At 41.7% G+C, this 72089-nt stretch overlaps 1 protein-coding gene across 3 annotated transcripts; it reads right to left on the reverse strand.

Moving 5' to 3' along the window:
- Positions 1 to 10913: 10913 nt before the first annotated feature.
- On the reverse strand, positions 10914 to 33919 carry LOC140068752 (carbohydrate sulfotransferase 9-like). 3 transcript variants are annotated; one of them, XM_072114147.1, is made up of 4 exons: positions 33804 to 33919; positions 19747 to 19884; positions 15595 to 15669; positions 10914 to 13265 (listed from the first exon to the last, which is right to left on the reverse strand). In XM_072114147.1, exons 2-4 carry the CDS (start codon positions 19844 to 19846, stop codon positions 12415 to 12417), a joined length of 1026 nt encoding a protein of 341 aa, XP_071970248.1. In that variant the 5' UTR covers positions 19847 to 19884; positions 33804 to 33919; the 3' UTR covers positions 10914 to 12414. The 3 variants fall into 3 exon arrangements, with proteins under 3 accessions (XP_071970248.1, XP_071970250.1, XP_071970249.1); XM_072114149.1 differs by lacking the exon at positions 33804 to 33919 and adding an exon at positions 17218 to 17264 and having other exon boundaries at positions 19747 to 19819; XM_072114148.1 differs by lacking the exon at positions 15595 to 15669.
- Between the last annotated feature and the right edge of the window lie 38170 nt (positions 33920 to 72089).

A 72089-nucleotide genomic window follows, 5' to 3' on the forward strand; every position in this document is an offset into this window, starting at 1 on the left:
CTCAACTCGGCTTATACACAAGTCAATAGGCAGCCCAGCACTTTAAAAAAAAATATATGGCCCCGATGTCCGCGCTGCTCCCCTGATGTCCGCGTTGCTCACCCAATGTCCGCGCTGCTCACCCGATGTCCGGGCGGGTCCTCTTCTGTCTTCTATCTTCCTCTGTCTTCTGTCTTCCGCAGGGCACCGCCATGTTCTTCTCCGGCCGTCGCATAGTATGACGTCAGCAGCGGCCTCGTCATACTATGCGCCTGGAAGACAGAAGACAGAGGAAGATAGAAGACAGAAGACAGAGGAAGATAGAAGACAGAAGACAGAGGAAGATAGAAGCCAGAAGAGGACCCACGCGGACATCGGGTGAGCAGCGCGGACATCGAGCCACCGGAGGGTGAGTATATAAGTTTATTTTTTTTTGTTAGTGCTCGGCAGGCTGTATACCTAAGGGGGCAGGCTGTATACTACTGGGGGCAGGCTCGGCAGACTGTATACTACAGGGGGCTGGCTGTGCTGGCTGTATACTTAAGGGGGCAGGCTGGGCTGACTGTATACTTAAGGGGGCAGGCTGGGCAGGCTGTATACTACTGGGGGCAGGCTGGGCTGGCTGTATACTTAAGGGGGCAGGTTGGGCTGGCTGTATACTACTGGGGGCAGGCTGGGCAGGTTGTATACTACTGGGGGCAGGCTGGGCAGGCTGTATACATAAGGGGGCAGGCTGGGCTGGCTGTATACTACTGGGGGCAGGCTGGGCTGGCTGTATACTACTGGGGGCAGGCTGGGCTGGCTGTATACTACTGGGGGCAGGCTGGGCTGGCTGTATACTACTGGGGGCAGGCTGGGCTGGCTGTATACTACTGGGGGCTGGCTGTATACTACTGGGGGTAGGCTGGACAGGCTGTATACTACTGGGGGCAGGCTGGCTATATACTGGGAGGCTGTGACCAATGCATTTCCCACCCTCGGCTTATACTCGAGTCAATAGGTTTTCCCAGTTTGGGTGATAAAATTAGGGGTCTCGGCTTATACTCGAGTATTAGGAATTACCGCATCCGAAAATGCCCAATGTTTCAAAATATAATAACGGGTTTTCACTTAACGTTTAACCCTGTGACGTAAAATAGCGCCTGAAGTTGAAAATGGCACTTTTTGGCCATTTTGAAAAATATAAAAAAATCAATAAAAGTGATCAAAAGGCCGTACAGTCCAAAAAATTGTAGCATTGAAAACGTCATCAAAAGTCTCAATAAATAACACCACCCACAGCTCCGTACACCGGAGTATGAAAAAGTTATTACGCCAGAAGATGGCAAATCCCCCCCCAATTTATTGTACAGGAGGTTTTAATTTTTGTAAATGTATGAAACATAAAACCTATACAAATGTGTTATCCCCGTGATTGCATCGACCCAAAGAATAAAGTAGACAGGTCATTTGGGGCACACTATGAAAGATGTAAAATCCAAGCAACGCAAATGCGTTTTTTCCCCATTTTCACTGCATTTGGAATTTTTTTCACCCTTCCCAGTGAATGGCATGGAATAATAAATACCGTCACTATGAAGTGCAATTTGTTATGCAGAAAACAAGCCATCACACAGCTCTTTATGTGTTCAAATAAAAAAGTTATAGATTTTTTAAGGAAAAATGGAAATGAAAAAACAAAACAGGGCCAGGTTGTTAAGGTTAAGGGGTTAAACCAACTGTTGTTGTTTGAGACAAAGTTGAGTTAATGGGAGATGACCAAAGAGGAAACCATTGCTGAAAACAATCATAAAAAAGCAAAACTGGAATTTGCAAAACTACATGTTGACAAACCACAAAGCTTCTGGGAGAACATCCTATGGACAGATGAAACTAAAATCTAACTTTTTAGGCAGCTATAGGTTCACAGACGAGAAAATGAAGCATATCTTGAAAACAACATTGTAACCACTGTTAAGCATGGAGAAGGTTCTGTTATGACCTGGGGCTACTTTGCTACATTTGGCACAGGGTGTCCTGAATCTGTGCAGGATACAAGGAAATCTCTAAACTATCAAGGGGTTCTAGAGAGAAAAGTACTGCCCGTATCAGAAAGCTTGGTCTCAGTCACAGGTCATGTGTCTTGCAACAGGATAACGACCAACAACACACATGTAACACCACCCAAGAATGGCCAAGAGGAAACATTGGCCAAGAGGAAACATTTTAAAGTAGTTTCTATGAGCCCTGGCCTAAATCCTATTGAGCATCTTTGGAAGGATTTGAAACGTGGAGTTTGGAAAAGGCCAAACCCCAGACAATTGGAGAGGTTTGCTCATGAGGAATGACCCAAAATACCTGCTGAGAGGTGCAGAAGTCTTATTGACAGTTACAGAAATCGTGTGATTGCAGCGATTGCCTCACAAGGTCGTGCAAGAAAATATTAAGTTAGGGGAACCATCATTTCTGTCCAGTCCTGTTTCATGAGGTTAATTTTTCTATTCTGTTGAAGCCTGGATGGAGAGCAATGTCTGCCTTTCATTTGTTCATATTACACTGGGTCTTATTTACTAAGGGTCCGAATCGCGCACTTTCGTCGGGTTTCCCGACGATTTCCAATTTGCCCTGAATTGCTCTGGGATTCTGGCTGCATGCGATTGGATTTTGGCGCATTGGTGCCGGCTTTCACACGACAAGATCAACACTTACATGCACCGAGGAGAAGAAGGTGAACTCCGGTGGACCTCAGCGCAGCAGCCACACCTGGTGGACATCGGGCGCACGGACCTTAGTGGATCCCGGGAGACCCGAATCCTCGTTGGAGAACGCGCCGCTGGATCGCGACTGGACCGGGTAAGTAAATGAGCCTTGTGTACTACAATACCGCACTACAATATTGTCCCTCTATTTATTCTTCTCTCTGCCCATACATAGCGTCCCACAAAAACTAGATTTTTATGATGATGTTTCTTAGATTGTATAAAAGAATTTTCTTCCTTCTTATAACGATTTCCTTTTGAAGGATATTTGACACCAGGGCTTGACGTGACAACCACCCATCCTTATAGATTTGTTAAATGTAATTGGAGAAACTGCCCTCTTGTGAACTCTACACACCTAAAATATCAGATGTCAAGAATTCAGGTTTTAATCAGTCAACTTTTGTGGTGGCATAGAGAGGCATGTAGATACACAGTACAGTTTTAAAGGTACAGTGAACAAAGGTATGTGCAGTGCTTGGCTTGTATCATGTACCTTCATGTACCTATGTTCTTGAGTCTGTAATGCTGCTCTTTGGGAACAAACAAAAATATTGAATAAGATAGTACAGACAAGTACAGTGATCAAGACCCACCCAACTGTTTCTACCTACTTGCCGATCCTACGCTTCATGGTATGTGACAACTGGTCGATGTTCATGCATTTTCAACAGTTGAAAAGAGCAGATTTGCCGAATGACAATGCTGTCAACATGGTGTCCATGTGGATTTGAGTCATTTGCAACAAAAAGTCTAAAAAAAAAACCCAAAAGTTGCACCTGCCAGGACAGGAAAAACTACACATGTATCACAAGAAAAAGACACAATCAAAAAAGTTTTGAACTGACCCCACATTCATGATAGTGAAATAGAATTTTGAAGACCAGCTACTAGCTTGTTTATTTGTGTGTGAAGAAATGTGCCGAAAAATGTCAGCAACCTAAAAGCACAAGAAAAGTGGATTGCCAAACTATGCACCAAATTGAGCAAGCAAATATAAAATAAGGCGGAAAAGGAGCAATATTGAGAATATTAAGAATCTGAGATAGGTCCTATATCTATGTGTTCATAGTATGATGATAATGCTATGCAGGGATTATGTATATATATATATATATATATATATATATATATATATACTGTACATATACAGAAAAAGAGAATGTTTGCTACTGCTGTGCATTTTGAAAATATCTCACCATATGTTTTTCTCTTATAGGGGTTTTCCCACGAAAAAAAAGTTAGGGCCTATCCACGGACAGCCCTCTATGCTTACTAAAGTCATTGAATATTGCTGCTGGACTTTCTTCATGAGAGGCTGAAGGCTGTGCCAGGAGAAGGGTGTTATAGAAGCAACAAATAAATGATACCATCATGAGAAAGAGATCTGCATTTGTGCAATACATATAACAAAGGAACCACGGTTATTTGTTTAAGAAACCTTTAGGGAAGAGAACAAATTGTTCTAGGGAATAGAAAAGACATCCCAGTGACTGACTGTAACAGCTTTATTGAATTTTCCTATTGCCTAGTGCAGAGATGGGAAACCTTTTAGACACCGAGTGCCCAAACTACAACCAAAACCCACTTATTTTTCGCAAAGTGCCAATGCGACAATTTAAGCAGTAACTTATTACTCCCTACTTTTTCACAGGTTTAATTGTATAGGCACCTGAGGACACCAATACAGTAGAAAGAAGGAGAAGAAGTTTGGATTATCATTGTAGCTTCCTTCGGGGGTCCTGGGACTGCAAGAGGCCTTAAGTCCTGTCTGGCAAACTCTACCCTGGGGTGATGGCAAGGGTGCCCATAAAGAGGGCTCCGAGTGCCACCTCTGGCACCCGTGCCATAGGTTTGCCACCACTGCTCTATATCTTAATTTCCAAATGTATTTCTCCAGGTGCCTTATATATTTAATGCATTTAAAATACAGGACAAAGCACAAACCATATAAATAAATGAGATACTTTTTATTGTGTTTGCTCACAGAGCTCAGGAGTAAACACATTCCTGTCCTAGTTCCAAAATACACAAAACCTTGAATTTCTCCAAATATTTTCAGTTGTTCTCATACTTTGTGAGTGTGTACAATACAAACCATTTTTACCATTTATTTGATTGTATAGTTTGCACTATGTCCTATATTAAATTACACATCTAATTCTATAAATGCACCAGACACTTAACCCCTTATCACCGACACTAGTTTTCAGCTCAATGACCAGACTCGATTTTTCAAATCTGACATGTCTCACGATAATTGGCTATAACTTCGGAACGCTTTAACATATCCCGGTGATTTTGAAAATGTTTTCTCATGATCCATTGTACTTCATATTAGTTATGAAATTTAAGTGATAAGTTTTGCGTTTCGTTCTGAAAAAAAGTGAAAATTTGGCAAAAGTTTGTAAAAATTCTTCATTTTCTAAGTTTGAAATGTTCTGCTTTCCAGACAAGATGTAAAACTACCCAAAAAGCTTGATAATTAACATTTACGGAATATCTGCTTTATGTTGAGATGATATTTTATGCGTCCTCTCATTTTTCTAGGATGTTATGAGGCGCAGAACTTTAGATGCCATTTTTCAAATTTTCATGAAAATTGCAAAAACTCACATTTTAAGGGACAACTCAGCTTCCAAGTGACTTTGAGAGGCCTAAATAATAGTAAAACCCCATGAATTACCCCACTTTAGAAACTTCAACCCTCAACGTATGTAAAACAACTTCTATTAACTCTATTAATCCTTTAAGTGTTTCACATGGGTTTAAACAATATGGACCTGCGATTTAGAAACTTTAAAAAAATTTTGGAAAATACATTCATTTAGGCCAAAACTAACAGTTTCATAATGAATTAAATGATGAAAAGCACTTCAATGTTTGATGCCCAATTTCTCCCGAGTGTACTGATACCCCATATGTGGTGGTGACTGCTGTACGGGCGCACGGCCGACCACAGAATGAATGGAGGCGCCATTCACAGCAGATTTGTATTGTCACATTGTACGACCTATAAATTTTTTTTTTTTTTTGGTAATGCGAACATATGAGGGCTTATTATTTACAGGATGATATACAATGTACAGATAATTCATTTTGGGAGTCTAAAGCTAATTCATGAGATTTTATTAACTATTTCAAGGCGGACACAAACAAAATCATCAATTTTTATTTGGGATTTTTAGCAATTTTTCCCCCCTGCTCCCTGTAAAGTAAAAATAATATTTTATCTTTATTCTCTGGTTCACTACGATTGCGATGATACCTCATTTATATAGTATTTTTTTATCTTTGCTCAATTTCGATGAGCAAAACCAATGTTGGAGAAAATCGCATTGTTTTTACTATTGACAACTTTTTAGGGCCATAACTTCTGTATTTTTCTGTTGTCAGATCTGGTTGAGGGCTTATTTTTTGCGAAAAAAGTTGTTCTTTCCAGTCGTATCATATTAGGGAACATAGCTCTTTTTGATCACTTTTTAGAACATTTTTAGTGATGGTGTTTGATGAAAAATTGCGTATTACGGGAAGTTTTTTGAGTTTTTTGAGTTTTTTAGAACATTTTTAGTGATGGTGTTTGATGAAAAATTGCGTATTACGGGAAGTTTTTTGAGTTTTTTTTTTACGTCGTTCACCGAGCGGGTTCAATATTGATTTAGATTGTGTTTTTGTGTTTTATATACTTTATTTGCATTTTATGTGTAACTGGGGAGATTATGGGACTTTTATTTTATTTATTTATTTATATTACAAAATGACTAAATCTTTTTTTTTTCCTTCGCTTGTTCAAGCCTTTACACTGCAATAGACTGGTATTGCAGTGTAAAGTGTAAGTAACTGAGCATGCTGAGCATGCTCAGTTACACACAGCTGGGTCCTGCCAGGACGCGGAACTCGGCACAGAGAGGAGCTGACAGCCTCGGGTCACTCATCAGAACCCGGGGCTGCAACAGGAGGGATCGGATCACCTGGTAAGCACACCGGGAGGGTCCGATCCACGGTTGCGGCGTGAAAGGAGTTAAACTCCCGAGATCTGAGTTTTTCTGATCCCGGGTGTTAGTGCCGGGTCTGGGCTGTGATATCACAGCCCGACACCGGCACTCGCACAGACCCGATGTCCCGAAATCTTCTTCTGACGCGCCGCCGTAGAAAGGCATCGCGTCAGAAGAAGTACCCCTAATGACCGATGTAAAAAGCCGAAACGGCAGTCATTAAGGTGTTAAAGAAATAAATCCATTTAATTGAGAAGTAAAGGATAGGGATTGCGTGTAATTCTTGTTCTTGTGTCACATCTTATTTCCTTGTTAAATGAGGTGTTGAATGACATTCCCTGAAATGTTTTATATGTACAGTGGGTTAAAAAAGTCTTCATACCCGTTCTTTTTCAATGTTACAACCACAAACTGAAATGTTTATTTTGCTATTTTATGTGATAGAGTAACACAAAGTATCAAGTATTTCTCAAGTGTAAAGAAAATAATATAACATTTTTGAAAATTAAAAAAACTGAAAAGGGTAGCATGCTTATATATTTAGTCCCCCCCCCCTTCCAGAGTAGATCTGTGTCAAACTGCCTTACTGCTATTTATTCTGTGGTTATTTACCAAAGCAACTACAATATTATCTGATGTAATTCTAAGCCTTTTATTATGTGCTTAAAGAATATCTACCATGTGATTTGATGCATTATGGAGCAAACATACTTTGTGAATGCTACACTGATGCAGGGTCATATCTTGTTTAATCCCTGTGCTGAGTGGTTTTGCTGAAAAAACTTTTATAAAATTCAGGATAATGAGGCTCTGTCGCTCCTTCACCTGGCTCCTTGTTTCTCCTTTTACACTGCTCAGGAGAACGATGTAATAACTGGCAGGCAGAAGTAATCGATCGCTGCCCCATCCCCCAGCTGCTGTGTATGAGTCATCCAGCTCAGGTTGATTAGTCCTGTCTGGACAGTGCGGACAGCTTGTGTAATGTGTTTATGAACTGCAAGAGGCATGCAATCCAGCTTTCCCAAGGTCCTAAATGTCATAATTGTTTTTTTTTCAGCAAAACTACTTAGCTCAGGGATCAAACAAGATATGCTTCTGCATCAGTGCATCAATAATTGGTTCATAATGCATGAAATGGTAGATTTCCTTAAAGATGTTTACTAAAGCAAAGAGAGATGACAAATGGTAGATTTACTGTATCATGCTTTGTATGCAAGTTACAAGGCATGCAAAAAGTCAAAATTTGTGGCATCTTAGTGCCAGTGTATGATAAATGTGAACCCTCTGTGTGAATAGAGTGTGAGTACGCATGTCTGACCACCATTTCATTCACTTCTATGGGACTGAAAGTGCAACATTTTATCACTGGAACTTACAGAATCATCAAGTCAAAAGCTGTTTTCAAATTAAAATATTTTTTACTTACAAACTTCCATTCTAATATTTATTTAACACAAAATAAATTATTTATTAACATAACCTTACATACAAATTCATAAATATTTTAATACAAATAGAAAAGTTGCTGCGCAAATCAGTCAAACATATACAATAATCAGACCCTGAGATATTGGGGCAGATTTATCAAGCTGTCTTAAAGTAAGAATGTTCTTAGTTTCCCATGGCAACCAATCACAGCTCTCCTGTGAGCATCGGTAAAATGAAAGCTGAGCTTTAATTGGTTGCAATGGACAACTAAAAACATTCTTACTTCTAGACAGCTTGATAAATCTGCCCCATTATGTACACTGCCATTTTACAACCCTTTGTATTCTCTTATTATTCTGTTTTAGATTTTTTTTGTTAGATATTTAAGATATGGTTTTGCCTATATCTATCCCAACTCGTATATTTAAAAATGCCCACTTTTTGGTCCCTAGATTTGTCTAGAAGAATAAACATCCCAGAGTGGCCCAGAAGACTATGTTCTATCATAGGTGACGAGAAGGCTTCTCCCTTCCCAATTTTCACAAATATTATAAAGCAGCACAAATAGCTCAAATTACATCTATCTCCTCTGGGGGCCTGCCATCCCATGTGGTGGGTTTCTTTGGACTCAGCTCTTTTACTGTATCTCCATACACATTGATGGGCCTAATTTGTGCGAGTTGCCCCCTGCCCGGGGTGGGGAGGGTTATCACAACTTTCTCCGTTCACAGTTCACTCCCTGAATATATGGCAGGGTAGAAGATTCCAATATAAATTTCGATCCTGTCCCTTTCCTTTGCTCAACAGTCTCCACAACCCAATATTTGTACATGGTCTTGAAAACTATACTTTCCACTAGTGGATTCAAAATGATTTGGTAAATCTTAGTAAGTTAATGACCCGAGCGGAATTCCAAGAATCATATGACCCCCCCACACTCTGAATGTCTACACACTAACCAAGTATTGCATTTCTTAAACACTACTTAAATTCTTCTTGTTTTCATGGATCTGTATGTGGGACGGCAGAGGGACGATGTTATATGTACATGCCTGGAGGTTAAATTGACAAATATGTAGAAATATGTAGAAACTGAGAGAGGAGCAATTGTAGATATGCCCTTAATAAAGCACCTTAAAGGACATCTACATCCAGAATGTAGGAATGTAAACCAAGGGCACTTACCTGCTTATGTGTGCCCCCTCTGACAGGACCCACTCTATTTGTAGCTTCTTGTTCCCTTGTTTTTTTAGAAATTATGTGTAAGAGCCTGAAGGGGTCCAGGTCCATTGCTGTCTATGGAGCCTGAAACCCTCATTTGCATCATTTATAAAACCTTTTTTCCCCATAAAAACAGAGTCCTAAGAAGCTAAAAGAAGATTGGAAAGTGACAGAGGGGGCAGACACCTTGTAAGATGTCCTGTAAAACAAGATTGTGTAGAATCTATCAAAGAGGACCTTTCAACACTTGAATTTGCTACCTAATGCAATTCGCCTGTTGTCATATGCACATATAGAAACATTAATTGATACTAATCTATGGTAATGATGAGATGAAATGAGTTGACTTTTCTGGGCACCCATTCCCATCATCCTGATGGCCAAGACATCAAAATCAGCTCTTCATGCTGGATGCAGACATCTTCTGAGCCAAGACAAGGCTATAGATGTGCTAGAACTATACTAAATGTCTAGGAGGTGGGGACCTCCTACACTACAAGGTCAACAATGTTATGGGGGCTTAGCATGGAGAAGATTTTTGACTTTGACCAAGCTGGATATACGATAAATAGAACATGAGGCAACACCGACCAGCTGTACAAATCCATCTTACAATGAAGGGTGGGGGATCTATCAATTTTGTGGCAGGGTGGTGCATGCAGCGTGCTAAAATTTTTAGTGGGATGTAAGTTTGCGGAACAAGGGATTAATGAATTACCGTATATACTCGAGTATAAGCCGACTTGAGTATAAGCCGAGACCCCTAATTTTACCACCAAAAACTAGGAAAAACTATTGACTCGAGTATTAGCCGAGGGTGGGAAATACATTGGTCACAGCCCAACCCCCAAGTATATAGCCAGCAATTCCCCAGTAGTATATAGCCAGCCAGCTCCCAGTAGTATATAGCCAGCCTGCCCCCATGTAGTATACAGCCAGCCAGCCCCATGTAGTATACAGCCAGCCCCCAGTAGTAAACAGCCACCCCTAATAGTTTACAGCCAGCCAGCCCCCATGTAGTATACAGCCTAGTAGTATACAGCCAGACCCTAGTAGTATACAGCCAGCCAGCCCCTAGTAGTATACAGCCAGCCAGCCCCCAGTAGTATACAACCAGCCAGCCCCTAGTAGTATACAGCCAGCCCCTAGTAGTATACAGCAAGCCCCCAGTAGTATACACCCAGCCAGCCCCTAGTAGTATACAGCCAGCCAGCCCCCATGTAGTATACAGCCAGCCTGCCCCCATGTAGTATACAGCCAGCCTGCCCCCAGTAGTATACAGCCAGGCTGCCCCCATGTAGTATGCAACCAGCCTGCCCCCTAGTAGTATACAGCCTGCCCCCCAGCACTTAAAAAAATAAACCTATATACTCACCCTCCGATGCTCGGCGCGGCTCCCCGATGTTCCCATTGTCGGCTTGGCTCGTTTTCTTTCTGCCGTGCGGCTCGTCTTCTTTCTTCGGTCTTCTTTAACTGCCGGCATGGACAAGGCCATGTTTTCTTCCAGCAGGCGCATACTATGATGCTGCCTCTGCTGACGTCATAGTATGCGCCGGCCGGCCGGAAGATAACAAGGCCGTGTCCATTCCGGCAGTTAAAGAAGATAGAAGAAAGAAGACGTCTCGAGCCGACATCGGGGACATCGGGGAGCCGCATGGAGCATCGGGACGCCGGAGGGTGAGTATATAAGTTTATTTTTTTATAGACTTGTGTATAAGCCAAAGTGACATTTTTCAGCACATTTTTTGTGCTGAAAAACTCGGCTTATACACGTGTCGGTAAGCTAGATTCCCAAGCGGCAACAAAATTATGCGGGTCAATGAATGCAAAAGCGGGTCAATGCTGGAAAAGTGGCGGATTCCCAAGCGGCAACAAAATTATGCAGGTCTAGTGAATGTCGGAAAACCACCAATTTTGTGGATCCGACACTTCATAAATAAGGTGCAAGAGGTGCAGCAAGGGGAAAAAAATTGAGTTTTCCCTGTGACAGTCAACAATTATTGCCCCCAAGGGCAAAAAAATAGGATTTCCACATGTCACCAGAGCAGTGAAATAACAGTATTAGCAGATTCTAACTCATGTATATCACATTGATAAGACAATAACATCGTTTTCTCTGAATTGCTTTGAGACAACAAATGTAATATTCATCCTATTCATGGACCCAGCATAGCAATGTTATTTGTGTGCGAGGCATTCTGGTCCCAACATTCCTTTCATCAATACAAAATAGAATAGATTTTTTAATGTGCATCTTTTCTTAAGTTTTAGTAAAAATAGGTCCACTCACTTTTGCTGTAAAAGTAACCAATATAAATGGACTTTAACCAGGGGCGTAACTAGGAGAGGCTGGGCCGCATAGCAGATTTTTTAAATGAGCTCCTCTTCCCCCTTAAAAAATATACATAGTATACACTCATATAAACACACATTAACATACTTATATATACAGTATATAGACATACAGCAAATACACACCATATACACACACATACAGCATATCGACACATACATACAGTACCATATACACCCATGCATCATAAACACAGACATACAACAAACACACATGTATACAATATTATATACAGACATTCAGCTTATACCCAATACCCCAGATCCCGGGGGCCCCCGTACACTGTGGGCCCCAAAGAGCCCGCTATGGCTGCTACCACTGTAGTTACACCCCTAACTTTAACCATGTAATTACTTGGCCCTTTTTTGTTTATGTGTTTCCATTTTAGGGCGGGGATTGGAACTTTTATTTTTTAAAATATTTTATAACTTGAAAAATTTTTTTTTTACTATTTTTCAGACCCCCAAGTGTACTTTATCCCTATGTTGTACTAATATGTCACAAGTCGTTAAGGGGTTAAATACAGCATATATTGTGACATAATATTATACTGAAATTAATGTTGATGGTTTTGATTACTGAATGTCACTTTTCGATGATCTCAGTTACTCCTTGCCAGTGTGTATGTCAAATTTTGTAGCAGTAGTAGTATTAGAACAGTAGTAGTGGTCATAGTATAATGATAGAGAGAGACGTCTATTTAGGAGGCCTCGGTTTTTGGGACTTTAGAGTAAGTACTATTATAATTACTATAGTCAAACATGGAGAAGTCAAGACTATAAACGTTCATAAGTTTCCTGAACAGAACAGGAGAAATCGTGTCCAGATAACGTATAGTCAAGTCTTTGCCTGTACGGGAATCGTTAGAATGATGTTTCATTGTGGGGAATTTCAAATTTTCGTGGGCCCCTATGATTTTTAAAACATAATCGGCATCTTCCGTTATAGTCGTAAACTTGCCAATAAAGTCATATTTGATGCTGCACGGATCACAAAGCTCATACATCGGCTTCCAGTGAGTGTCTCGATGACTTGCGTTTTCCTGAATGATAAATTGGGCAAATTGCTCAAAAGTAAGGTTTAGTTTGGGATCAATGCCAAGTGTTCTTTTGATCTGGTTGGCAATGGTTTTAGAGTAGTAGACGTCATCCACGTGAAGAAACTTGTCTCGATAGGCAGATACAACTCTCTCCAGGGGATCTCGGGTGAACATCACTTTCGTATAATTTGCTAGAAGCTGTTTCTGAACTTCCGGAGGATATGCACCTAACTGTTTGAGTTGTTTGGAGCCATGTACCTGGTAATGCTTGAGGTCACCTGGTGTATGGCCAAGAGAGTCGTTCAGTAATAGAATGATGCGTTTCCAGTTTGAGCATCCCACCTTGGGCACCTCGCAATATAGAAATTTATGGCTATGTTCCACATATAACTGAGCAGCTACTTTCCGATCCAGCACATAGGATGTGCGGGTAAGGTTGTGCTCATCGCAGACAGATCTTATAGTAGCCTTCCTGTGTGCTTGAGATGCCAGGGGTGAATATTGGGAGCCATCTGTATAACAGAATAGAAAAATAATAAGCACTTACAGTTTGTTAAAAATACATTTTCTAACCACAAATAGCATCATCTTTATACATGTTACAAACTTACAAGACTTTGATGACATGAGCTTATATTAGGGGAGAATGGAGTAGGGGCACTCACAATTTATAATACGAATGCAATTTCTGCCATCTGAACTATGAAACCTCACTTCCTCTCGTCCATGTGTCGCCATAGTAACAGACTACACACACACCTGACTACAAAGCTTGTTTTGTGCCAAATACCTATGGAACAAATTAATGTATGGATAGTGATGGTTTTGTAGACACAATGGGGCACATTTACTAAGGGTCCGAACGGCGCATTTCGTCGGGTTTCCCAACTTTTTTCTGTTTTGCCCTGGATTGCCCCGGGTTTTTGGCGCACGCGATCGGATTGTGGTGCATCGGCGCTGGCTTGCATGCAACACAAATCGGGGGTGTGGAGGTCGGACAACCCGACTGATTCGGACAAACTGCAGAATTTAAAAAACGAAATTGTGTCGCGAGATCAGCACTTACATACACCTTAGTGAATCACGGGAAAATCCGAATCGTCGTCGGACAACGCACAGCGGGGATCGCGACGGGACGGGTAAGTAAGAGCGCCCCAGTTTTTCTCAATTTGCCCACTGTAGTTATTCCAATTGATCATTCCATTTTCTTAACATGAGGAATTGTCCTTCTGGGATTTTTGCCAGTGAAATTATTTGCGGTATAAAGTGTGACATCTCACTCTTTTCGGGTAAACAAATGTTGGTGGGAATTGGCATGGATGAGAACTATTTAAAGGAAATCTACGATCAAAATCCATCATGATAAACCAGGGACACTTACTCATAGATCCTTGTGGTAGTCTTCTTATATCTGTTATTCATGGCCTCCTTCCTTCTTAAATCAAATTTTAAAATTATGATAATGAACCAGAAGTGTTTGGGTTGGTGTTGAAAATGCCCCTCTGTGATCGGGCTTCACAGGAAGTCTCAACCTCCCCCTCTTCTCCCTCAGCACTTCCCCTTCGAGTTGCCACATGAAATCTCATTTCAATAGAGTAAGCTTCAGCACAAAGTCGGAGGGAGGAAGTGCTCCTTGCACACTGTCTCGCAACTCCCCCCAGAGCCCTTGTGACTCATTAGCATAATCTAAAAGTTGATTTCTATGGTAGGAGGCCATGTATAACAATTATCAGAAGATTACCACAGTGCTTTGATATATGAGTAAGTGAATCAGGTTTATCATGATGGATTTTGATGGTAGATCTCCTTTAGGAAATATGTTAAAAAGAGTTGTCCAGGATCCAAAGATTTGAAGAGATGACGGCACACCAGCTTGCATAGTTCAGCAGTTTGACTTGATATTGTAGCACAATCCCATTCACTTGAATAGGATTAGGCTGGACACAGGCCAAGTGATGGATGTACACAACGCACTGGCCAGTGTTGTAGAAGCGACACTCAAAACACTGTCACAACAGCTTTAAGGTGAGGATTATTAGGTGTACAGGGTGTCGGGCCCCTGACAATCACACATTGACCAACTATTTTAAGCATACGTAAAGAATTTCCGAAAGCAAGACAAACCCGTAAATATGAAAATGAACTAATAAATTTTGCTCGTAGCGGAGATAGATTAAAGGGAACCTGTCATCAAGATCCTTTTTCTGGCTCCCCTGGGTCCACATAGAGAAAAGTGTAAACATTGCCAAAGAGTTTTTAGAGTAAAACTGGCTTTTTCCAAAAATAGGATAAGTTAGATCAAAGTTTACCTCTCCGTATGCAGATTTGTGTCCCTAGTCCTATGGGAAGGGTCAGTGAAGAGAAGTTTTCCCCCCACCCTCGTGAAACCGATCCATCATGCGTCATACATGTCTGTCCGCCCCTGGCTATTCTCACGGTCAACATCTGCAGACGGACATGCACCCACCAGGTCTCTGCATCCATCTGCGCATGCGCCTCACTATGCTTGGTGTTGCAAGAAGAGGTGCCAGGGGCAGGCAAACATGTATGACGTCCTGAGGGGGGAAAGCGACGGGGGTAGGAGATATGTCTTTTTTCAAAATTTCAAATCGACGCATGGCAGAGCAGTTTCCCGAGGCTGGTGGGGGGACCTATCCTCCCTGGCCACCCCCAACACCTAGTTATATACAATTAAACAATATATTTTATTAAAGATTGTTGAAAATAATTTTTTTCCTTTTAGATCAATTTGAAGCAATGACAAGGAAACGCATCACAAGGTGAATTTGTCTTCTAACAACCATTCTTATTGACAGTATTTAAGAAACGCACACATCTCACCTAGTTCATGTTCACTATCCCAGCGTAGCCAAGAAAAGATTGCCATAGATTTCAAATCATCACTAGGTAGGGAGCCTAAAATTACATTTTTAATTAAAACCACATGAAACACTTTTTTATTATACTTTTATTTTCTAACTGTACATTTTATATTATTCCTCTGTACATGATTCTAGCTGTTTGTAATAGTATTTAGAGAGTTAGTTTGTGCTCTATGAAATGTGAGGTCAGCGTGCAGGGAGGTGGAACTGATAACCCTTGACTATGACCTATTGTTATTGCTTGATCCTTACAGCTAAATCTCTCTAAACTCAATCAGCTGAAAAATCTATGGAATCTTCTTCTAGACTTGAATTTCAACATGCCTAATCCTAATTCTCATAAACATAAATAAACCTGAAGTTAAGTTTTGTGCCGAACTTTGCAGGGTTCGGGTCCCCTGGTCCCAACCCAGAACTTCATTAGAAGGTTCGACTCAATGCCCACAATCGGTCCCTGCATGGACTCTTTAATTATAGCTGGCAAAGTCACCAAGAGTTCACCCTCCCAAAAATGGAGATGTGCAGAGACATCAGCATGTTAGTGCCGAATTGAAAGGGGTGCAGAATTTTAGCAGGGCCGCTCATCACTAGTTACAACTTCTTCTAGCCTGCTGGTAATAATAATAAAGAAATTACTGCTATAAAATTCCATTCCAGTATATTTCATTGGTCACTCGTAGACCTTTGTTTAGGATCAGTGAAAGATGGGTGCAGTTTGAAGTAAATCAGCCCTAAAAAGTGGATCTTAACATCCATTTTTCCTGTCTTACTTTGGACACATTCATGTGATGGTAGACTTAGTGATATTTGGTGTATGGGTGTAGTTAACAGCCAACTTAGCTCAAACCAGATGGGATACTGTTTTCTAGCAGAATAATGCTGTAGCTATGCTGGATGAAGGTGCCTACACTTTTTAAGATGTGACCCACTGGGAAAATATTTAACCACACCACATCCCCTCATGCTTTAAAGATGACCTTTCACCACTTCTCACATGTGGATATTAACATACTATAGGGGCTGCTTCACTGATTCAGGGGTATTTTGAATTTCCTTTCTAGCTCCCACAGTTGTTAATATATCAGTCCCAGTATCTGATCATTGTAATCCTCTCCACTGTCAGAGAGGAGGAGCTGGAGCATAGGAAGGGATTTGTGTTATGATAATCTTCTCAGATGTGTTATAACACAAACCTTCTGCTCCAAGACCTCTTCTCTGACAGTGGAGAGGATTGTAATGCTCATACACTGGGACTAATATCTCAGCAACCGTGTGGGCTAGAAGGTGAATCTGTGAAGAAGTCCCTACATTATGGTATGTTAATTTGCACAAAGGTGAGGTGGTCAAAGGTCCTCTTTAAAAGATGAACAACATTTGAAATTAACGATAACCTGTGAGGGCCAAAAGGGCTGCCAAACTAAGAATAGTGGTATGAGGGGCAGGTTGTCACCTACTGAGTATTTCAAGTGAGTGTGCCCGCATGTTGCACAGATGCTTCAGGCAACAATATGCAGGAGAGATAGGGTTGTTCTAAAGTGATCTTGAAATTATTAAAACCAGTCAAACCATCAAAGTGCTTTACCTATATTTGATGTTAAGGAAAGTTTCCAGGGTCAAAGCCATTCTTTTCTATGATAAAACAGTGATATGGTGGGTATCTAGTATATAAAAGTTGTATAAAATTACCTATTTTTACTTACTATTCATATTTATCAGTTGACTGGTTTAGAAAACTTGTTTTCAGAAAAGAAAAATTGGACTACAAGTGTCCAATGTATAGTTACATACGAGATGTCTCCCTTTTCAGAACAAGTCTTTTGTTCCTCTGCCACAGTCTCAGACAGTCTCATCGTATGCTTAGGAAGTCATGTCCCCTTGCCCCCTTGTGTGCTAATGAGGTAGCATCTAAAATACTTGGGGGATGACCATAGTAGGAAGGGTACAATGAAGGGTATTGTACCCTTTATATGGACAGTCTGGTCAAGTTTTCACATAGATGGAAGGGTCACTTTAAAGTTCTCCGTTCTCCTCGTTCTCGCGTCACTATGGTGCTACATGTTCAGCTTTTCTTACACATTTTTCTCATAAACACAAGAGATACTACATATTTTTGATACTGTGACCAATGGCGTGCCTCGGGCCGTGGGACAACAGAAGAAATGACAGTGGTTCAAGAAGGCAGCTTATTGGCTGAAGTGGGTTCCGTGGGCCACCAGAACTTTCGGCCAGGCACAATGCCAGAGCAGCCCGGGAATAGGGGTCCCTCTACCTCCCTCTAAGGGTTTTTTCCAGAATTCTGGAAAATCTCATAAATAATGTATAAAATGACAACAGGGAGGGTTACTTATCCCGGAAGACCTAATGGGGGGAATTAATGAGGATAGTCCTAAAATTCTCCCTGCCAGCACTTCAGCACCTGTTTCTATCAATGCTCTGGCCTCTTAGTAGATTCAGGTGTCTGGAGGAGATTTGGTGATCGCCTGCCCCGATCCCCATCCCGACATGCCCAAAGTGGCATGTGGGGTGAAGGGTGAAAAATCCGCGCAACAGGCTGGGATGGAGAAAATTTCATGCCTTCTTCACCAGAAAGCTAGCTAAGAAAGTAATAATAAATCTTCCCCGATATGTCCATGCAGTAGATTCTAGCTACAAAGTGACTTCATTGGCTGTAATTCTCAACCATGACTGGGGTTTCTGGCTATGACAGCTCTCATTGCAGTTCATGAAAGTGCATGGAGTAACCTTGTGACTCGATGGTTGCAGCACCTATCATATAATGAATACAAACCAATTCATCAGATTTGGAGTTTTAACTTGTGTCACACCCAAAATCGCTGTGTACACAAACAAGAAGTTGATCCCGGATATTACAGATGGAATCTGGCTGCTAGTCATCGCCTAGTGAGCGTAGCTTCATGGGCATACTATTTTGCATTATTGATGTCAGATCACTGCAAATACCTTTCAAAAAGGAGGGGTGAAATTAAGCAATTGTGTACATCCGTAGCAAATGTACATAAACGGAAAAGAGAAAAAAAGCAGACGTGTTGGCAAACAAGTACCGTACATTTTTATTAATTCACAAGAGGGCTTCCTCAGGGCGGCCGATACGCATGGGGCATTCTTGGTCTCTCCCCTTCTACCTGGACTTTTTGCTAATATGATGAATTATTAATATTTATTTATACTTTTTTTTTTTTTTTTACTTGGTGGCTACATCATTGCACTTTGCACTTTATATGATATTACACTACATCGGGACATAGCTATTCCATGCTATTTGACAGTGGATACATTTATATATATAAATATTTTTGCTTTATTGTGCATTATAATTACAGAAATTATATGTAGCTCCATCATTCATTATATTGATATTCTTCATATTTCGTGCATATCTAGTATTACTAAATTGTGGGAAGACCATTTTGTTCTTATCCCCTTTATAAGGGGTTTTTAAATGTTTTTATTTACCTTTTTTGTGAATTAATAAAAAAGTACTTGTTTTGCCAACACGTGTGCTTTTTTTCTCTTTTTCGTTTATGTATTACTGCATATACTCCATAATAGATATGGGTAAGCATGTGGTGAGTCGTGAGGGGAGGGGCAGCTATAGCCTGTGTCAGTCTCCACACTCATGCAGCTCCCTCACCACTTCCCACTTCATGTCATGTCCATTGAGCAGCAGAGGGAGGGGGATGGTGTGGAGGAGAGGAAGAATGTATGGGGAGAAGCAGGCACACACAGACTGCAGCTGCCCTCTCCTCATGACTCAACACACGCTGCTGGCATGAAGCCAGGTAATGTAAAATAAACTTTTATAAATTACTGAAATGATTCAAAATGCTGACAAAGACATTTTTTAAATCAGCATATCATAGGCAAATCATAGGCTATAAGAACCTAAAATAACATTCCTGGTTACAGGTTCACTTTAAAGGCTTAATACAAACCTAAAATATTTTTAAGCAGTAGTCGCAGTAGTAGCTACACTTTGCTAGGTGCCAATAGTTATTAGAATTGTTCTTTTGCCAAAGTATCCGAAGTTCAACTTTCACTATGATATGTAGCCACTTATTGGTTTAGCTATTTTACCTCTAGAAACACTTACTGAGTGCAAAGTGATGTTTACTCCATTGATTATGTAAGAAAAAGGCAAAGAGGCCGGAGATGACGATAAGTAGAAATATTTTCTGGGTCACTCTTCTCATTTCACTCTGATGCCCAATATTCCACTATAGTGCAATCCCTGGATGTCAAAATGATAAGAAAAAAATGAATGAAGCAACTTGCAAAATGAAGTTTCCATGTAAAATTATAGCAACATCTGTGTTTTTATATCATCTTTTTTATATTGTATTAAATCTTTATAGATATTTGTCTCCGCTGTAAACCAATGTGCACCCAGCTTTGCTAATTTATATATGGAATTCTCTGAAAATCTAAAAATATATTATACATAGATAATACCTAGAGAGAGCATATACATATATATATATATATATATATATATATATATATATATATATATATATATCAATATATTAATGACTGCATAATCATGTGGTCAGGGTCTCACAAAAACTTTACAGAATTTACGGAATACTTAAACCAAAATTCTGGCAACTTAGCTTTTACGTCAGAAGTTAATAGGAACAAGATAAGCTTTTTGGATTTGAAGATATACAGGCAGCCTCCGGGTTACATACAAGATAGGTTATGTAGGTTTGTTCTTAAGTTGAATTTGTATGTAAGTCGAAACTGTACATTTTATAATTGTAGTTCCAGACAAAAATATTTTTGCCCCGGTGACAATTGGAGTTTCAAATTTTTTTGCTGTAATGAAAACAAGGATTATCAATAAATCTTTGTTACAGACACTTTACAGCTGATAATTGCAGTCTGGGTCTATATTAAAGCCTCCAGAGAGCTTCACCAGAGGTCACAGTGGGAGTGTTTTTTCTGGGTATGTCGATTGGGTGAAGGAAAGGGGGTGTGTACTTTTTTCTAACCCTGATAGGTAGATACTCCGAAATGAAAAAGCAATTCAAAAAATGGATTTTATTTAAAGTCGAGTATTTGTAGAGGATCTATAGAAAAAGCATAAAACATTTTTATGGATTTGGCTAAATGAAAAACAGAAGAACTAAGTGAATAATGAAATTATATAATTATAGTTTACATAAATCATGGTATAGCTGCATTTAAAGGAAATCTACCATCAAAATCCAGCAGGATAAACCAGGGACACTTACTCATAGGTCCAGGCACTGTGATTGTGGGACTCTTCTTATATTTGTTATCCATGGCATTATTTCTTCTAAAATCAACTTTAACATTATACTAATGAGCCATAAGTACTATGGAGGAGTTACCAGGCTGTTATACTGTGCAGGAGCACATCACCCCCCCATTCTACCTGCTGCAATAGAAGGGGTAAGTTCTCCTGCACAGTGTAACAGACTGTGAAGACAGGGCACATGGTAATGCACTCCAGAGCCCTTCTGGCTCATCTGCCAGATTTTTGTAAAAGTTGATTTTTGAAGGAAGGAGACAATGAATAACAAATATAGGAAGATTATAACAGTCACAGTGTCTGGATCTATGAGTAAGTGTCCCTGGTTTATCATGCTTCGTTTTGCTGGTAGATCTCCTTTTGAAGGAAGTGCTGTGAGAGCAGAGGAGACAGTGTAGCAGCCTGTAAAGCCAGATCACAGACAGCCTAACTTAGCCCCTCAAGCTCATTAGCATAGTTGTAAAAGTTGATTCTAAAAGAAAGGAGGCCATGGATAACAAATATAAGCAGACGACCACAGTGCTGGTGCCTGGATCTATGAGTAAGTGTCCCTGGTTTATCATGATGGATTTTGATGGTAGATTTCCTTTAAATGTAACTATACTGCATCAAAATATCATTGAAGAAAACCTTTCCACACACACACTTCAACTTATACATCAAATTATTGTCATTTATTTAGTAGGTGGAACTCCACAAATTTTTCTCTAGTCTACACTGTTTCATTAGCTTCAGCACCTGGTATGTTAGGTGGGTTTCCTATCGATAGGTGGACGATCAGCAGCCAAATAGCACCCACCTGATAACCTAATAACCAAGCATATTAGACACTAAAACTGAAATTAGATAAAAAATACCTATTAATGATAGACTATGGGGGAGATTTACTTACCCGTTCCTTGGAGTTCACCAAAACTGCATTGTCCACCAATAATTCACTCTGCCGCGATTCACTAAGATCGTGCGCCCGATATCCTGCATGTGTCTCTTCCCCACTCAGGTCCACTGGAGTTCATCTTCTTCTTTCCGGTGCATGTAAGTGCATTGCCTTGCAACACAATTTGAATCTTAAATCCCGCGCTCAGTCTGTATCAGTCGTGCTCAGTCCGACGGCTACAACCCCCCCCCCCCCATATCTGTCGCATGAAAGTCAACGCAGCTGCGGCACAATCCGATCACATGTGACACAATCCCAGCGCAAACCCTTGTTAAATACCTGTCAGATCCCGAAATCGGTGAACAGTCCGAAGAAAATGCGATCCTCGACCCCAAGTAAATAAGCCCCTATGTGTAAGTAACATTGTTGTAGTTTCCCACACTATGTAAAGCAGATAACTGAAATAATTAAAGCATTGCACATCTGTAGACATTTTTATACGTTTAATGAGACATTCATAATTGTAGATATAGTGCTATCCCATTAACAGTAGGGAGGATCCCAGAAATCCTAATTATACTTGATAATCTTATAGGTCAGAGGAAGATGCAAGGAAGATGAAAAGAAAATGAATCATGGAAATTCTTAGTTATATTGATACAAAGGGCTCAACAAACATAAGAGTATTACATTAGCTCCAAAGAAAACAATCTATACTGAATACAAACATCCTACCGAAATATTAATCAAAGCCAAAAGCTTGATTTAGGAATCCCACGTAGCTAGACAGAATCCTGATCGGATCTGATGAGATATTAAAAGCCATTACAGTATTTCTCCGGAATCCCGTGTATCATATATTCATTTTTGTATTGCAGTTTCATAAGTTGTGTAAATATATTTCACACATCGATTTCATATATCGATTTGTTATGGTTTCCTAGATCTCTGCTTGCTGTCATTCTATAGAAAACTTCTATGTTTACTTCCAGTGGACGGAAATCTGACCATGGTCACACAGGTGCACAGCTCGTTATATCACAGATATCTCCACTGGAAGTAAACATAGAAGTTTTCTATAGAATGACAGCAAGCAGAGATCTAGGAAACCATAACAAATCGATACAGAAAGAAGATTAGAAAGTTGTATAACTTTTTATAATACAAACAATAATCCAAATAACTAGTGGCAAAGTCTTAGTAAAAGCCGCCCACTAACTGACTATTGCAGGAGCCAGAAGACTAGACTATAGTGTATGAGGATCTGTGAAAACGAATCTCAAATAGATGCATATCAGTCAACGTTAAATCCGTTTTTTCATGGCCGAGAATCGGTTAGTTTGTGTGCATCTATATCTCATGAAACCACCAGAAAAACATGTATGTCAGACTTATTGAGAGCTGTAAATACCAAGTTATCACTTAAACTGCATTGTACCCATGTGTGACATCTGGACCTCTTCTACCAAATCTACAAGCAACATTTCCAACTGACTGTAAATTCAGGTCATAAAAGTACGGACTTTTGACCAGTGTATGTCATAAAAAAGATAGGAGAATGTTTTTATAGACTGGATGAGCTGTGCAGTTCTGTGAGGTCTGCGGTGTTCATTCTGGGTATCTAAGCTGTAGATACGCACCACATAGCAATCTATGTATTCAGTATAAGGCTGTGATGGTGTAATGTCCATGTAAGGTATATTTATATTGCTTAGTATTGTGCTTGTAATGTTCTCAAGCCAAGGACAATCATTGTGAACTGCACGCAGATAACATATTATTGGTCATTTTGGACACAAAGCAGGAACATAAAATGGTGAATCATTAAAAAAAAGGTGATTCATAGAGGATGTTTTTATCGAGAGACTTTAAGAAGTGACATACAGATCTCTACTTGTCCAATAATACACATTTATGACAGGATAACACGCTATGAGATATTCGCATAAGCAAAACAGGATTTTTTTTTTATTTCTACAAAGCTCTTCTACCAGACTTGATTTACTAGAAACATTAAATCCTTTTAGTGAAGATTTTGATCCTACTAAATTTCTCATGAAAAACTCCAGGAATCAGTTTCTCATTGAGAAACAACTTTGGGAGAGGATTTTTACTCAAGATGCAATTCTTTTTTTTAAACCGTAGTGAACAAGGCTCCAATGTTGGCACTTTGTAGGATTAGAAGAAAAGAAGAGAACTGCTTCAAGTGAAGATTTCAGAAGGTGAGTATAAACTATATGGGTATAAGCAGAGTGAATTCTCACCTTGTTGAGTTGTGTTGACAGGTACAACTTGGATTTGTCCACAGCCAATGTGGGATTCCACGGTATCGGTGTGCAGTCCATACTTATAAGGATGAATTGCCTCCGTGTCACAGAGTGACAACAAAGATGAATTGCTTTCGTTTTCTCTGGGGTTGGTGGTCCCCTTCTTGTTGTTTGGTTCAGGACATCTCCATTGGGATCTTTGTTTTAAAGGATTGGATAAGAACTTACAATTCCATAGTTACAAAAAAATGGTCCAAAATGCAGTTCAAGTCCGGAATCAACTCTTAGAAACTGAGGATGAGTCCATTGTATATTCAAAATGCGTTTTGAAAGATTTTTTTGTAAACCATTTAATGTTTTTTTTTTCAATTAAATGATTTTTAAAACAAGGATCCCAAAATTAAAGAAAGGGGACCACCGACCGCAGAGAAAACAGAGGCATTTATCCATGTTGGCATTTTGGGATTTATAAGTGACTTTTGTTTTTTGGATGATTTTTTTCCCTGGCTGCACCTTGTATGCCATATTTATGAACTGTTGGCACCACAAAAAAGCTGTTTTCCTGACTATTTTATTTTTTGTCACAGCTGTGGAGTCACAACACTTTTCCTGAACTTCTAGTTTCCTGACACTTTTTTTTGGCGCACAGTTAGAGCTGCTAACAGCTGGTCTACCAAGTTTCCATTTCCCCTTCATGAATGGGGAGTTCAGACCATTCTCGGTTGTGTGTCCATTCATGCATATCTTGCGCCACAATCTACTATCCAAGTGTAAATTACCGCCCAATTCGTGCACCAAAAACCCGGACACTGCAACACTAATAACAAATGCCCCCTCTGTCGCTAAACGTTTTGCCATCACTACTCTATTCTTATACAGATGTGACCTTTTCCAATAAACATTATGTACCTGCTGGGATCCCCACCAATACAAATTACCCTAAATATAGAAGAGAGGAGACTTGTGCTATACACTAGACCAGTGGTCCACAACCACTGGGCCGTGGCCCAAGACCGGGCTGTGGAACACCCTGTCCTGGGCCACGGCCAAAAGAACTTAAAAAGAAAAGCTGTATACTTGCCTCCAACTTCTTCGCCCTGCGTTCTCCCGGCAGACGGCCGTAGGCACTTCTATGCACGCTGCCACACACTATGACATGGCTAATTAAATCATAGTTCTTTATTTTTAAGGACACTGGGCAGAGGGCATTACTATTGGGTGCTGGACAGGAGACATTACTGTGGGGAATGCACAGGGGTCATTCGTATGGGGGCTTGGCAGGGGACATAAATGGGGGTTCCAGAAAAGAGGGTATTTTAGATGGGGAACTGCAGGATATTACACTTTAGATATGAGATTAGAGATTAGATATGGCCACGTAATTTTTTTGTTCCAGGGACCATGCCTCCAGTCCTTGAAAAAATTTTTTGGGTGTAGCCAGTCCCTGAATACAAAAATGTTGGGGACCACTTCACTAGACTTTTCTAAAATCGGTTGTAAATAGGTCTCACATAGGGGCTGCTGCCGTCTTCTTAAATGCTGCTTTGTTTTAACCTCATGTGTGTTTTATGGTGTTTTTAGAGGAGGCAGGTGAAACAGGTGCCCAGTTCTGTACACACAGCTTGGCACCTGCTCTTAATGCCCAAACGACACAGCAGGATGCCTGGAGCAAAACAGGAGGAAGAGATTTAGTATAAACTTTGGCAACAGTTAGACTGTGAATATATTCCCGGAAACAAAGACAGTTGTCTCTCCAATATTAAAGTGACAGTACATGGCATAAAATTGGACCTGTGAGTAACACATTGGGGCTCATTTACTAAGGGTCGTGCACTTTCTTGTAGGCTAAAACAGTTTGCACAGGTAATGAAGAAGTGTGTGCGCTGCGATTGTGTTGCTTGTGACCCTTTTGTGGCTTCCATGCGGCACAAATTAGGGGACGTGCCGTCAGATGGTCCGACTGATTCTGACCGAGCACCGTATTTGACTTGTAAATAGTTTTGCACACCCTATGTTAAAGATGCACCACAAAAAAGTTGGTGAACTCTGTCGGACCAGTGCACGGAAGCGACAGATTCATGATTTCTGGCGCACGATCTTAGTGAATCGCTGCACGCTGCATTACTTTAGTGAGCACTAGTGACTTTGTAAGTAAATGTGCCCCATTGTTCCACGAAATCCTGTGAAACACAATTGTAGTTTTTCCTTATTACTCAATTTACAAATAGTTTATACAAATGTAATCACTTCTGTCTCATCTTTAACAACGTACTATTGTTATAAATTATAATGAACACAATGTTATCCTTCCCTGTAATTAACCCTCCATCTAAATGTTCCTATAAAGGAATGTAGATAATTATACAAACAATTGGTGGGAGGGAACATATCTGGATGTTTACATAAAGGGAATGTACCGATAGTGATACACGTCAGCTTTTAGTCATTATCTATTGATGTAATGATGGTCAGTGTTATCTATATAGAGGTCATTGTACACGGAGGGGGAGGAGATAAGCTGTGATTTCATCTATTGTCAGTAGTAATGTAATGATGGGTCAGTGTTATCTTTATAGAGGTCATTGTACAGGGAGGGGTAGGAGATAAGCTGTGACATTATCTATTGTCAGTAGTGATGTAATGATGGGTCAGTGTTATCTATATAGAGGTCATTGTACAGGGAGGGGGAGGAGAAAAGCTGTGACATCATATATTGTCAGTAGTAATGTAATGATGGGTCAGTGTTATCTATATAGAGGTCATTGTACAGGGAGGGGGAGGAGATAAGCTGTGACATCATCTATTGTCAGTAGTAATGTAATGATGGGTCAGTGTTATCTTTATAGAGGTCATTGTACAGGGAGGGGGAGGAGATAAGCTGTGACATCATATATTGTCAGTAGTAATGTAATGATGGGTCAGTGTTATCTATATAGAGGTCATTGTACAGGGAGGGGAGGAGATAAGCTGTGACATCATCTATTGTCAGTAGTAATGTAATGATGGGTCAGTGTTATCTTTATAGAGGTCATTGTACAGGGAGGGGGAGGAGATAAGCTGTGACATCATATATTGTCAGTAGTGATGTAATGATAGGTCAGTGTTATCTTTATAGAGGTCATTGTACCGGGAGGGGGAGGAGATAAGCTGTGACATCATCTATTCTCAGTAGTGATGTAATGATGGGTCAGTGTTATCTATATAGAGGTCATTGTACAGGGAGGGGGAGGAGATAAGCTGTGACATCATCTATTGTCAGTAGTGATGTAATGATGGGTCAGTGTTATCTATATAGAGGTCATTGAACAGGGAGGGGGAGGGGATAAGCTGTGACATCATCTATTGTCAGTAGTGATGTTATAATGGGTCAGTCTTATCTATATATAGAGATCATTGTACAGGGAGAGGGAGGAGATAAGCGGTGACATCATCTATTGTCAGTAGTGATGTAATAATGGGTCAGTGTAATCCATATACATGTCATTGTACAGGGAGGAGGAGAAGTTGTGACTGTGAATATTGGAGTTCTACTCTCAGACACTTCTGATAAATATCCCCATAGACAAAGTGACATTCACAGGCAAAGACAGTCAAAGACAGAGAAAGTCACAGACAAGTACTGAGACACTCAGAGACACAGTCAGAGACAGAGGCAGACAGAGAAAATCGGAGATAGAGACAGTTGGAGACAGACAGTGTTTTTTAAACAGATTATTCGACCATAAAGAGGGGTTGCTTTGTATATGCCCAATAACTTATTCGTCTTTTCACGGACATCTTCAGCAAAATGTCATTGCTGGGCAGAAAAAGTGAACCGTTCAGCTACAATTCTGGGCAGAGATTTAAATGTAAGGAACTCATCATGGTGATCTTTTTCTTCTGCTTTGATCAATGATCAAGAAGAATGATTTAGGAGTGTCATACCCAATGAAGCAAGCATTTTCTAATAATCTAATCCCCTTTACATCAATTACATTAAAAAGTTTATTAAAAAATCTAGAGGTGGTCTAGGGGAGAGCCGTTAAAAAACTTGTAGGCTTGTACTTACCTTCTCCGGTGCCCCCTTTCGTCGGTGCCAGGCCCCAGTTTGTTTACAGATGCAGACACACTCCGCTCCACACTTTCTGCCCACCTGGCACACCCACCTGTCCTATGTCCTAACGCCTGATACCGAATTAGTTTCAGTGTGGCTTGTGAATGAGGGACGGGTGTGCATGCAAGGGGGCGGAAATTTTCAGAGCAGATCACGCCTCCCCGTGTAAACAAGAAGGGGCACAGATAAACAGCTGCACGGTACACGGTGGGCTCCAGAGGAGGTAAGTACAATTTTTTTTATAGCCTTCCTCCCCCCGCTCCACCAGGCCATCTCTACATTTTTTAATAAACTCAGACAATTCCTTTAAGTGCAGGTTTTCAGGTCCGAGCATTCCAACACAAACCATGGAAAGTGGATCGGTTGTCATGGGCCAGTTGGATGGCCACCAAGGTCTCCTGATCTGACTCCCTTTGGAGTTTAATCTTTGGTGTCATCTGAAGGAAGTTGTCTATGCTGTGAAGATACAAGATGTGCAGCATCTGAAACTGATACTGGAAACCTGTGCTAGCATTTCTTCTGCAGTGTTGCAATCAGTGTGTCAATAGTGGAAGAAGAGGGATGCATTGATAATCCAACACAATGGGCAACATATTTTATAAGTGGTCATAAACTTGTAAATAATTCATGAAAGAAAAAAGTTAAAACCAAGCACGCCATTGTTTTCGTTGTGAAATTCTCAATAAGTTTGATATGTTACATGACCTTCTTCCCATTGGAAAAAAATAAATAAAAAACGTCCGACTTCAAAATGGCTGTTATGGTCAACACCCATCTTGAAAAGTTTCCCCCCTCCCATATACTAATGTGCCACAAACAGAAAGTTGATATCACCAACCATTCTCATTTTATTAAGGTGTATCTATATAAATTGTCCCCCCTTTATATATATATCTAATATATAAAGCTAAGTGTATGTGTGTGTGTATGTGTGTGTGTATGTCCGCTAAAGGAATCTGCACTGTCACGTTCCCTGTGACTCAGGGAACGTTACAGGCTAGTTTTTGAGCCCCATGCTTTCCAAAATACCCTTATTAACCACCATATACAGCAGCCATTGTCTGCTGCTGCTGAGGCAGTTAGAAGCTGAGACGTGATTGGTTGCTGTTTTTACACAGGTCATTAGTATGAGCTTCAAACTTTGATTTGTTACTATAGGCAACGAGTAAAAGACAGCTCATGGGTTAGGTAAGATGGATAGAAAACAGAGATAAGAGAGATTTATCAGAAATGTATGAGCTAAAACTGTTCCAGTTGCCCATGGAAACCAATCAAAGATCACCTGTAATTTTATAAACAGCTGTGGGAAAATGAATCTTGAGCTCTGATTGGTTGCCATGGGCACCTAGAACAGTTCTGCTCTCAGACACTTTTGATAAATATCCCCATAGACAAAGTGACAGTCACAAACAAAGACAGCTAGAGACAGGCAAAAACAGAGAAAGACACAGACAAGTACAGAGACACTCACAGACAGTCACAGTCAGAAAATCAGAGATAGAGCTAGACAGAGAAAACTGGAGACAGAGATAGTCAGAGTTGGAGACAGACAGAGGCAGTCAGAGACAGGGACAGTCAGAGACAGTCAGAGACAGTCAGAGATAGAGAAAGTCATTGAAAACCAGAGTCAAAAACAGATAGAGATTGTCAGAGACAGTTAGAGATGCTAAAAAGAGGTGTAAGGCAATGGACTGGATGGACTGGAATTCCCTTTTCAGCTGTCTCTATGTAATTACCCAGCATACCCTAAGCAGCAGGTGACAAAGTTCCCCAAAGTGCAATCACAGCGAGAAAGACAAGAAATACAAACAAAGAAGAATGGTCAACAAATATGTGTCAAAAGCGGGAAGACGATGCAGTACATGATTGACAGGCAAAGAGATGAAACAAAATGATCAATGCATCCTCAGCCCTACCTTAGGGACAGAGGCTGGCACTAAATATCAAACAAACACATATTTACGCTTTATATAGCTTTCCATAGATCTTGTATAATTCCAAATGTTTACCATATTAATAATAAAGTCTAAATTGCACCTTCAGCTCCCTTTTTAATTTTATTGCTTAATAATTAAAGGACACTCAATAATTCTGTAGGCGTTTCATGTGTAGCAGACATTTACGTCAAATACAGAATTAGAATAGTAATACAGGATATTTCTTGAATTGTATGCATCATCATTACATCACTACTGACAATAAATGATGTCACAGCTTATCTCCTCCCCCTCCCTGTACAATGACCTCTATATAGATAACACTGACCCATCATTACATCACTACTGACAATAAATGATGTCACAGCTTATCTCCTCCCCCTCCCTGTACAATGACCTCTATATAGATAACACTGACCCATCATTAAATCACTACTGATAGTAGATGAGGTCACAGCTTATCTCCGCCACTCCCTGTACAATGACCTCTATATAGATAACACTGACCCATCATTACATCACTACTGACAATAGATGATGTTACAGCTTATCTCCTCCCCCTCCTTGTACAGTGTCCTCTATATAGATAACACTGACCCATCATTACATCACTACTGACAATAAATGATGTCACAGCTTATCTCCTCCCCCTCCCTGTACAATGACCTCTATATAGATAACACTGACCCATCATTAAATCACTACTGATAGTAGATGAGGTCACAGCTTATCTCCGCCACTCCCTGTACAATGACCTCTATATAGATAACACTGACCCATCATTACATCACTACTGACAATTGATGATGTCACAGCTTATCTCCTCCCCCTCCCTGTACAATGATCTCTATATAGATAACACTGACCCTTCATTACATCACTACTTACAATAGATGATGTCACAGCTTATCTCCTCCGCCTCCCTGTACAATGACCTCTATATAGATAACACTGACCCATCATTACATCACTACTGACAATAGATGATGTCACAGCTTATCTCCTCCCCCTCCCTGTACAATGACCTCTATATAGAAAACACTGACCCATCATTACATCACTACTGACAATAGATGATTTCGCAGCTTATCTCCTCCTCCTCCCTGTACAATGATCTCTATATAGATAACACTGACCCATCATTACATCACTACTGACAATAGATGATGTCAAAGCTTCTCTCCACCCTTCCCTGTTCAATGACCTCTATATAGATAACACTGACCATCATTACATCACTACTGACAATAGATGATGTCACAGCTTATCTCCGCCCCTCCCTGTACAATGACCTCTACATAGATAACACTGACCCTTCATTACATCACTACTGACAATATATGATGTCACAGCTTATCTCCTCCCCCTCCCTGTACAATGACCTCTATAAAGATAACAATGACCCATCATTACATCACTACTGACAATAGATAATGTCACAGCTTATCTCCACCCCTCCCTGTTCAATGACCTCTATATAGATAACACTGACCATCATTACATCACTACTGACAATAGATGATGTCACAGCTTATCTCCTCCTCCTCCCTGTACAATGACCTCTATATAGATAACACTGACCCATCACTACATCACTACTGACAATAGATGATGTCACAGCTTATCTCCTCCCCCTCCCTGGACAATGACCTCTATATAGATAACACTGACCCATCACTACATCACTACTGACAATAGATGATGTCACAGCTCATTTACACCTATATCTGCATAGGAGAATCCCAGAAATCTTTCCATAAAAAAACTATTTCAATTATCGTCCAAAAGATTCAGCGGCTGAATTCCATTACTACAAATATACTACACATGTATCACCCATGTGGTGCTTTGCTTTCCAATAAAATGTCATTCTTTCCCTTATATATACATGACTTTTTTTATGGATGAATGTATTAATAAGTCCGTCTTCTCCTAATTGAGGTCAAAGATTGATCAGAATGACATAACAATGTGCCGCACAAAAAAAAGAGTATTTAAATGACATTAGTAGATTTGGGCTGATATATTACTAGAGTAACTTTTTTATACTATGTCAACTTTGAATCAACTTCAACTTTCTTGTAGAACGTCATGTAATAGAAACTCACTGGCACAATATTTGAAAGGTTTCACTTGCTATATCTAGTGCCCCTCAGTATATAATAGAATACCTGACCACTTTATGGGACAAGTCTATTTTTACATGCGTATTAGGAAGATACTTTTTTTTATTAAATCCTGCAACTCTGAGAAGTTGCTGTCTAAGAAAGGCTCCAGACATTCCCATACAAGTTGACATTCATCTCCGAGTATCATCATAGTATCTTATACAGGCAGTCCTCGGGTTACGTACAGGATGGGTTCCAAAGGTTTGTTCTTAAGTTGAATTTTCGAAACTGTATATTTTTTAATTGTAACTCCAGACAAAAATTTTTAGTGCCCGAGTGACAGTTGGAGTTTCGAAATTTTTTACTGTAATGGGACCAAAAACTATCAATAAAACTTTATAACAGACACATTACAGATGATCATTGCAGCCTGGGACTAAGTTAATGACATCCAGAGAACTTTAACTAGGGGTTGTCTGTAAGTCGGATGTCCTTAATTACGGGACCACCTGTACATGTATCAATCTTTTGCCTTGCCTTTTTCTTTAATTTCTGAGACTTTTCATGGTGCTTGTGCTCATTTGTGACTTTATTTTGTGCCTAAAATAGTGTCCCTTCAAAGTTCCCCATAATCCAGTTTTCTAGAAAAGTTGCAAAATAATTGCAAATTTTTGCGCAAATCTAAGGCTGCCCCTGACCAGACATAGAGATTAGTTGGGGAACTGTTTGCGACTTTTGGAGACTTTTTGGAATTTTTTTTTTCAAAAAGTCGCAAATTCACTACAGACATACGCCACATGTATCAATAAAGAAAAGTCTCAAAAAACAGATGGAAAAAACAGACATTTGATTCATGTGCCCCATAGTATACAAGCTTGGAAAACGAAGAAGTAGGAGAATGCACACACGTAAACATCAATGCTACAAACTGGACCACACAACAACGACTAACAAACAAAAACCTTGTGAGAGATCCCAGGAATTAAAAAAAAGGTACAATTATTTAGTCTAGTAAATTCTTTAATTTATATAATTTTACTTTTCCGTACCAAATCACAATAAAAGTTAAAAAGTCTAAACAACTAAATACAGGCAGTCCCCGGGCAATGTACAAGATAGGTTCTTTAGGTTTGTTCTTAAGTTGAATTTTTAGGTAAGTTGGAACTGTATATTTTATAATTGTAACCCCAGCCAATTTTTTATTTTTTTTTTGTCTCTGTGACAATTGGATTTTAAAAATGTTGGATTGTCATAAGAACCAGGATTACCAATAAAGCTTCATTGCAGACACCTTGGATGTTATAGATGTTTATTGTAGCTTAGGGCTAAATTACAGTAAATTACCAATATACAGAGATTCGTTTGTAACTAGGGGTCATCTGTAAGTCGGGTGTTCTTAAGTAGGGGACCACCTGTAATGATCTCTCTCTCTATGCAACAGCTTATTTAGTTACTTATACAATATCAAAAACTTTTAGATGAAAGTTACCATGCAACAACTTTTAGCACTTGTCACAGCATGTTCTTGTCACAGACAGTTCCGAAAAAGTTACTATGCAGTGATGTCGCAAAGTAAACATTGTTGCTTACCTGGTGGAACAGAAGCTGTCCTTCTCGATGAGCTCTCGTCGACCTGTCCTGTACAGATGCTGTCACTCATATGCTATTCTCCACCTAGTGTTAGTATATGTAAAGGTAGAGTCACCCCTCCCACATAGATGAACTATCCTCACTACCTGTGGGTGTCATTGTGAGGAATCTGCAGACAGATCTGCTCATTTTACTGTGTAGTAAACTGTTATCTGCTTTAGTTTCTGCTCCCAGAGGACAAATGACCTATAAATCCTACAAATGTAATAGGTAATGGTCTGGTTTATTAGATATTATATCATGAAGAACACAGATCACCTGTCTGTACTTGTATACAGTGCAGCTAGTTATTTCACCACTGTTTTAGGGACGGTTATAGCTTCAGCCAACACTGGATATTCTCTGCATGACGGAAAACATTTGCAAATGTGCATGTGTAGAATTTTCCATGCAAGGGAATGACCTCTACATCATGTCTGGTGTCCGCATTGAAGAATACATGTAGAAAATGAGCAACTGAGCAAAAAAGTTCAATATTTCAAAATATATCGGTAAAAACACAAAAGTATCTTTATTTCAACCTGTTCTTTTTTTCTGGGACTTTTTACTTTTTTGAGACTTTTGCTGTCGTTTTTAATGTACACTTTTGTCTGCACCTTGTATATTTGTATTTTCCATATTTTTTGTACGACTTTTCACCAACGGATCTTAATTTTTCTCTATCTTTGCAACTTTTTAGGCATAAATCTTCACCTGGTCCAGTTGGATTTTTTCATGGACCCAGTTTTAAGATGTAAATTGTAATTATTCCACATGCCTTAAATTTTAAAATTTTGCACATAAACCTGTTGGGCATTGGAAATTTGGGCTGTTTTGTTTGTTATATGTTTATGAATTTTTGCATTCACATTTTATTTAAATTTATTGGTTACCTCTAAGGGTGCGGTCACATGCAACGTTTGAGATGCATTTTTAAACGCATTTCAGAAACGCAGGTGTCTTACATTTTACCATGCTGGTAAAATGTTTGCTTGGTTGGAAAGCGTTTTTGTCTTCATTGCTGGAAGTGTAAGCAGCTGGGAAAATCTTAACACAGATGCTTACACTTTCAACAATGAAGAGAAACGCTCTCAAACTCACCAAACACATGGTAAATTGTAAAACACATGCCTTTTTGCAATGCGTTTAAAAACGCATCACAAACGCCACGTGTGACCACACACTCATATGAAGTCATATCCCTTGGATGTGACTAGAGTGCTTAGACACTACTCTTAGTTTTGGATTTGAGGCTGTGATCTGCATTTTAAAGGACATCTACCATAAGATAACCTGATGGTAGATGTTTATACTCACCCCCTCCCCCCCAAAAGGGCAATAAACTTCTTTTTTCATGTTTTAGAATGACATAGTTTCCTAGAAAAATACCTTTATTAACTGAGCCTGACGCGCCAAATGCCTTGTGGCTCCGCTGATAATTAATTCATGCAAGCCCCCCAGGCCGATTGACACGCCGAAACAATGTGGTGTGAGTCGATGACGTCACCAGCTCTCCACCTACTATTCTCGTGCTATGCTCAATCATAGCATTGTCTAACTACATTCTGCTGTAATCGTGCATAGTGACGTCAACGACTCTCTCAGCATTTTATTGGCTTGTCAATCGGCCAGGGGGGGCGTGCATAAATTAATGACTGGTGGAGCCATGAGGAACACAGCAGGCTCATTTGCATAGTTAATAAAGCAATTTTTCTAGGAAACTGGTTTATTCTAAAACAAGAAAGAAAAAGTTTATTGCCATTAGGGATGAGACGGGGAGGTGAGTATAAACATCTACCATCAGGTTATCTTACAGTAGTGTCTACTCCTACCCTCTTGCATGGAGGGTAAAAAAAGCCAAAAGTTGCACCTGCCAGGACAGGAAAAACTAAAAATTGTAAAAGTTGCAAATTTAGGCAAAAATATACAAATGTGCAAAAAAAGCAGCAAATTTTTTTTTTAAATAAAACGAGAAACATACGATAAATTACCCCCTGTTATCTTTGTGGTGGAAAAGTAGGTGACAGGGTCGCTTTAAGTTTAAGATTACAGAAGCTATAACCAGCAGAACTTTGTCCTTAAGACAGATTGTGTTTTACAACACAATCCATCAAAACAATATCACATTGGATTTATTACCATGGAAAGTAAACAAGACAAGATAAGTTTTTAATTTTGATAATCCAAGGATGAGCTTTCACTTCTGTCCGTATTATGGCTGAGTGTGCTCAAGTGACTAAAATACATGGGCGTTGTGTAAGACATTGCAAAACATAAAGGGGGACATTAATCATAGTCAGTTAGACTGTTTTGAGCGTCTTTTAGCACTAAAATCTGGCGCATCTCGTTAATTAGGCGCATTTATGCGCACGGCAAAGTTCGGCACTTAGTGGTTTTGAGTCCCTGCGCTTATCTGACATAGTGGGGGTCATTTACTAAGGGCCCGATTCGCGTTTTCCCGACGTGTTACCCGAATATTTCCGATTTGCGCCGCTTGTACATGAATTGCCCCGGGTTTTTGGCGCACGCGATCGGATTGTGGCGCATCGGGGCCGGCATGCGCGCAACAGAAATCGGGGGGGCGTGGCCGAACGAAAACCCGACGTATTCGGAAAAACCGCCGCATTTAAAATCCGAAAATGTGTCGCTTGGGGAGCGCTCACCTTCACCTTCTATGGGATGGTGCATTCCGGGGCGTTAAGATTATTTTCGGCGCTGCAGCGCCACCTGGTGGACGGCGGAGGAACTACCATCTTAAATCCCAGCCGGACCCGAATCCTGTGCAGAGAACGCGCCGCTGGATCGCGAATGGGCCGGGTAAGTAAATGTGCCCCAGTGAGTGCGTCCTATACAGATGTTTGCACAGGATCTATCACAAAAGTGCGCCTAAAAAGGCACAAAATAGGCGCAGAAAATGCACCTGCTCTGAGCAGCTGCACTTCCAAAAAACTTCCCTTTTCATTACTAAAAACATACATTTTAGGTTCCCAAATGAAGAATAACCTCTATGCAACATTGAAAATACTTCGGAGCAGTTTTAAAATGTAAAATTTCTCCAGTAACGACTTCATCATTGTCTATGGGATCATCTCTGTGAGTGATTATTGTCTTATTGTACAGATCTGAGAATATTATCAGACTCCATTTACTGTACATTATAATAAAAAAGGAAAAGACTAATTTCAGCAAGAATTTTTTTTTTTTTTTACATATCTGTAACATTTAGTCCCTGCAGTTACATCACAATGATAGTTTTTTTGTGCAGAGATGAAGCCCTGAACGTCCTGTCACATTTTCTCAGTCTCCTTTCATTATTGCTCACAAATGAGATCTAACAATTGCGCCAAATTTGGCGCTAATTTAGGCGCAAATGAATCGGACATGAGACAAATCCAAAGTGCATTTACTAAGCCAGAACCAGATCCATCATAGATCAGGAGTAGAGATGAGCGAACACTAAAATGCTCGGGTACTCGTTATTCGAGACGAACTTTTCCCGATGCTCGAGTGCTCGTCTCGAATAACGAACCCCATTGAAGTCAATGGGAGACTCGAGCATTTTTCAAGGGGACCAAGGCTCTGCACAGGGAAGCTTGGCCAAACACCTGGGAACCTCAGAAAAGGATGGAAACACCACGGAAATGGACAGGAAACAGCAGGGGCAGCATGCATGGATGCCTCTGAGGCTGCATAATCGCAACATTATGCCAAAATTATGGGCAACAGCATGGCCATGACAGAGTGACAGAATGAAGCTAGATAGCATCTAAAACATCCAATAATTGACCCTGACACTATAGGGGACGGCATGCAGAGGCAGCGGCAGCAGGCTAGAGAGTGTCATGGCGACATACCCTAAATGGACTCAGGCTTCAAACCAATGGGTGGCAGAGAGGAACCAAAGGAGGTGAGCAAGAAGCGCTCAAATAATATCGGTACATGATAAAAGTTTGCCAGTATATTTTGTGGATTACACAGCAGGGTGGCGACAAAGTTAACATGGAAGCCATGAAAACAACCCAAAATTCTGCCTGACACAGCTCGTTTGATAAGGGGACCATGTATGGAGGCAGTGAACTAGTAGTAGATTAAAGGTGCTGCAGTTAAAACTATGTTAGTTGGATCTTGGCATGGAGCTGGCGCTCCGCTGCCAGGCGAGCTTTCGCCAATCCAAGCCCCTGTCTATAGGCTACTCCCCAAACAGCACTTCTAAGAACCTTTTGTATAAGATCAAGTGTAGTAGCGTTCTTATAAGTTTAGGATATGGCGGGTGAGGGGAATGTAAACAGCTGCGCAAGAAGCGCTGAAATAATATCGGTTAATCATAAAAGTTTGCCAGTATATTTTGTGGATAACACAGCAGGGTGGCGACAAAGTTAACAACTTTGATGTGGAATCCATGAAAACAACCCAAATTTCTGCCTGACACACCTCGTTTGATAAGGGGAGGATGTATGGAGGCAGCTATATGGACGACTTTTGGAGGTAGCAATGGAGACAACGTGTGGAGGCTGCTATGGAGACAATTTAATTTGGATAGTGCCTGTATGTGGCAGTCCCAAAAAGTTTTCAAACCAGAGGAGCAGGTAGGTGTCCCTCCAGAAAAATGGAATAGATTGAGTGCCTGTATGTGGCAGTCCCAAAAATGTTTCAAACCAGAGGAGCAGGTAGGTGGCCCTCCAGTAAAATGGAATAGATTGAGTGCCTGTATGTGGCAGTCCCAAAAAGTTTTCAAACCAGAGGAGCAGGTAGGTGTCCCTCCAGAAAAATGGAATAGATTGAGTGCCTGTATGTGGCAGTCCCAAAAATGTTTCAAACCAGAGGAGCAGGTAGGTGGCCCTCCAGTAAAATGGAATAGATTGAGTGCCTGTATGTGGCAGTCCCAAAAAGTTTTCAAACCAGAGGAGCAGGTAGGTGTCCCTCCAGAAAAATGGAATAGATTGAGTGCCTGTATGTGGCAGTCCCAAAAATGTTTCAAACCAGAGGAGCAGGTAGGTGGCCCTCCAGTAAAATGGAATAGATTGAGTGCCTGTATGTGGCAGTCCCAAAAAGTTTTCAAACCAGAGGAGCAGGTAGGTGTCCCTCCAGAAAAATGGAATAGATTGAGTGCCTGTATGTGGCAGTCCCAAAAATGTTTCAAACCAGAGGAGCAGGTAGGTGGCCCTCCAGTAAAATGGAATAGATTGAGTGCCTGTATGTGGCAGTCCCAAAAAGTTTTCAAACCAGAGGAGCAGGTAGGTGTCCCTCCAGAAAAATGGAATAGATTGAGTGCCTGTATGTGGCAGTCCCAAAAATTTTTCAAACCAGAGGAGCAGGTAGGTGGCCCTCCAGTAAAATGGAATAGATTGAGTGCCTGTATGTGGCAGTCCCAAAAATTTTTTAAAGCAGAGGATCGGGTAGGTGGCCCTCCAGAAAAATGGAATAGATTGAGTGCCTGTATGTGGCACTCACAAAAATTGTTTCAAACAGAGGACCGGGTAGGTGGCCCTCCAGAAAAATTAAATGCATAAAGTACTATAGCAAGAGCCAGTGGGCCCTGTCAAAAAATAGCCAGTTTCCTCTGCTTTACTGTACAAAGAGGAGGAGAAGGAGGAAAATGAGGAGGAGGAGGAGTGGATCAATTATTCAGGTTGAGCTTCCTTCACCTGGTGGAGATTGGAAATTCTGAGAAATCCAGCCTTTATTCATTTTAATAAGCGTCAGCCTGTCAGCGCTGTCAGTCGACAGGCGTGTACGCTTATCTGTGATGATGCCACCAGCTGCACTGAAAACCCGCTCGGACAAGACGCTAGCGGCAGGGCAGGCAAGAACCTCCAAGGCGTACAGCGCCAGTTCGTGCCACATGTCCAGCTTTGAAACCCAGTAGTTGTAGGGAGCTGTGTGATCATTTAGGACGATGGTATGGTCAGCTACGTACTCCCTCACCATCTTTCTGTAAAGATCAGCCCTACTCTGCCGAGACTGGGGACAGGTGACAGTGTCTTGCTGGGGTGACATAAAGCTGGCAAAAGCCTTGTAAAGCGTACCCTTGCCAGTGCTGGACAAGCTGCCTGCTCGCCTACTCTCCCTCGCTACTTGTCCCGCAGAACTACGCACTCTGCCGCTAGCGCTGTCAGAAGGGAAATACTGTTTCAGCTTGTGCACCAGGGCCTGCTGGTATTCATGCATTCTCACACTCCTTTCCTCTGCAGGGATGAGAGTGGAAAGATTTTGCTTGTACCGTGGGTCCAGGAGAGTGAACACCCAGTAATCGGTGCTGGAATAAATTCTTTGAACGCGAGGGTCACGGGATAGGCAGCCTAGCATGAAATCTGCCATATGCGCCAGAGTACCAACGCGTAAGAATTCACTCCCCTCACTGGCCTGACTGTCCATTTCCTCCTCCTCCAACTCCTCCAACTCCTCTTCTTCTGCCCATACACGCTGAACAGTGAAGGACTCAACAATGGTCCCCTCTTGTGTCTCGCCAACATTCTCCTCCTCTTCCTCCTCATCCTCCTCCACCTCCACCTCCTCCGATATGCGCTGAGAAACAGACCTGAGGGTGCTTTGGCTATCAACAAGGGAATCTTCTTCCCCCGTCTCTTGTGACGAGCGCAAAGCTTCCGACTTCATGCTGATCAGAGAGTTTTTCAACAGGCCAAGCAGCGGGATGGTGAGGCTGATGATGGCGGCATCGCCACTGACCATCTGTGTTGACTCCTCAAAGTTACTCAGCACCTGACAGATATCAGACATCCACGTCCACTCCTCATTGTAGACTTGAGGAAGCTGACTGACCTGACTACCACTTCTGGTGGAAGTTGACATCTGGCAGTCTACAATCGCTCTGCGCTGCTGGTAAACTCTGGATAACATGGTCAGTGTTGAATTCCACCTCGTGGGCACGTCGCACAACAGTCGGTGAGCGGGCAGTTGGAGGCGGCGCTGCGCTGCACTGAGAGTGGCAGCATCTGGGCTGGACTTCCTGAAATGCGCACAGATGCGGCGCACCTTCGTGAGCAAATCAGACAGATTGGGGTATGTCTTGAGGAAACGCTGAACTATCAGATTTAACACATGGGCCAGGCATGGCACATGTGCCAGTCTGCCGAGTTGCAGAGCCGCCACCAGGTTACGGCCGTTGTCACACACAACCATGCCTGGCTTCAGGTTCAGCGGTGCCAGCCACAGATCAGTCTGCGCCGTGATGCCCTGTAATAGCTCTTGGGCGGTGTGCCTTTTGTCGCCTAGGCTCAGCAGTTTGAGCACCGCCTGCTGTCGCTTAGCGACGGCACTGCTGCTGTGCCTAGAGCTACCGACTGATGGCGCCGTGCCCACGGATGGTAGTTCGGAGGAGGAGGTGGAGGAGGGGTGGGAGGAGGAGGAGGCATAGTAGGCCTGAAACACCTGGACCGAGGTAGGCCCCGCAATCCTCGGTGTTGGCAGTATATGACCAGCCCCAGGGTCAGACTCGGTCCCAGCCTCCACCAAGTTAACCCAATGTGCCGTCAGCGATATATAGTGGCCCTGCCCGGCACCACTCGTCCACGTGTCCGTGGTCAGGTGGACCTTGTCAGAAACGGCGTTGGTCAGGGCACGGGTGATGTTGTCTGACACGTGCTGGTGCAGGGCTGGGACGGCACATCGGGAAAAGTAGTGGCGGCTGGGGACCGAATACCGAGGGGCGGCCGCCGCCATGAGGTTGCGAAAGGCCTCGGTCTCTACTAGCCTATAGGGCAGCATCTCCAGGCTAAGCAATCTGGAGATGTGCACATTAAGGGCTTGGGCGTGCGGGTGGGTTGCACTATATTTGCGTTTCCGCTCCAGCGTCTGGGGTATGGAGAGCTGAACGCTGGTGGATGCTGTGGAGGATCGTGGAGGCGACGATGGGGTTTTTGTGGCAGGGTCCTGGGCAGGGGGCTGACTATCAGCTGACACAGGGGAAGGAGCAGTGGTGTGCACGGCCGGAGGTGAACGGGCTTGTTGCCACTGAGTGGGGTGTTTAGCATTCATATGCCTGCGCATACTGGTGGTAGTTAAGCTAGTAGTGCTGGAACCCCTGCTGAGCCTGGTTTGGCAAATGTTGCACACCACAGTCCGTCGGTCATCCGGTGTTTCCTTAAAGAACCTCCAGACTTCTGAAGATCTAGCCCTCGCCGCAAGAGCCCTCACCACGGGAGCTTCACTAGTTGACACATTTGGCGCTGATGCACCAGCTCTGGCCCTGCCTCTCCGTCTGGCCCCACCACTGCCTCTTCCAACCTGTTCTGGTCGAGGACTCTCCTCCGTCTCAGAAGCACTGTGTTCACCCGGCCTCTCAACCCAGCTTGGGTCTGTCACCTCATCATCCTCCGATCCCTCAGTCTGCTCCCCCCTCGGACTTCCTGCCCTGACAACAACTTCCCCACTGTCTGACAACCGTGTCTCCTCATCGTCGGACACCTCTTTACACACTTCCACTACGTCAAGAAGGTCATCATCACCCACAGACTGTGACTGGTGGAAAACCTGGGCATCGGAAAATTGCTCAGCAGCAACCGGACAAGTGGTTTGTGACTGTGGGAAGGGTCCAGAAAACAGTTCCTCAGAGTATGCCGGTTCAAATGCCAAATTTTCCTGGGAGGGGGCAGACTGGGGGGGAGGAGGCTGAGGTGCAGGAGCTGGAGGAGTGGCGATTTCGGTGACATGGGTGGACTGCGTGGAAGACTGACTGGTGGACAAATTGCTCGAAGCATTGTCAGCAATCCACGACATCACCTGTTCGCACTGTTCTGGCCTCAACAGTGCTCTACCACGAGTCCCAGTAACTTCAGACATGAACCTAGGGAGTGTAGCTCTGCGGCGTTCCCCTGCTCCCTCATAAGCAGGTGGTGTCTCACCCCGCCCAGGACCACGGCCTCTGACCCCTGCAGTAGTTGGACGCCCACGTCCCCGCCCTCGTCCTCTACCCCTAGCCCTCGGGTTAAACATTTTTAAAATGAGAGTTATAACTTTAATTTTTTTTTAACTTTTTTTTGTGTTTTTTGTTTTTTTTTGTGTTTTTTGTTTTTTTTTGTTTTTTTTGTTTTTTTTTTGTGTTTTTGAGTTTTTAAAACCAAACGATGCTATCCTATTGCTATGGTTATTTTCTAGCCAAGTATGAAAGCACACTACTATGCCAGATGAGATGACACTGAGTTATTAAACAAAATAAACGTAAAATAAAAAAGGAGAAATGGCAGACTGTGCCTAATTGAAATCCAACCCCTACTAAATTTTCCCACTTCGGTCTTTGCTATGGATATGTGCGTCACTAAGCGCAAAACACAGCGGTCGCAAGTCTCACTACAAATTGCTCAGAATTGGCTAGTAGATGCACTGCAGCAAGTACAGCCACCAGCAGATCAACCAGAAATCAAATATATAACGCTACTGTAGGCGTAAGCCGTTTGGATTCTCCTATGGCTATTTTCTAGCCAAGTATGAAAGCACACTACTATGCCAGATGAGATGACGCTGAGTTATTAAACAAAATAAACGTAAAATAAAAAAGGACAAATGGCAGACTGTGCCTAATTGAAATCCAACCCCTACTAAATTTTCCCACTTCAGTCTTTGCAATGGATATGTGCGTCACTAAGCGCAAAACACAGCGGTCGCAAGTCTCACTACAAATTGCTCACAATTGGCTAGTAGATGCACTGCAGCAAGTACAGCCACCAGCAGATCAACCAGAAATCAAATATATAACGCTACTGTAGGCGTAAGCCGTTTGGATTCTCCTATGGCTATTTTCTAGCCAAGTATGAAAGCACACTACTATGCCAGATGAGATGACGCTGAGTTATTAAACAAAATAAACGTAAAATAAAAAAGGACAAATGGCAGACTGTGCCTAATTGAAATCCAACCCCTACAAAATTTTCCCACTTCGGTCTTTGCAATGGATATGTGCGTCACTAAGCGCAAAACACAGCGGTCGCAAGTCTCACTACAAATTGCTCACAATTGGCTAGTAGATGCACTGCAGCAAGTACAGCCACCAGCAGATCAACCAGAAATCAAATATATAACGCTACTGTAGGCGTAAGCCGTTTGGATTCTCCTATGGCTATTTTCTAGCCAAGTATGAAAGCACACTACTATGCCAGATGAGATGACGCTGAGTTATTAAACAAAATAAACGTAAAATAAAAAAGGACAAATGGCAGACTGTGCCTAATTGAAATCCAACCCCTACTAAATTTTCCCACTTCGGTCTTTGCTATGGATATGTGCGTCACTAAGCGCAAAACACAGCGGTCGCAAGTCTCACTACAAATTGCTCAGAATTGGCTAGTACATGCACTGCAGCAAGTACAGCCACCAGCAGATCAACCAGAAATCAAATATATAACGCTACTGTAGGCGTAAGCCGTTTGGATTCTCCTATGGCTATTTTCTAGCCAAGTATGAAAGCACACTACTATGCCAGATGAGATGACGCTGAGTTATTAAACAAAATAAACGTAAAATAAAAAAGGACAAATGGCAGACTGTGCCTAATTGAAATCCAACCCCTACTAAATTTTCCCACTTCGGTCTTTGCAATGGATATGTGCGTCACTAAGCGCAAAACACAGCGGTCGCAAGTCTCACTACAAATTGCTCACAATTGGCTAGTAGATGCACTGCAGCAAGTACAGCGACCAGCAGATCAACCAGAAATCAAATATATAACGCTACTGTAGGCGTAAGCCGTTTGGATTCTCCTATGGCTATTTTCTAGCCAAGTATGAAAGCACGCTACTATGCCAGATGAGATGACGCTGAGTTATTAAACAAAATAAACGTAAAATAAAAAAGGACAAATGGCAGACTGTGCCTAATTGAAATCCAACCCCTACTAAATTTTCCCACTTCGGTCTTTGCTATGGATATGTGCGTCACTAAGCGCAAAACACAGCGGTCGCAAGTCTCACTACAAATTGCTCACAATTGGCTAGTAGATGCACTGCAGCAAGTACAGCCACCAGCAGATCAACCAGAAATCAAATATATAACGCTACTGTAGGCGTAAGCCGTTTGGATTCTCCTATGGCTATTTTCTAGCCAAGTATGAAAGCACACTACTATGCCAGATGAGATGACGCTGAGTTATTAAACAAAATAAACGTAAAATAAAAAAGGACAAATGGCAGACTGTGCCTAATTGAAATCCAACCCCTACTAAATTTTCCCACTTCGGTCTTTGCTATGGATATGTGCGTCACTAAGCGCAAAACACAGCGGTCGCAAGTCTCACTACAAATTGCTCAGAATTGGCTAGTACATGCACTGCAGCAAGTACAGCCACCAGCAGATCAACCAGAAATCAAATATATAACGCTACTGTAGGCGTAAGCCGTTTGGATTCTCCTATGGCTATTTTCTAGCCAAGTATGAAAGCACACTACTATGCCAGATGAGATGACGCTGAGTTATTAAACAAAATAAACGTAAAATAAAAAAGGACAAATGGCAGACTGTGCCTAATTGAAATCCAACCCCTACTAAATTTTCCCACTTTGGTGTTTGAGGTGGATATGTGTGCCACTAAGAGCTAAACACAACGGTAGCAAGTCCCCCTGCTAATTCCTCACAAAATGGTACTAGATGCAAATAAAAAAAAAAAAAGTAGAACGTTATTGTAGCCCTAAGAAGGGCTGTTGGGTTCTTGGAGAATCACTCCTGCCTAACAGTAAGCTAATAGAACACCCTAACGCTTTCCCTGACCAGCAGCAGCTCTCTCCCTAGCGGCATCCAGACACAGAATGATCCGAGCAGCGCGGGCAGCGGCTAGTCTATCCCAGGGTCACCTGATCTGGCCAGCCAACCACTGCTATCGACGTGTAAGGGTACCACGTCATGCTGGGTGGAGTGCAGAGTCTCCTGGCTTGTGATTGGCTCTGTTTCTGGCCGCCAAAAAGCAAAACGGCGGGAGCTGCCATTTTCTCGAGCGGGCGAAGTATTCGTCCGAGCAACGAGCAGTTTCGAGTACGCTAATGCTCGACCGAGCATCAAGCTCGGACGAGCATGTTCGCTCATCTCTAATCAGGAGCCAAAAAGAAGAGCAAACCAGGCGCAAAAATAGGCGAACCTGAGACCCCACTGTGATTAATGTCCCCCAGAGAACTTCACTACGGCAAAGTCGTATCATATATGATAGATTGTAGTGATACTAGTTCACTTTTAAATGATTATATGGAGCTACACTCAAGATCTCAGGCAGAATATTTCCAAAGAAACTGTTTAACCCTGTAAGGACACAGCCATTTTGTAGCTCAGAGCTCAGCCCCAATTTTTGTAAACTGAGATGCTTTGTATTATATGGTTATAACTGTTGAATACTAAAGGGGCTCTTCTCAGGTTTAAAAACATGGCTGCTTTCTTCCAAAAACAGCGCCATACCTGACTATGGCTAGTATGTGGTGTTGCAACCAGGCTCCATTTATTTCCGTACAGCTCAGCTGCATTACCGGCACAAACCATGGTCAGGGGTGGCGCTGTTTTTTTCAACTTCTGGAGAACCCCTTTTACTTACCAAAGGGATTTTGAGATTTTTTTCAGCACATGTTGTAATTCACATTAAAATTTGAGTGTTTTGTGTTTATTTATTAAATAAATTGGAAAAAATGAAAATTTTCAAAATGTCAAAATTATCTCATTTTCAGAAAGATAGGTTTAACACCCAAATTAGTTTATAACATTCCCCTTATGTCTGTGTTATGGTTTCATCATAATTTTTTTAACTGTTTGGTTATTTTATTTTGTCACACAGCTAACAAAATAGTTTTTTTTTTTTTTTTTGTATTTTCAAGGAGATTTCAGAATTTACTTTTTTAGGAGATCATTTTTGTTTTAATGAGCTTTAAAATATATACCTTTTCAATGAAAATTTAGTAACTTATTTTGTAGGGGGGTTGTGTTTTATGCAACATTTTTTCTTTATTCTACGGGTCGGTATAATTACAGTGATATCAAATTGCTATATGTTTGCTTATGTTTTACTTATTTTGTAGAATAAAACCTAATTTGGGGGAAAAAAATTGATAATTTTTGCATCACCATTTTCCAAGTGACATAACTCTTTGGTCTATGTAACTGGTTGAGAACTTGTTTTTTGCGGGACATGTTGTACTTTTCTACAGTACAAGTTATGTAACAATTATAATTTTTGGTGTTTTAAAACACTTTTTTAAAGCCATTCATCATGTGGGTCGAATAATTATTTTGTTCTATTATTCACCATAGTTAATGGTATTATACAGACTGCCTTCCATTCACGTACCATATATATTAGTAGGCTCCAGTCTCCAGATTTATCTGTCAGGGCTGCATGCTGCAGAGCAGTTCTACGTCCGGCCCTATAGTCTGCTCCAGCTATAGGTAGTAGGCAAGGACCAGTATGCCCTCTTCACACCCCTACATGCGACTTGCCGAGGAGGGGGTTTAAGGAGGTGGCGCAGTTCATGGGACTCGAGAAAACTGGTGCACAAGACCTGATAAATCCCCCCTTTCTGTTTTTCATACCTTACATACATTTTTTTCCCACCTGCCTTCTAAAAGCTACAATGTTTGATATTTGATGTCCCATAATAGGATTTGTTTGCCTGCTATTTACCTGATAAGTTCTAATGACACCAGTTTGGAGTACATGTAACTTTATTGCTTTAGAGATAACGAGTTCATAAATGTTTGACTACTTTTATACACCTTTTGACGTCATCAGATTTTGAGATCAGTCTTTTTTTATTTTTTAACCAATTAAGTGTTATTTGAGTTACTTTTACAGTCTGTGTTCTAGGGTTTTTTGTGCCATTTTGGGGTACACATAACTGTGAATGCATATACTTTTTTATCTAACTTAACTAAACCAGTAATACTGGCATTTTAACATTTTACAGTGTAAATCACACTGGTTAAGGGGAACCTTGCATCAGGAGCCCTTTTTTGTGGCTCTCCTATGTCCCCATAGAGAATAGTGTACACGTGCCAAAGAGATTTGATAGTAAAACTGGCTTTTTCTGAAAAAAAGATAAGTTAGATAAAAGTTAACCTTTCTGTATACAGAGCAGTGTCGCTAGTCCAATAAGAGTGGCCAGTGAGGAGCGGTTAATCCCATACCCTCTGGGAACCGCTCCATCATGCAACGATTTCAAATTTGAAAAAACTCCCTTGTCCCCCATATTTCCTCCCGCTATCGCTTTCACCCCTCAGGACATGACAGCCCCACTCCTCAGTGGCCACTCCCAGAGGCAGCTCTGCATACAGAAAGGTAAACTTTCATCTAACTTATCTTTTTTTCAGAAACAGACAGTTGTATTAAGGGCCGGATTAAGGGTGGTGGGAACCCCTGGGCGCAAAATCTGGTGGGGGCCCCACTGAATGTAGTCCAGACAGGGAACAGCAATCGCTATAAACTGCTCCCCAGCAATAACTATATACAGCCGCCCCAGTAATCACTATATACAGTGCCCAGTATTGACTATATACAGTGCCCAGTATTCACTTTATACAGTCCCACAGAAATCACTATACACAGCTCTCAGCAATAACTATATACAGCTCCAAGCAACCACTGTATACAGCTCTTCCAGCAATCACTATATACAGCTCCCCCAGCAATCACTATATGCAGCCCACCAGCAATCACTATATACAGCTCCCTCAGCAATCACTATTTACAACTCCCTTAGCAATCACTATATACAGCACCCAGCAATCACTATATACAGCTCCCTCAGCAACCACTATATACAGCTCCCCCAGCAACCACTATATACAGCTCCCCAGCAATCACTATATAAAGCTCCCCCAGGTATCACTATATACAGCTTCTCCAGCAATCGCTATATACAGCCCCCCAGCAATCACTATATACAGCTCCCCTCAGCATTCATTATATACAGCCCCAGTAATCACTATATACAGCTCCCAGCAACCACTATATACAGTCCCCAGCAACCACTATATACAGCCCCCTGAATTCACTATATACAGCCCCCCAGTAATCACTAGATACAGATCTTCCCAATCAGTGTATGCAGCCCCTCAGCATTAACTATATACAGTTTCCCAGCAATCACTATATAAAGCTCCACCAGAAATCCCTATATACAGCCCCCCCAGCAATCACTATATACAGCTCCCCAGCAATCACGGTAGCCACACTGCCCCCTGTAGCCACACTGCCCCCTCCATCTGTAGATACAGTCCCTCCTCCCCTGTAGATACACTGCCCCCACCCTCCTATATATCACTATATACAGCCTTCAAGTTATCACTGGATACAGTCCCCCAGCAATCACTATATACAGCCCCCAGTAATTACTATATACAGCCCCTCAGCAATCACTGTAGCCACACTGCCCCCTCCCCTTGTAGATACACTCCCTCCTTCCCTGTAGACACACTGCCCCCACCCTCCTATATATCACTATCACTATATACAGCCCTCAAGTTATCACTGCACACAGTCACCCAGCAATCACTATATACAGCCCCCAGTAATCACTATATACAGCTCCCCCAGCTCCCCCAGATTTCTGGACCAAAATCTCTGAGGAATGCTTCCAGCACCTTGTTGAATCTATGCCACGAAGAATTGAGGCAGTTCTGAAGGCAAAAGGGGGTCCAACACGTTACTAGCATGGTGTACCTAATAAAGTGGTGCTGGCAGCATTCCTCAGAGATTTTGGTCCATATTGACATGATGGCATCACACAGTTGCCACAGATTTGTCGGCTGCATATCCATGATGTGAATCTCCCGTTCCACCACATCCCAAAGATGCTCTATTGGATTGAGATCTGGTGACTGTGGAGGCCATTTGAGTACAGTGAACTCATTGTCATGTTCAAGAAACCAGTCTGAGATGATTCCAGCTTTATGACATGGTGCATTATCCTGCTGAAAGTAGCCATCAGATGTTGGGTACATTGTGATCATAAAGGGATGGACATGGTCAGCAACAATACTCAGGTAGGCTGTGGCGTTGCAACGATGCTCAATTGGTACCAAGGGGCCCAAAGAGTGACAAGAAAATATTCCCCACACCATGACACCACCACCACCAGCCTGATCCGTTGATACAAGGCAGGATGGATCCATGCTTTCATGTTGTTGACGCCAAATTCTGACCCTACCATCCGAATGTCACAGCAGAAATCGAGACTCATCAGACCAGGCAACGTTTTTCCAATTTCGATGAGCTTGTGCAAATTGTAGCCTCAGTTTCCTGTTCTTAGCTGAAAGGAGTGGCACCCGGTGTGGTCTTCTGCTGCTGTAGCCCATCTGCATCAAAGTTCGACATACTGTGCGTTCAGAGATGCTCTTCTGTCTACCTTGGTTGTACCGGGTGGCGATTTGAGTCACTGTTGCCTTTCTATCAGCTTGAACCAGTCTGCCCATTCTCCTCTGACCTCTGGCATCAACAAGGCATTTCCACCCACAGAACTGCCGCTCACTGGATGTTTTTTCTTTTTCGGACCATTCTCTGTAAACCCTAGAGATGGTTGTGCGTGAAAATCCCAGTAGATCAGCAGTTTCTGAAATACTCAGACCAGCCCTTCTGGCACCAACAACCATGCCACGTTCAAAGGCACTCAAATCACCTTTCTTCCCCATACTGATGCTCGGTTTGAACTGCAGGAGATTATCTTGACCATGTCTACATGCCTAAATGCACTGAGTTGCCGCCATGTGATTGGCTGATTAGAAATTAAGTGTTAACGAGCAGTTGGACAGGTGTACCTAATAAAGTGGCCGGTGAGTGTACAGTCCTAGGTAAAATAATAAAATTGTACTCATCTTCCATCGTTCCCCTGATGCGCACCTACCTCCTTCCCTTCCCTTGTGGTGTCAGGATAATAGTGCATATCGGAGGTGTACCAAGATGGCGGTGCCTTGCCAGCAGCAGGGCGCCGCCATCTTTTTTTACCTTCAATCATCTATGGCAGATCATGGAACTTATTGTTCCCTTGCTCTGCCATATACTGAAGTCGGGCACATGGTTGAATACGGCCCGGGGAGCCCAGACCTAAATACACTGTGGGCGAATCCCCCCGCCCTGGTTTAATGATAAAAACTCTTAGGCAATGTACACACTATTCTCTATGGGGACATGGGGGGAGCCAGAAAAAGGGCTCCTGATGGTTGGATGATATTAAAGGGAACCTGACAGAAGGATTTCACATATCAGGTTAATGACAGCTGTTGTCTCATTATACACAACATGTATTGGTCTAAGAAACCACATTAAGAAAAGGTTCCTATCAGTATTTAAGTCCAGAAGTTGAAAGGTAAGTATCTTTTCTTAATGGCTTTGTCCAGGAATAAAAAAATGTTATCTATAGATTGGGGCTGTAAAAAAATTAATTACTTATACTCAACTCCTCCGGCACTCCCTATCGCCTGCAATGGTGCCCATCACTGGCAGTCTATGTTTGTATACAGCTGGCAGTCCTGTCGCGACAACAGCCACACGACTGCTACATCAGAAGTTAAAGGGCACCTACCACCACAAATCTACCTATAAAGGTAGATTGGGTGGTAGGTGGATCAATAGGACGTGATGATAGCCCTTTTAAGGGCTAATCCTCACGTCCCTGCAACGATTTGAAAACTTTTATTGCCCCAATATTAAAATTTTCTTATGCGGCTACTGGGGTGTGGAGTAGCCGCATCTGAGGTTACATGGTGCGGCTACTCCACGCCCCGGTAGCCTCTTTTCTCCTCCTACCAAAAATCCTCGTCCGGCACATCTGCTGTCTGCGCATGCGCAGAACAGCAGGCCCGCGCCTGTGCAGCTCCGACTCCGTAGCAGTGACCGCGCAGGCGCGGGCCTGCTGTTCTGCGCATGCAGAATATGACTAAGAGTGTCGGATGACACTGGAAACGCGTTGGCCGGAGTAGGCTAACCCATACCATCTGCATTGTTGCTGTGCTGTGACTACGGCGGTAGTCATTGTAATTTTATTACTCAGTTTTTATTCGGACTACGAGTCCATAATAAAGCAATCAAGATTTTTTCACCACCTGGATGCAGCACGCTGGATTATTTTCTCTCCTTCTCAAGCAGCGCATCATTAACCTGATGTGTGAAATCCTGCTGTCATCCGGATGTAAAATAGACAGCATTATGTACTTTTATAACGTTATAAAGAAATTTAAAAAAACATGCCACAAAAGTTATGTTTCATTATCTAGGTACACTGCAAACACTGTAATTATTTTATTGATCCAAATAGAAGTTACAAACATATGTAGGCCAACGCGTTTGAGACGCATAAAGTTATGACAGAATCTTGGATAAGAGTAAATGATAACTTGTAGCCAATGTGTATTTATTACTATCTTGCTTTACTTTCCCTCCCTGATTGGTAGTTTTAAGGCTTATTTACACATAATTTTTTTTTTGCAGAACACTATTCAGGGTTTTTAAGGATATCAAACCAACCCCTTTTAGTCTATGGGGTTCTTAATAATAGGCTTTGCTGGCCATTTTTGGCATAAAAAAGTCGTCAAAAAGTCGTATCTGTTTTTGAAACTTTTGAAACAAAAAGTTGCACAGGGCAATCCTCGCCACTGGAACAAAAAAGCACTAACCAACAGATTCAGCTATATGTCGGCTGCTGCAAGGACAGATTGTTGTACTGTGACTATTTAAAAAGCTGCATAAAATGTTGCAAAGTCGCTTCATTCCCCTCCTGGCATATAGGAAACATGGTGACGAAATGAGCGCAACTTCATCTCATTTGGAAATTTTTTCCAACTTTACAGAGTTTAGCACTGAAATCAGTCACAGTAGAGGGGTGAACTGCAGCAGGGAGAGCTTGACTTCCGTGCTAAACTTCCCGCCTCTATGACTTTATACAACCATTTTACAACTCAATTTAAACTAGATTTTTCGAGGATGTAGCTTCTATGATGGGTCATAAATAAGACGTGAGCTGAAATCTGCCTCGAAACATTCTAGTAGTGGTTTACTATGCCAATTTCTGCTGACATGTACCATGTTATTCTGTTGGTCTGTACACTGATAATGCAATTATTGTACTTTTAACCCCTTCACGACTTGGCCTTTTTTAGTTTTTTCACTTCCATTTTTCACACCCCACCTTCAAAAATCTATAACTTTTTTATTTTTCCACATAAAGAGCTCTGTTATGGCTTATTTTCTGCGTAACAAATTGCACTTCGTAGTGACGGTATTTAATATTCCATGGCGCGTACTGGGAAGCGGGAAAAAAATTCCAAATGCAGTGAAAATGGTGAAAAAACACATTTGCGACGTTTTCTTGTGGGCTTGGATTTCACAGCTTTCACTCTGCGTCCCAAATGACATGTCTACTTTATTCTTTGGGTTGCTACGATCACAGGGATACCACATTTGTACAGGTTTTATAATGTTTTCATACATTTAAAAAAATTAAAACCTCCTGTACAAAATTTTTTTTTTGATTTTGCCATCTTCTGGCGCTAATAACTTTTTCATACTTTGGTGTACGAAGCTGTGGGTGGTGTCATTTTTTGCGACTTTTGATGGCGTTTTCATTGCTATCATTGTTAGGACTGTGCGACCTTTTGATCACTTTTTATTAATTTTTTTATATTTTCCAAAATGGCAAAAAAATGTCATTTTTGACTTTGGACGCTATTTTCCGTTACGGGGTTAAACGCAGTGAAAAACCGTTATAATATTTTGATAGATCGGACATTTTCGGACGCGGTGATACCTAATGTGTTTATGATTTTTACTGTTTATTAATATTAATATCAGTTCTAGGGAAAGGGGGGTGATTTGAATTTTTAGGTTTTTTTAATATAATTTTTTTTTTTTTAACTTTTTTTAACTTTTACTTTAACTATTTTTCAGACTCCCTAGGGTACTTTAACCCTAGGTTGTCTGATCGATCCTACCATATACTGCCATACTGCAATATGGCAGTATATGGGGATTTTACTCCTCATTCATTACAATGTGCTGATAGCACATTGTAATGAATAGGTTAAAACGAGACAGCTTCGGGCCTTCGTGAGGCCCGATGCTGTCATGGCAACGGATCACCGCTCCCCGTGACGTCATCGGGGAGCGGAGATCCGCGCCAAGATGGCGGCGCCCATGCGGCGCCATCTTTTTGAAGCCTCCGGCAGCATTGCCGGAGGCGATCGCGGTGAAAGCACCCGCGATCGGTGCTAGCACCGATCGCGGGTGTTACCGGTAAGCCTTTGCTGCAATATGCAGCAAAGACTTACCGGCTATGGAGAGGGCTCGGCCCGCGAGCCCTCTCCATGCACCGGGACCCGGCGCGCGCCGTACTAGTACGGCGCGCGTCGGGAAGGGGTTAAATACCAGAAAAATTTTATGACTAAAGTTTTTTTTCCATCAATGAGGCTCATTTACAAAGGGTCCGCAGAGCGCATTTTCGCCGGGTTTCCAGACAATTTCCGTTTTACGCCTAATTGCCCCGGGATTTTGGCGCACGCGATTGGATTTTGGCACAATGGTGCCGGCTTGCACTCAACAGAAATGGGGGTGTGTGGCCGTCGGACAACCCGAAGGATTCAGACAACGCTCAAGATTTAACAACTAGAATTGTGTCGCAAGACACGCACCTAATAGCACCGGGAAGAAGAAGGTGAACTCCGGTGGACCTCAGCGCGGAAGCAAAGGATGCAGGAACTCGGGCGCACGATCTTAGTGAAACCCGAATCCTCGTCGGACAACGCACCGGGTAAGTAAATCTGCCCCATTGTTTCAGATTTTGCAGAACATGTTATGGTTTTTTTGTGCAATATAGTACACCAAACTTTGGGTTCACTTTCTAAATCTGTTTCTGGAAGCAAAACTAACAAAAATGAGTAATTCTGGCTTTGTTTTTTTCATTTTGTACAGTGTTTACTATGCAGAGTAAAGAATGTGACCATTATATAGGTGGGTTTATAGTGAACTTTTTATTTTACACAACATAAAAATTTCTTTATGGGAATCTGTCATAAGGTTTATGTTGCCTTATCTGAGTGGCTAGTTCTCTTTGGCCTCCTATGGCTGGTTGACAGCTTATTATTAAGAGAATGAAAAAGGTCGTAACGCAATACCGTAATGCAGTACGTTGTCCGAGGAGGATTCGGGTCTGCTGCTAGGATTGTAGGGCACCATAACCTTCATTACCTGGCCCAGTTATCTTGGAAGACACATCTATGTACAGGGTAACCTCAAATACAAATCCAAAAACCAATTCAAATACAAAGGTAAATCCGAAAAAGTCACTATACATTAGGCGAGTCCGATCTTTATACAAATGGGGGACACATATTAAAATATGAACCTAAAATTCAATTCACAGGAGTTTGTTTGTTTGTTATTCTTGGCACCAATCATTTTATATATCTTTGTTAAGAGAACAGTTGTAATGAACTGCGAATGTATTCTATGTATGTCTATAAGGATACGGATTTTTGTACTTTATTGTAAAACTCAATCAAAAAAACAAACAAAACAAAACAAAAAAAAAATCAAATAACACTTATCCATGCATTTATATGAGTATATATGAAATAAGTAGTGGATATACTAATATGCTTAGTAAAGGTCCACCAGTTGACCCACGTGTTTCACCACACTAGCACAACAATCAGGGGGTACACACAAGGAATTATGGGACTTGTAGGAAACTGCCTTCAACTGTTAATCCTCCGAACCCCCTTACTTCCTCTCATCTTAGACTGGTACAAAGGTGAGAAATTGCACCATATATGTGACTAGTATTTATTGTTAACCCTTTACTATCAACATGAACCTGTTAACTTGTAAAATCCTGGATGTTCTGAAAATCTACTGATTCTTTAATGTCATACAAGGACCATTTTGTTTCCCTTTTAATAGGTGGAGTTTCCTTCTGGGGATTTATGTTTTTTCCAATAAATTTTATGATGTTCCTTGTACTTTGTGTCCTGTGTACTATTCAGTAAGTAAATTTCGGCTTCAGTGAAGTGAATGGCTTGACTGTTTATCAGTCTCTTATTTATTACAGTACTGCAGGTACAAGCTTAATGTCACTTTGCATTGTCTTTCCGTTAATGCAAATAAGAATCATTTGTAGTTCTTTTAATTACAGTCTTGTTCTTTGTACATTATGTGAGTGAGTGTGTCACCAGTATTCGGGATATAATCTGTATCACGATATATATTCTTTGTGGACATGCAGTTACGTGACATTTTTTAAAGGCAGTAGCAAAGTAGCCTAGTAATAGAGCTTGAGGTCAGGAAGCCCAGGTCCTCCTGCGGTTTTTGGACATAATAGGGGCAATTCTGGGCCATCCTGAATCCTAGATGAACCATAACATTGCAGAGCATAGGGAATGGAAAAAGATGGGAAGAGGGAGAACATGTACTTCCTGAAGGACATACAGGAATCTAGGGAGTACATCTATCTTTAAAACATTGATTCTACTGAACCAAGAGAGATGCTTTTTTATATGGTTTTCACAGTTTGTTCCAGCAAGGGCAAGGAGTGTAAAGTTTAGAAGTGTCTGTTGGTATAAAAATGCCCAAACAGCGAACTAATAGAGCTGTAATGCTCAAATTCATGAAGAAGCATAGAGAAGGAGATCCTAGGTCAGTGATGGCGAACCTATGGCACGGGTGCCAGAGGTGGCACTCTGAGCCCTTTCTGTGGGCACCCAGGCTGTTACCCCAGGACAGAGTTTAGCAGACATAACTGGAATCTTCCTGCTGCTCTCAATTCTCTTTTTAGATGACACATCCTTGACTTATAAGAACTGCAGAAAGAGTGAGAAGGTGTGAACAGGACCAGAATATCTTTTGATGGCCCCATGATTCTTCCAGTACAGAGAGACCCTGGAGAGAAGCTATAATGATGTATGAAGTTGCCCTACTGCTTTCAACTATATTGGTGTCCTCAGGGGGCCAATATGATTGAATGTTGTGGAAGAACAGGGAACAATAAGTTACTGTTTAAATTGTTAAGTTGGCACTTGATGGTAAATAAGTGGGTTTTGGTTTTAGTTTGGGCACCCAGCCTATAAAAGGTTCGCCATCACTGCTATAGGGTATTGTATTAGTAGAACAGCTCCATGGAATTTGGAATCTCTTATTGTGTTTATATTTATTCTGCCTACTAGTGTATTTCTACTGCGATATTTGTTACTCAGGCATTATTTGTGGGCAGATTGAGCCTGGGTGTGCTGGGTCATATTATGACCCATGGGAGTTGGGCACACAATGGTGTGAACCTTTTAAGTGTTTTTATTCTTTCATGTCTTGTCTTTGTTGTGATTTTCATATGAAATAAAATATACTTTTCGAGTCCAACATACGCATCCATTCTTTCCTCTGGTTTATTGCAAGATCTTTACTTATAACTGTATTAAGATTTATAATTCTTTAAAGCTCTTCCATAGAGGATGTATGTGTTATGTATACATTTACACTGCTTAGGCTCCCTATTCCAGCATCAGAATAGTCTTCTGATCTTTGGCCAATCAGTGGCCTCCTCTGACCACAGGAAGTAAATTGTGATGTAAGAGAAAGTAACATCCACTGGTCCGAGGAGGCCACTGATTGGATGAAGGGGATCCTGTCACCACTGCAACTTTTAGTTGAGCCATCAGAGGCAAAGACTGCTAAGCGCTACAGAATATGATTGCACTATATAAATAAAGATTATTATTATTATACCACCATGGGGTCAGAGCAAGACCCCTTCAATCCTCTTTTGCTCATAATGTCAACAAATCTAGATTGCCCAATGTCCTAACCTGTCTTTTGCTGTATTGCAATATTCCCCCAAGGGATAAAAAAGTTGTTTTGTATCATATCTTATTTCTAAATGTTCTTAACAGCAGCCAAGGAAAATGGCTTACTCCGTTGTCATCTATATATTGATACATTAAAACCCGAAATAAACTGGTTCTGTTTCAGGTTACATTCACAGACAGAGAATCCTGTTTTTAGCATTATGTGAATTAGGCAATAATTATGTCTCCACCCATATTGTAGCTTCACAGATGTGTATTTAACCTGTATGCACTATCATATATGATAAATATACGTTTCATGAAAACAATAAAACATTAATTACATCATCCATTAATGAACACTATAAATCTTATATAAACCTCTAAAAACGTCCCAACAAATAAATCTCATTGGCCCAGATTTATTAACGTCTCTGTGCCAGAAGGAGAAAGAGGTGAGGACCCTGAGCCAAGGCATAACCCCTGTCCCTGCCTGTTTGCCTGTGCTTCCTAACCAGCATGGGACAACTGTTTAATAGTCCCTACTCTGAGTAAGTGCTCACTACAGATGACATACAAACAGAAAGAGAGAGACAGTCAAAACCAAAATGGAAGCAAAGTACAAAATTGTGAGGCAAAGAGCAGTCATAAAAAAGGATCAGTATACTACAATAGCAGAATTGAGGAGGTAGAACAAGTATCAAGAGACCAGTGTAACCTGCAACTGGGTAAAGGAAGAAGCAAAAATATGTTCCTGGATGCTGTCCTGGCAGCTGATTGGTTCGGCTGTCCCTCACTCGGCACATACTTAACAAACACTCAACAAGATGAAACCACCCAGTTTTCCACAAAACACAAACCCCAAGGGGACTAAACTCTGCAGAGCAAGCTGTAAATCACAGCCCCATGCATAACAGCACTGATATAGTTCACAAGCTTAGAAACCTGCAGCCAGAACCCATTCAGAGAGTTCTGACAGGTGATTAGACTGAATCCCAGTAAATAGTACAGAACAATAGGAATCTGTTTAAGAGTATATTCAGGCTCCCGCACCAATTCTCAACTGTGTTTATCACCGCTGATTCGTATCTCCTAGGGCAGTGGTGGTGAAGCTATGGCTAGAGGAGGCACTGGGAGCCCCCTCTGTGGGCACCTGGGCCATCACCCCAGCATGAAGTTGACCAGACAAGACTAAAAAGAATCTTCCTGCAGAATCTTCCTACAATGATAGACAAATTTGCCCTCCTCCTTTCAACTGCGTTGGTGTCCTAAGGAGGCTGAACGGTTGTAAGTTGTCAAAGAACAAAGAGAAATAAATTACTGCTTAAATTGCTGTGCTGGCACGTTGCAATAAATAAGTGGCTTTTGGTTGAAGTTTGGGCACTTAGGCTCTAAAAGGTTAGCCATCACTGTCCTAGGTTATGAGACATACAAGAGAAGATTATCAGCCTATAGCGCTGCAATGTTGTGTGCTCATTTGAATCACATGAATGTTAGGGTAATTCCGAATGGCAAAGGCTAGATGCTCCATAACTATTACGTAAAGCAAGGGCGACAGAGGGCAACCCTGTCTCATGCCACTCCTAATTGGAAAGGCCTGGGACAGAGCGCAGTTGACCTGTACCCTAGCCATTGGGCAACAGTACAATTCAAGCATCATCCCCAAGAATTCAGTACTAAGTTGCTTCAATGCCACCTACATAAAACCCCAATGGACTCGGTCAAAGGCCTTCTCTGTGACGATGGATAACAGATAAGCCAGAATAGACTTCAACTGGGCCAGTTCCATTAATAATAAGGTCTTGTTTAGATTGTCACGCGCTTTGTAACAAAACCAACTTTGTCTGTGTGGGGGGAAGAGCAACCAGGCGTTCTGCCATGACCTTACAGTACAATTTAAAATCTGTGTTAAGTAGGGAAATTGGCTGGCAACTGGCAGGTAAAGAGGGATCTTTACCCGGTTTGAGGAGCACACTAATATGGGCCCCCAAAGTTTGCTGGAGGAGCGGAGTGTCAGCAGAGACAACACTTAAGACTATGGGGGGAAAGTCAACAAAATTTCCCTTAATTATTTACAAAAAGCAGGAGTAACTCGGTCAGGGCCTAGACTTTTACCAGATTAGCATTTTTAATGGCCAAGGACTCCTCATCCTCAATTTCCTACTCCAGTGCAGCAGCATCCATTCAGGGAGGTGAGGCCATTTTCAGTAATATTAGAGTCTATGTGGGCTGTTTCTGTCTGTGAGGGGTCAAATGCCTGAGGGTTTCCAATATGATACAAAGCTGAATAATAGTCTGAATAATCTGACATTTATAAGTTGTTAGAAATCGGGAAGGAGTCGAGATTGGGGGGGGCACATTTATCTGCGTGGTCCTACAAATAGCTCTAAAATCGTGTGCAGTGCTGTAAAGAGTTCTCCTTTTTTAGTATTAATATCAGCAATATCGGAGCATGGTCAGATATTAAAATATTCATGCATCAGAGTCTGCTCTTCAGTTGTCTGACCTACGTCGCGCATGTCACGTGGGATCTAGACCAACGCTGGAAGGCCTCACACTGATATTATTGCTCTGTCCCCTATTTTCTGTGTCATGCATCAGATCCACTAAGAATTGCAATTGATAGGTATGTACGTTGAGAGTAGCTTTGCAAGCATCTAACCAGCCCCTCGGGTTATTTTGTATCTCTTCCACTGAAGACACTTTAGCCTCTATAGACATTATCCTGTAATACTTTCATTCTCGCACTGTAACAATATTCAAGGCTAATGACATAGCTCTCCATGTCTTCCCTAATGGCCAGTGGACAGGCAAGGTCACCGGGTATGGGACACTGCTATTGCCACTAAGGCATGACTGCAATTGTCTGGTAGTCCACAGCTTCAGAGGCCTTGGGCCCTGAGGGTGAAGATGGTGAAAGTTTCACATAAGATGTCACTAGGCCAGTAACAAATATAGAGTGTGCTGCAGTGATGTGGCTGTGGTGGGTTAAGGAGTTAGTGGAGGGTACCTGAATGGCCTCACGTGCCAGCAAATCCTCTAAAGGGCCAGGGCTGGTAGCAGAATGCTGTAGCCCGAGCTGTTAGTAGTCAGGTGTCTGCAACCGTAGTGTCCAGCAAAGCAGCTGGTGCAGAGGAGCTGGTGTCTGTCCTTGTGGCTCCTTGCTGCATATCAACAGGTATGTACATCCCAGGGAAGTCTGTGTGTTGTGCCAGATTACTATCTAGCAGGGGTGTGTCCACCGCCTTGGCCATGTGTACCGGGCCCCGCAGAGGCTCATTAGGTTCAGAGTTCTGGACAACTTGGTCCGCCAGGACCCGAGGAGCAGCCCAAGATCAGGGTCTCGATGCTGGCTGCCCAATGGAGGAGGTGTTGGGCTTCGGTACAGGTGGTGCAGCTACTTGATGCGGGGGCACCTCTGGTTATGCAAGATGAGCGGCTTCCATGTCAGGACCCCGTGGAGAGGCTGCTGCTGAAACGGGGCTGGTGAGATATCTCCTGATGCCTCTTGCTGACCTCCATGTTGAGGGTGCTGCTGGGGTCATCTGGCATCCTTTCTTCTTGGTTTCTTGCCCCATTGATATGTTGCTGGTTACTGGTGCTAATCACGGCAGCTTGTCGGGCAAGAGCAGGAGCTACACCAGCATGCATCCAGTCTCCTCCATAGTCAGACAACACCTCCTAGAAGTCTGTTTTCAAGCCGATACTATTGGAATCGGATTATACTAGATATTAAATTTTACTTTACTAATTACTATGAAGAATTATTGAAGAAAAAAATTGGAATGGTAAGTTGGAAACATTTGCTAATTCATATGACATTTACGTGCCCTCAACCCAAACTGTAAATTAAACCCTAATGATAGACACACCCATTTAACTGCATAGAATTTAGATTTCCTCCTTCATGTGCCGTCACTCTGGAAAGACCTGTGTGATGTATATATGTTTATGCAGGTAATACTAATTAATTACATCAACCATTCATCACATTATCCATTGCAATTCATCATGTAAAACTGTTATACTACATCCAGCCTACGTAACCAAAACTTCTCAGTCTTTTTACTAGTGCATAACCAAACAGGAGATTTTCCTATTGGTCAAAGTAAGCAGAAATATTTTCAGAAAAAACTTTAATATTTCTTATGGCAGTTATGTTTCTTCACTTTTGTGTAGCATATGTTTAGTTCTGTCCATATCCCTTTTACCAAAAATTATGGGAACAGCAAAATATCACCCTAACAAAGGCTAATATGGCTGCCTCACTATGTTAAGTTATCTAAGTTTTTAAAAAAATATGAATTTAGTCCGTAATACTGGGCTCAGAGCCGGATTGTCCCAAGAACAGCAAGGAAAGGAGATGCTGATGGCCTATGCAAGTAGGAAGCTTCACCCTACTGAGAGGAATCCCTTAACCCCTTAACGACTTGGCCTTTTTTAGTTTTTTCACTTCCATTTTTCACACCCCACCTTCAAAAATCTATAACTTTTTTATTTTTCCACATAAAGAGCTCTGTTATGGCTTATTTTCTGCGTAACAAATTGCACTTCGTAGTGACGGTACTTAATGTTCCATGGCGCGTACTGGGAAGCGGGAAAAAAATTCCAAATGCAGTGAAAATGGTGAAAAAACACATTTGCGACGTTTTCTTGTGGGCTTGGATTTTACAGCTTTCACTGTGTGCCCCAAATGACAGGTCTACTTTATTCTTTGGGTTGCTACGATCACAGGGATACCACATTTGTACAGGTTTTATAATGTTTTCATACATTTAAAAAAATTAAAACCTCCTGTACAAAAATTTTTTTTTTGATTTTGTCATCTTCTGGCGCTAATAACTTTTTCATACTTTGGTGTACGAAGCTGTGGGTGGTGTCATTTTTTGCGACTTTTGATGGCGTTTTCATTGCTATCATTGTTAGGACTGTGCTACCTTTTGATCACTTTTTATTAATTTTTTTATATTTTCCAAAATGGCAAAAAAATGTCATTTTTGACTTTGGACGCTATTTTCCGTTACGGGGCTAAACGCAGTGAAAAACCGTTATTATATTTTGATAGATCGGACATTTTCGGACGTGGTGATACCTAATGTGTTTATGATTTTTACTGTTTATTAATATTAATATCAGTTCTAGGGAAAGGGGGGTGATTTGAATTTTTAGGTTTTTTTAATATAATTTTTTTTTTTTAAACTTTTTTTTACTTTTACTTTAACTATTTTTCAGACTCCCTAGGGTACTTTAACCCTAGGTTGTCTGATCGATCCTACCATATACTGCCATACTGCAATATGGCAGTATATGGGGATTTTACTCCTCATTCATTACAATGTGCTGATAGCACATTGTAATGAATAGGTTTAAACGAGACAGCTTCGGGCCTTCGTGAGGCCCGATGCTGTCATGGCAACGGATCACCGCTCCCCGTGACGTCATCGGGGAGCGAAGATCCGCGCCAAGATGGCGGCGCCCATGCGGCGCCATCTTTTTGAAGCCTCCGGCAGCATTGCCGGAGGTGATCGCGGTGAAAGCGACCGCGATCGGTGCTAGCACCGATCGCGGGTGTTACCGGTAAGCCTTTGCTGCAATATGCAGCAAAGACTTACCGGCTATGGAGAGGGCTCGGCCCGCGAGCCCTCTCCATGCACCGGGACCCGGCGCGCGCCGTACTAGTACGGCGCGCGTCGGGAAGGGGTTAAAGGGAACCTGTCACCAGGAGACCCATTTTTAGCACTCCCCCAGTCCCCACAGAGCATAGTACATACACTGCCAAAGTGTTTTTGTATAAAAAAAATAGGTTTTACAGAAAAAAAGATATGTTATATTGTACCTTTCATTAGCATCTGCTGTGTGACTAGGCAGTTGCCAAAAGGGAGGGTCTGGTAAGGAGCAGTTCCCCCCCACCCTTGGGAAACATGTGACCTTTTCAAATATATGAATAACTCCCATCACTCGGGATTGGCTGTAGAGGAGCAAGGGGCGTCGCTAAGCCCAGTGATGGGTCTTTTCATATATTTGAAAAGGTCACATGGAGAAGCTGTTCCCCAAGGGTGGGGGGGAACTGCTCCTTACCAGACCCTCCCTTTTGGCAACTGCCTAGTCAGTAGCAAACTGAGTCAGTTGTTTGGCCTCCATAATGAACAACCTCAAACCTAATACCGAGGGGTTTAGCAACCAGAGATGCCTGTGGATGCCTACCTGCTGGAATGGATATGAAATCCATGTAAAGTTCTGTTGTCGTCTTTAGGACCCAGGAACTATGTAATGAATTAATGTGCAGCAAGGATAACCGATACTACCTTACTCGATTGCCAAGCTCCATAGTTGGGTTAAATCTGACAGCTTTTCAATTGAACAATGTGTATGCAAACTTTCATTTATGCCAATGTATATGAATATGTATAAGTTGTATGAGGACATACTCCATTTTAGGTAAGGGGGAATGAAGCAAAAAAATGTTGTGTCCTGCAGCAATGGCAATGTACTGTATACATATATATATATATTTCTCCAATAGTTTTGTGTTTAAAATAAGAAGGGGCTGGCTACCAAGGTAACCAGTGCAGGACATGGGATTCTGGGAAGAAGAAAGGAGGAGTTAGAAGTTAGTGAAGACTTCTGATGGAGACAAGCGAGGAGGTCAGTTCTCAGAGGAACCAAGCAGAAGAGAAAACTAGCAGCCAGGCTCACGTTGAAGAGGGTCAGCTTACAAAGTTGGCCGGTGTCCCTGAAGTTGAAGTTCAATTGCCAGTGTAAGCAGGGCCGGCTCCAGGATTCAGTGGGCCCCTGGGCGATAGAGCCATAGTGGGCCCCTTAGCAGTAAACTCCTAGAATTAGCCTCTTAGTGCTCTACAATGTATGTACACATTGTAAAGAATCCTATGTAAAAATGCCATATACTGCAATTTTGTAGTATATTTTGTAGATCGATGAACTTGGCTCGTAAGTATTTTTTATCAGTAATACCGGAGCATGGTCAGATATTAAAATATTCATGCATCAGAGTGTGTTCTTCAGTTGTCTGACCTACGTCGCGCATGTCACGTGGGATCTAGACCAACGCTGGCAGGCCTCAGATACTGATATTATTGCTCTGTCCCCTATTTTCTGTGTCATGCATCAGATCCACTAAGAATTGCAATTGATAGGTATGTACGTTGAGAGTAGCTTTGCAAGCATCTAACCAGCCCCTCGGGTTATTTTGTATCTCTTCCACTGAAGACACTCTAGCCTCTATAGACATTATCCTGTAATACTTTCATTCTCACACTGTAACAATATTCAAGGCTAATGACAAAGCTCTCCATGTCTTCCCTAATGGCCAGTGGACAGGCAAGGTCACCGGGTATGGGACACTGCTATTGCCAGTAAGGCATGACTGCAATTGTCTGGTAGTCCACAGCTTCAGAGGCCTTGGGCCCTGAGGGTGAAGATGGTGAAAGTTTCACATAAGATGTCACTAGGCCAGTAACAAATATAGAGTGTGCTGCAGTGATGTGGTTGTGGTGGGTTAAGGAGTTAGTGGAGGGTACCTGAATGGCCTCACATGCCAGCAAATCCTCTAAAGGGCCAGGGCTGGTAGCAGAATGCTGTAGGCCGAGCTTTTAGTAGTCAGGTGTCTGCAACCGTAGTGTCCAGCAAAGCAGCTGGTGCAGAGGAGCTGGTGTCTGTCCTTGTGGCTCCTTGCTGCATATCAACAGGTATGTACATCCCAGGGAAGTCTGTGTGTTGTGCCAGATTACTGTCTAGCAGGGGTGTGTCCACCGCCTTGGCCATGTGTACCGGGCCCCGCAGAGGCTCATTAGGTTCAGAGTTCTGGACAACTTGGTCCGCCAGGACCCGAGGAGCAGCCCAAAATCAGGGTCTCGATGCTGGCTGCCCAATGGAGGAGGTGTTGGGCTTCGGTACAGGTGGTGCAGCTACTTGATGCGGGGGCACCTCTGGTTATGCAAGATGAGCGGCTTCCATGTCAGGACCCCGTGGAGAGGCTGCTGCTGAAACGGGGCTGGTGAGATATCTCCTGATGCCTCTTGCTGACCTCCATGTTGAGGGTGCTGCTGGGGTCATCTGGCATCCTTTCTTCTTGGTTTCTTGCCCCATTGATATGTTGCTGGTTACTGGTGCTAATCACAGCAGCTTGTCGGGCAAGAGCAGGAGCTACACCAGCATGCATCCAGTCTCCTCCATAGTCAGACAACACCTCCTAGAAGTCTGTTTTCAAGCCGATACTATTGGAATCGGATTATACTAGATATTAAATTTTACTTTACTAATTACTATGAAGAATTATTGAAGAAAAAAATTGGAATGGTAAGTTGGAAACATTTGCTAATTCATATGACATTTACGTGCCCTCAACCCAAACTGTAAATTAAACCCTAATGATAGACACACCCATTTAACTGCATAGAATTCAGATTTCCTCCTTCATGTGCCGTCACTCTGGAAAGACCTGTGTGATGTATATATGTTTATGCAGGTAATACTAATTAATTACATCAACCATTCATCACATTATCCATTGCAATTCATCATGTAAAACTGTTATACTACATCCAGCCTACGTAACCAAAACTTCTCAGTCTTTTTACTAGTGCATAACCAAACAGGAGATTTTCCTATTGGTCAAAGAAAGCAGAAATATTTTTAAAAATAACTTTAATATTTCTTATGGCAGTTATGTTTCTACACTTTTGTGTAGTATATGTTTAGTTCTGTCCATATCCCCTTTACCAAAAATTATGGAACAGCAAAATATCACCCTAACAAAGGCTAATATGGCTGCCTCACTATGTTAAGTTATCTAAGTTTTTTTAAAAAATATGAATTTAGTCCGTAATACTGGGCTCAGAGCCGGTGGGGGGGGGGGGGTCTGCTCCTTACCAGACCCTCCCTTTTGGCAACTGCTTAGTCACACAGCAGATGCTCATGAAAGGTACATTATAACATATATTTTTTTCTGTAAAACCAATTTTTTATAGAAAAACACTTTGGCAATGTATGTACTATGCTCTGTGGGGACTGGGGGAGTGCTAAAAATGAGTCTCCTGGTGACAGGTTCCCTTTAAACTACAGTTCCTTCAAGCTGGAGTTTTTGGTCACGGTGTGGGCAGTAACAGAAAGGTTAAAGAACTACTTGGTGTCTTCCAAATTCTCCATCTACATGGATAACAGTAGATGGAGACGAAGGCTCAATAGAGCCGAAACGCGCGTCGGGGAAGGTGCCATCCCGGACTGTGGAGCGCGTTATCTACCTACCAGGGTAAGACATTTACAACAGTATAACTTTATGTTAGGTGTTTACTTTATTGAATATGTACTTTCCTTTGATATGACTTTTCTTGGAATGTTCACCAACATTTAAGTTTGTCTATTCCCATTGATATACACACCCACTGACCTCCATGCATTGTCCGGTGATGTCCCCTATATTCCTCCTTTTTCATCACCTGATGTTTTAATAATTTTAAAATGTATTGTACGTAATAAAGGATATTTCTTCATATCCCTTTTAGTCTGCTTCTTTCTTCATCCTGGCAAGGGATTCCTCCCCTCCAATAGGATTTATGGATAACAGTCTGCTGACTCACCTTGATTCTGCTAAGCTGGGCGCATTGGAACAGAGATGGACAGCCCGATAATCCAACTACGAGTTCGCGATCAAGAAATAGCGCCCAAAGTCTCAAGGTATACAAAATAATATTATCATTACCGTCAACAATTTATAGCAAAACAGCACCTAGGTAATCCAAAGTTTATTAGAAAATAGTAAAAAGAGCTAGTACTCACTTAAGGGTGAATAAGTCAGGTCGCCTTAATTAACACCACCAAGTATAGTGTCAAAAATTAAATACACCAAAAAGAAAAAGTGAACATAATACGGCTTGTATCAAAATAAACATAAAACTGGGTACATGATGCTACGTGGCGGGTTGCAGATATATTACCGAGGAGTATTTCAGCCTCAAGTTATTTTACATAATACCTCCACCTAATAGGTGTTGTATCTTACCGTACCAGCATATGATACCCATAGATGATGTGGGGCTAGGCAGGAGCCATCTGATCCTGTCGTCACGTATCACGGCAGGAGGGAGGGTGATAGATCCTAAAAGTCTTACCCTATCACCCCAAGACTCCCGACCTTACAAGGGCAGTACCAAAACTGTGCCCTGTACTAAACACATATCACGCCTCCCTGACGCGTTTCGACAGAGGTCTCATCAGAGGGAGAATATACATATACAGAATTAGCCCAGAGATCAGGTGCCTCCAAGTATGGTTAGCCTGAAGGTAGAGGGGAAGGAGTGCCTTCACCATTCAGAAGAGCCATGTGTTCACACGGAATGTTAACCAGGTCACACGCTGGTTAACATCCCGTTAACTGAATACCATTGTACCCTCCAACTACGACAACATCAAGAGTTGTACTATTTCTAAAGATAGAGGCAAGACATGTACTACAGTATCACAGGATAAGTTGAAGCTTTGTCCAACCCTGTTGTATGGAGAAATTGAGGAATAGGAAGTCCTTCAGGAAGTGGAGCCTGAAAAAAAGGTTCGGACTGTCTTAGGTGATTTTCCAAGCTCTTGGACACCAGTGGATAATGCCGTAGTAGTGCTAGTGATGTGGTTTCCACAGTCATCCTTAAATGACACCCCAAAATCATCTGAAGAAGATGAACAGCCTTTTTGGCCATGACTAAGAGTGTTGGATGACACTAGAAACGCGGATTTCATATCCACAATAAAAGCAAGAATCGGGTGAGCTACAGATAAAAATGTCAGTCCCTAGGCCTCAGTAGCTTTTACAGCCTGGGGCAAACTGAGTCGGTTGTTTGGCCTCCATAACGAACAACCTCAAACCTAATACCAAGGGGTTTCGCAACCAGAGATGCCTGTGAATGCTTAGCTGCTGGAATGGATATTAAATCCAGGTAAAGTTCTGTTGTCGTCTTTAGGACCCAGGAACTATGTAATGTATTAATGTGCGGCAAGGATAACCGATACTACCTTACCCGATTGCCAAGCTCCATAGTTGGGTTAATTCTGACAACTTTGCAATTGAACAATGTGTATGCAAACTTTCATTTATGCCAATGTATATGAATATGTATAAGTTGTATGAGGACATACTCCATTTTAGGTAAGGGGGAATGAAGCAAAAAATGTTGTGTCCTACAGCAATGACAATGTACTGTATATATATATATATCTTTAATAGTTTTGCGTTTAATAAAAGAAGGGGCTGGCTACCAAGGTAACCAGTGCAGGACATGGGATTCTGGGAAGAAGAAAGGAGGAGTTAGAAGTTAGTGAAGAGTTCTGATGGAGACAAGCGAGGAGGTCAGTTCTCAGAGGAACCAAGCAGAGGAGAAAACTAGCAGCCAGGCTCACAAGAGGGTCAGCTTACGGAGGTGGCCAGTGTCCCTGAAGTTGAAGTTCAATTGCCAGTGTAAGCAGGGCCACCTCCAGGATTCAGTGGGCCATTGGGCGACAGAGCCTTAGTGGGCCCCTTAGCAGTAAACTCATGTGGCGGCATTGAAAACACGTAATTTAATGAATATATAGACAGCTCCAAGAATTAGCCTCTTAGCGCTCTACAACATACACGTACACATTGTAACGAATCCTATGTAAAAATGCCATATACAATTTTGTAGTATTGCAGTATATGGTCGATCAGCGATCAGGCCATCTAGGGTTAAATTACCCTAGAGGGTCTAAAAAAAAAATAGTAAAAAAAAACTAAAGAAAAAAATAAGAATTCAATAAGATTCACCCCTCTTTCCCTACAATTGATATACAACTTAATAAACCGTAAAAATAAAAAAAACAGCCATCACTGCGCCTGAAAATGCCTGATCAAAATATAAAACCGGTTATTCCTGGCGGTGAACCCCATAATGGAAGATAGCGGACAATTATGCAAAACGCCACCTTTACACCATTTTTCAACACATAAACATTTTGATAAAAAGTGATCAAAAAGTCGCACAGTCCTCAAAATGGTAGCAATGAAAACGCCAGCTCATCTCGCAAAAAATTACAGCGCACACAGCTACTACACCATAGTATGAAAAAGTTTTCATTTTTGAAAATGTATTAAACTACATTAAAACCTATATATATGGTAAAAATCTGAGCCCACAATAAAGTGACACAAATGTGTTTTTTAGTCAATTTCCCCAGATTTGGAGGTTTTTCTAGCTTCCCATTACACCGCACGGAATAATAAATAACGTCACTGAGAAGTAAAGTTTGTTAAGCAGAAAAAAGCCCTCACACAGCTCTGTACACAGAAACATGAAAACGTTATAGATTTTAGATGGTGGGAAGTGAAAAACACTGCGTCCTTAAGGGGTTTATATACAGTTGTTCCAAAAATGTATATACAGCCCCTTTTAACTGTAACAGGTTCCATTAATTAGATATATACAGCCCCGTGCCCCATGAATTAATTAAATGCACATTAAGCACCTTATAGTGGCCAATAGAAAAATAATAAACGTTAACTTACCTCAAGCAATGCAGGTCCAGGGCTTCATCCTCACCTCTTCTGGGGCTACGATCTGCAGCGACTACTGTGCAGCAGCAGGGACGCTGGCAGCGTGAAGTCATCACGTCGCCGGCCAGCGTCCTGCACAGTGAGCAGAGACGCTCTGCGAGTCTCTCAATCAAGTTCTCCGATGGCCCCCCCCACCTGCACCGTCACCAGCGCCGTCACCCACGCCAGTACGCTGGCTCTCAATTACATCAGCGACACAAGGAAGCCGATGTAATTGAGTTTTATGATCGGGCCAGCGTGAGCCGTGGGCCCCTCTGAGAGCTCTGGGGCCCCTACACTTGCCCGGGTAAGCCGGGTGCTGGCCCCGGCCATGAGTGTAAGGGTCCATTCTTTGAGCATCGCCATCAGGGCCAGGCAAGTGATCTACTCCTTTATCCATCCCCTGGGAGACAGCCCTAGTCGGGAAGGGTTAGACATCATGCTGACCCACAACACCTATCTCTTGAGGGCCTAAGTCAGCCTCCTGGTCAAACTTCCCGACTGGCGTCACAAACTATTTCTCTACAAGTTCTTTACCCACCTTTGAGCACTGTATGTGGCTGCTCCAGTTCTCCTTCCAGTAGACCTTCACCAGAGGTCCCAGTGGGCAGAGAGGTCGAACTAGGAGTCGTCTGTAAGTCTGTTGTCTTTATGTTGGTGACTGTCATCAATATTGATTAAAAAATTTTAATAAACTACTCATAAAAATGCGTTACTAAGTGTTAATTGCATATACGGTTCATATATCACCTGAATAATTGCCCAAATTATCATATAATGTTATTAACACTTTGCCACACCTAAGTTCATGGTGTCAGTGGGTAAATGTCATGGGCTGGGCCCTCTTCATACACTTGGGGTGTTTGCTTTATAATGCTGGCAGCGAGCATGGGTGTTAACCATTTAAATGCTACCATCAAAGGTACCAGAGCCACTTAAATGCCAGTGACCTATAAAACACATATAAATTTGGTATCTCCATGATCCCAAAAAATAAATGGGAGCTGTCATTTAGAGAACAGTGAAAAGCCATAAGAACAAGGCCTAAAATAAAATAGTGTAAATTAGTTTTTTGTTAATTTGATCACATTTGGATTTTTTCACAGCTACCCAATGTTATTAAATGCCATTGTTAGGAATTACTATTTGTTACACAGAAAACAAGCCCTCAAACAACAAAAATAAAAAAGTGAGGGATTTTTGAAAGCAGGGATTGAAAAATGTAAATGAGAAAAGGATCTGACTTCAAGGGGTTAAACCTAGATGTTGAATGATATTTAATGATTTGCCAATTTTCTTTTTAATTTATACTGCCTTCCAAAAAATGGAATAAAAAGCAAACAAGTAGTCATACAGAAATGAAAATTATACCAAGAAAAATATTAACCCCTTTTCTGCTCCGTGGCAGATCAAAAATAAATTAATAAAAAGACATATAACTCAAAAAAGTCTAAACCATAACACAAACCCCACATGTATAGCATCACCGTGTCCGAAACAACCAGTAGATTTAAAAAAGTGCATAATTGAACCCACTTGATGAACACAGTAGAAAAAATGTTAAAAACCCATCAAAAATTATGATTTTTACCCCACAAAAAAATGCAATAAAAAGTGATCAAAAAACATATGTACTCCAGAATGATACTGTTGCAAAGTACAACATGTCCCTCAAAAAACAAGCCCGTAATCATATTGACCCATATAATAAGATAACATCATTATAAGGCTATACAGTGAATTCCAAAAAAATAATTTTAAAATCCAGTTCAGAAATGATGCTTTTCTACTCCTGGCCTTAAAAAAAAAGTTCATAAATTTTCAACAATAGAAGATACCAACCCCAAAATGGTAACACTGAAAAAAGGATCTCATCCCACAAAAAAACTGCCATCATATGGCCCCAATAACGAAAAAGTGGGCCAATGAGAAAACTTAAATCCTGGCAACGG

This window comes from Engystomops pustulosus, chromosome 7, assembly GCF_040894005.1.
Source record: "Engystomops pustulosus chromosome 7, aEngPut4.maternal, whole genome shotgun sequence".
Taxonomy (NCBI): domain Eukaryota; kingdom Metazoa; phylum Chordata; class Amphibia; order Anura; family Leptodactylidae; genus Engystomops; species Engystomops pustulosus.

Excerpts from the sequence above, each read along its gene's own strand:
- LOC140068752 (XM_072114147.1), bottom strand. The coding sequence starts at position 19,846 with ATGAGAAGAGTGACCCAGAAAATATTTCTACTTATCGTCATCTCCGGC. Across the intron at positions 15,670-19,746 it reads TAAACATCACTTTGCACTCA|GCTCCCTACCTAGTGATGAT; the intron begins GTAAGTGTTTCT and ends ATGTAATTTTAG. Across the intron at positions 13,266-15,594 it reads GGATAGTGAACATGAACTAG|ATGGCTCCCAATATTCACCC; the intron begins GTGAGATGTGTG and ends TCTGTTATACAG.